Source organism: Mesocricetus auratus, unplaced genomic scaffold, assembly GCF_017639785.1.
Source record: "Mesocricetus auratus isolate SY011 unplaced genomic scaffold, BCM_Maur_2.0 Super-Scaffold_15014, whole genome shotgun sequence".
NCBI lineage: Eukaryota > Metazoa > Chordata > Mammalia > Rodentia > Cricetidae > Mesocricetus > Mesocricetus auratus.
Window position 1 is genome coordinate 9,797,096 of NW_024429186.1, and position 60,447 is coordinate 9,857,542.

At 50.1% G+C, this 60,447-nt stretch overlaps 1 long non-coding RNA gene across 10 annotated transcripts; it reads right to left on the reverse strand.

The window, feature by feature from the left end:
- Nucleotides 1–1,918: 1,918 nt before the first annotated feature.
- LOC106020997 lies at nucleotides 1,919–32,852 on the reverse strand. Of its 10 annotated transcripts, none has more exons than XR_005876139.1 (9): nucleotides 32,740–32,852; nucleotides 30,145–30,264; nucleotides 29,180–29,930; nucleotides 27,467–27,577; nucleotides 24,496–24,767; nucleotides 24,312–24,385; nucleotides 24,032–24,209; nucleotides 15,617–15,700; nucleotides 8,484–15,309 (listed from the first exon to the last, which is right to left on the reverse strand). It is a non-coding gene; the product is annotated as an uncharacterized LOC106020997 (long non-coding RNA). The 10 variants fall into 10 exon arrangements; XR_005876137.1 differs by having other exon boundaries at nucleotides 24,496–25,770; XR_005876138.1 differs by adding an exon at nucleotides 25,668–25,770 and having other exon boundaries at nucleotides 27,467–29,930.
- Between the last annotated feature and the right edge of the window lie 27,595 nt (nucleotides 32,853–60,447).

The window sequence follows — 60,447 nt, forward strand, 5'->3', positions numbered from 1 at the left end:
TAGATGATTAACACAGACCCCCACTTAGAGACTTTGACAGAACTTGAGGTTTGTCAAAAGCTGGAGTTGAGGCATTTTCTCTGGTATAACAAGAAAGTTCTTTTTTCTGGACACCTGGGCTTCATCAGAGGCTGGAGTGAAGGTCTGTTTTATGGAGCATCATCAGGGCGCTCACTCTGGAAGCCTGAACTTCGTAGGAGGCTCTGATCACCCAGGAAGGGCTCTTCTGGACTCTGAGACTCTCTTGGATGGAGACAACTTTTGAAGGGACGTCTTTTCACTGTTGTCTGCACTGGATATCTAGACATCAAAGGATGGAGGTAAAGTCCCAGATCTAGAACATCATGGAAGGTTCTCTTTCTGGACATCAAAGCTTTTCTGGAGACTGGAGCCATAAAATGCTGGAGGTGAAATTCTGGTTCAAGAAAATCATGGAAGACCCTGTTTCTGAAAGTCAGGCCATCAAAGGATGGAGGTAGAACATCATGGAAGATTCTTTCTGGACATCAAAGCTTTTCTGGAGACTGGAGCCATATAATGCTGGAGGTGAAGTTCTGGTTCAGAAACATCATGGAAGACCCTGTTTCTGAAAATCAGGACAACATCAAAGGATGGAGGTAGAGTCCTAGTTCTAGAACATCATGGAAAACTCTTTCTGGACATCAAAGCTTTACTGGAGACTGGGTCCATAAAAGGCTGGAGATGAGGTCTTGGTTCTAGAACATCATAAAAGACCCTCTTTGAGGACATCAGGACATCATCAAATGATGGAGGTGGTGTCCTGAACTCATCAACCATACATATCACAGTTCCCAACCATAGTCCCAAAGGGGAGTATTGGTTTTCGAGGATGGGCCATGTCCATTTCTTCAAGGCTGTGCTTTCAGTGGAAGGGGCATGCTCAGTCCTGTGTGTTGCAATTGCATTTGCTGAAGAGCTCTCAACTCAACGTGCTTCTCTGTGAGAATGGCGAAGTGTAGAAAGGAGGGAAGACAAAAGGGGAAGGAAGAGAAGAAAGAGAAGGAAGAGGAAGAAGAATAGAAAGGAAAGAGGTGGGGGAGAGGTAGAGGAAGAGAAGAAGTGGTAGGAATAGAAAGGGGAGGAGGAGAAAGAATTAAAAGAGGGAAGACGAGGTGAGAGAAGGGAGTGTGGTGGTAACAGTGGCAGCAGAAATGGCAGCAGTGATCGTAGGAGGTGCTGGTCATGTGGCAACTGTGGTGGTGGTGGCCTTGGGAGGTAGCAGCTCAACTGTGGTGGTGGCGGGAGCTGTATGGCAGCCATGGTGGTTGTGGCCATCTTCTTCCTCTTAGCTGGGAGGATGTTCAACTCATCTGCTCTAGAAGATCCAGGATCTAGCAGCATTCAGCTACATCCCTCCCCATCCCCCTTGCTCCCAACTCTCTCCTCTCAGTCCCAGACTGCTCGGGCAGCCTGACTGTCCCCGCCCCACCCCCAAGCTCAACAGCATACCTGATGCCAAGCAAGAGAACGTCTGAGCACACAGAGACCCACTCAGGAACCAGTTTTGTAGACGCCGTGTTGGCCCAAGTCCCAGCTGGACCAACCCACCTGGGTCATGATGACTTCTCAGCTGGGGCCCTGGCATGGCCCCGCGGAATGTGGAGGGCAAGGGGGGTGCACAGAACTCAGCCCCGGAGCAACATTCTCTCTGAAGCTCCAAGGACCGGAGCTGTGAGCCCCTCAGGCTCCAAAGCCAGACCTCCCACACCTCGTGCTCGGCCTCTTGAGCGCAGAAGAGTTCTTCTAAACCGCCAAGTGAGGCCCCAGCGTATCCGCTTCTTGAGTACACGCTGGGTAGGACAAAGGTGAGTTCCCCTTCCCCATTACTCTGGAAAAGGAAGCCCCAGCAAGACACCCACCCTCCCTTGTATTAGTAGCACATTCATCACTGCTTTAGTTAAAACAAGACACATTTATTGAAAGCACCATGAGCCACCAGGCCCCATGCTTCTAAGCACATTGCATCTGCCTCACAACAGCCCTGTGAGGTAGGAATCTGAGCCCATTTCATAGATGTGGGCTCAACAGTGAAGGCTCAACAGCCTTCCCCCCCAAGTCTCAGGGTCCATGGACAGGGATCAAGGCCACATGCCTGACCCCAGGTCAGCGCAGTTCATCAGTCAGTAGGTGGGTCTCTCTATTCAAGGGGAGGCCTGGGTCCAGAGTCTTGGGTCCAGCAAGTCCCACAGGAAATGTGCAAGGCGTCCCCGTGGCTGTGGAAGCTGAGAGAGACACAGCTGCAGATGAAGACCATCTGCTACCCATCCCCGTGGCTGACAAGAGTTCTCATGCACCAGGCAGGGGAGGGACTGGAGGGGACAACAAAGTCCTGTGCTCAGAAAGTCTGAGCTATGTAGAAGTCCTGACTTCTGGGCAGCCATGGGGACCCACCTAGCCACCAGCTCCTGCCCTCACTAACCCATTCTAGGATTTTCCATCTTTTTCACGCCACCCCGAGGCGTCTAGCCAACCCACTGAGGGTCTCCTAAATGTTTTTCCTAGGGTCTCCTACTTGTACCTCAGTGTCTCCCAACGAAACTACTGAATCTTAAGATTTAAAAGTAAGCCCTTCCCTACATCTTTATCTCCCCAGAGCTGGGTAGATGGTACCTTCCGGCCCCCGACTCTGCTAGAGTCTTACATGGACCTGAAGTTTCAGAAAACCAGGGTACATCTGTATCCAGGGCTCATGGCCACCTCCCCACCAGCCATTGTGGAGTAGCAGACATGAGCACCTGCATACCAAGCAACAAAACACTGATTGTCACATAAATAACCTCACTGGATCCCCCAGTAACCACACCAGGTTGGCTTGAGTATTTCTAGGTTACAGCAAACAGCCAAGGATAGATGGTCAGCAAGGGGCTAGGGTGGACTGGAACCTTGACCTTGATTGTCATGAACCTCCATATGATGGGTTCCTGGCCATTCCTTAAGCAGTTACTAGTGTTGTGCAGGTAGGAAAACTGGGGGGTTGGGATGTTTGCAATAAAAACAACCCTGGGTCAAATGTCCAACTGGACAAGCCCTGTGGGACCCCACCCCTACCCGTGTGTCCATGGTGTACTCTGGATAAAATACAAAACCAAGGTCTGGGGTCCAATCTCCTCTATCCCCGGACTGCCATGTGCTCAAGGCAAGACCCCAAACTTTACAAGTAACTTACAAGTCAATGCTGATTGTCACCAATGGTGGGGACAAAGGCTTTAGGGGTGAAATAACCTCTTTTTCACCCAGAGAGAGGAGGCCTCGGGGAAGATGTTAGCACAGCCATGTCCTCCCTAAAATTTAAGAATTGCCAAACTAACCCTTTTCATAATCACCAAGGCCAAAGCACGAATGAGGACATTTTATCCCACAAAAAGTTTTAATCTACACATAAAAATATCTCCAAAGCTGTGTTTCCACCAGAAGGGACCCTCCTGTGGCTGACTAGATCCCAGGGAACATCCACAGGGCTTCTGTGGGCATTGTGAAGGAAGCCCCTTACAGAAGACCTCCCAGTCACCCACTCAGTGACATCCACTTAGCCTTCCCTACTTCCTCCACTGTGGATTAATTATTAGACACCCACTAGTATAGGGGGCCCAGAGCTTGGAGTTCAAGTGCAACTTAGCCAAAATTTAAATATTCAATGTTTGACAGGTCCCTGGTTTCCCTTTTGTTACCTCCAAGGGACACAAGCTACCTGACAGAGTCACCCATAACCCTGGCCTGCAAGGGGCTCCAGGCCCATCAGAGACCAGGCACCTAAGCACACTCAAAATTACCCGAGCAAAGGGCCCTACCTACCTGTCCCTACTATGGGACCCCCAAGCACAGAAGCAAAGCTCCCAACAAGTTGTCAGTGACAGGAGATGGACAGCAATGGCCATACTGCAGGACCCTGAACACAGCCGGGGGTGGGGGGTGCGGGGTGCAGAACCAGGATCTTGGCAGAAGGTATGATGAGGCAGCGGCATGGTGGCCAGAGGACACAATGAAATTATGGGCTCCCGCACCCAGAGGACGCAGTGGCAACACCAAGAGTATACTGGCAACCAGGGCCGAGACACCGGAAGCAAAGAGAAACTAAGAGAGAACGGGGCTTCTGCAGAAAGGGGGTGGAAAGAGAGCGGGAGAAGAGACTACTGCTCCCCCAGATTCCCAGGACGAGGACTGGGAGTAGAATTCGGTGGTGTGGAAAGACCCTGGCAGGAAGTGAGGCGAGATCCCGCCTCACGCTGACCAGGCCACCATCACCCCTCCCTTCATGCCTCGCCCTTCAAGGAAACTCCTGGGAGGACCATGAGACACAAGTGGGTGAAGACCATTGTGAATGCATGCCAAGGTGAGGGAGGGTGGGCCTGGGAAACCGGGTGAGCCTTTGCTTGGTGGGGTAGAAAGGGTTTTTCACATAGGGCCGTGTAAATATTGTCCCTGACTCTCAGTCTGCCCACCTACAGAATGGAACCATTCTGAAGCCAGCCGTGAAGCGTGTGAGACCTGAGCTAGGCCAAAAGCAGGGTTAGATACGGGGAACACTAATTTGTTCATCTCCTGGCGAGGAAGGGGAGGAGGGTGAAGAGAGCAGGCATTCAGACCTGCCAGCTACTAATGATGTCAGGCATGAAAAAGACCTCAAAGATGCCATTATTCAGAAGCCCCTCTATTGGCTCTTGGTTCTTGCCACTGGCCCAGGGGTATGTATGCACACACAGAGAAACACACACAAGCTTGCAGAAGCATCTCCCAGCAGACTCCACCTCTCCTAGTGCCCCAAAGCACAGTGGCCCAGCCAGCTTTGGCCTGTACGTAACCAGCAACATCAGCCACCACGATGGGAAGGGAGGGGCAGGGAACCATGGAGGAATGCAGAGGCCAGCATGCATTAACCACACAAGTGTTTAACCTGGACCACACAGCCAGCCCCTCACAGGCCGCTTCACATACTGGATCCACTGTTGGAAATACAACCCCAGCTTAAGCTCCACACTGACTCTTTATTCAGTGACTACAAATAAAGGAACAGGCTGTGCTTTTGAGCCAACCCCATCAGGCCACCATTTCTGGTGACAGCCAGCATGTACATCACAGTGTCACAGTGGCACAGCCCTTGACCCTCACAACGACCCTGTGAGGTAGGCTGTCCAGTGACACACACCTGACAGAAGAGAATTCTATGGGTAAGAGAGGCAGGAGACTCATACAGTCAACGTCCCTACCAGGTAACACCTGGGTGAATGCTAAAAGAAACAGACTCTCATCTGAAAGCTAAAATTCCTTTTACTTAGCATATAAAAAAACAAGGCACTGCGCAAAAGCCCACTACAACACAACAGTGGTTAGTTAACAGACTGGGAAGAGAGAAATACAATGCGATGTTTAGAAATGGGTTCCAATACAGTCTCAGGTCACCACAAACTTCTCTGTGAGACTATAAACATTTGCCTTGGGACAAGTTACAGTTGTTAGCTGCCCATCTATCTACTCAAACAAAATGGAAGAAGGCAGGTGAGCCCCTGCCCCTGGCCAGGCACTGTGGTAGGCACCGGGTCTCAGGCAATTTGGCCTGCTGCTGTCAGCGGGGAGAAGACACGGGGAAGAGGACAATGGTGTCTAACAGGCCATGTCAAATAATCTCTTGAGAGGAGACGTTTAGAAAAGGATGAAATCGGGCACCATACACAGGCCTGACTCAGAGACATGGCCCTCAGTCACAGAGCTGCAAGGCATCCCCAACCCTTCGTAGAGGTGGGTGTGGATGTGTCCAAGGGGGGAGCGAGAGCAGAGGTACTACCTAAAGAGTCCCCCAACCCATGTCGCGAAAGTCTCTAGTTTACATAGAAATGACACATAAATTTAGCATAGAAACTCGATCAGGAAAAAAAAAAACCTATTTCCCACTATGGCAGAGCAAGGCAATCCCACTCCCCCAGGGGCTAGGGTTCCCCATGCTCCAGCACAACCCCAGGGACATATACACTGCCTTCCAGAGTCAGTTACAGCAGTCCCCACCACAGAAGACACTCAAGCTCTCAGATAAGAGAGAGCCACCACACAATTTGTCCAGCTCCAGGTCCTGGCTTTGCTGACCCCTATTCCTTCCTGTCCCAGGCACAGAAGTCATAAAAGGCCCTGTGCCTTTTCTCCTCCCCCACAGGAAGCTGGAGAAAGGTTCCTCCTAGTCTGGGACCCGCTCAAATGCACAGGGCTGAGACAGGGCTTGCAAACTGCCATGTGCCTTGCCCACCTGGGTCTACAAATGGATTGCTCAGAAAGAGCCCCTGCCTCGGGCGCGATCCTTGTCACCTGTACGAGCAATCACCTCCTGCAATTTTCTCTGAAAAGAGCCGAGCATTAGCTGAGCTCAAAAGTGGCCAGAACGACTCTCAGATCACCCCTGCAGAAGATCGGGGTGTCTCGCAGCCTTGAAAGCCTGCTCGCAGTCAGGACTGGCTGCTTAGCGCACATGCCCACTCCCTGTTGGGCCTCTCGAGGATATCGGCTATGATTTCTGAGCAGCCAGGGAACACAGTTTGCTGATTACTAATCAACCTAGTTTTGTGAAGAACGAAGTTGGAGAAAGCAATCAGCCTCGCAACAGAACTCAGGCCTGAGTTGAAATCGAGGAGCTCGCCGTATTGCACACACAAGCACGGCTTCCTTGTGAACGCCCCCATCTTTTCTGTCAGAAGCGGAGCCAGCTCTAGTATAGCACTAGCTAGTTTTTTTTTAAATGCTTGCTGACTATAAGAATGAATGAAGGAGTGAACAAATGCGCACACAAGCTACAACCACTGCCATCTGGTGGAGGAGGCTGCAAGGCTGAAGGCAAAGCTCAGGACAGGGACCACGCACCAATCAGGATGAAGTCTGGGGAGGCAGCTCTGCTTATGGTGGGAAGGGCCGGCCCCAGGCCACTCTGGGAACCTGACCCTCCGGGATCACAGTAGACGTGTGTGAAGTGTGAGAAGCATCATGGAGGAAAAGCTGTGGTAATGAGATCCAGCTGGGACGTGCTCGGAGCAGTGACCTAGGAGTTGGAGGCTACGAAGTGGGGGGAGGGGTGCTTCATGACCACAGCCCATGGTGCCACACAGCTTGCCCAGGGTGGAAGGGTTTGCTTTCAGGAAAGGGAGAGGCCCAAAGCACTAGGTCAAGAGATGGAGGCCCAATGCATGGATGGATGGATGGATGGATGGGTGGGTGGGTGGGTGGATGGGTGGGTGGATGGGTGGGTGGATGGATGGATGGATGGATGGGTGGGTGGGTGGGTGGATGGGTGGGTGGATGGATGGATGGATGGATGGATGGATGGATGGATGGATGGATGGGTGGGTGGGTGGGTGGATGGGTGGATGAATGGGTGGATGGGTGGATGGGTGGATGGATGGATGGGTGGATGGGTGGATGGGTGGGTGGGTGGGTGGATGGGTGGATGAATGGATGGATGGGTGGGTGGGTGGGTGGGTGGATGGGTGGATGAATGGGTGGATGGGTGGATGGGTGGATGGATGGGTGGGTGGATGGATGGATGGGTGGGTGGATGGGTGGATGGATGGATGGGTGGATGGATGCATGGATGGGTGGGTGGATGGATGGATGGATGATGGACGGATGGATGGATGGATGCATGGATGGATGCATGGATGGGTGGGTGGATGGATGGATGGATGGGTGGATGGATTAAAGTCATGTTGAAAAATCACCACGGGCTTCCAAAGCTTTATGTTGAGGTAAGCATGGGGTGAGAGGGTTGAACACAGGCAGACATGCTAAGTGCTATAGTAGAGAGTTGGGAGAGTATTCCAGAAAGTAGGGAGGAGCTCTGCTTGAGTACACCCCCTACCCAAATGGTATTCACTGCCCTGTGAGGAGGTCATAAGGAGAGGAGCAGAGACCACAGGATGGCCTTGCTCCCAGGACTAAACCTGAGGCAGCTCATATCAGTCCTTAACTGAATTTCCCATTCATTCCTGAAATTCTACAACTGCCATTGAGGCTCAAGTGCAGGCTAGAGCTAAGAGACGTTTGCAGACACATCACAGAGCAGTAAGGACCCAGTTCCTGTAAGGACTGGTTCCCAGGTCTGCACACTAGAAGAATAGGAGGACAGGCAGGAAGGCAGGACAAGATATAGGACTGCTAAGCCACAAGAGATACTGTGTAGGATTGGGGCTCCTAAGCTGTAAAAGGCATGGTGCGCCCAGATGCAAGCCTAAAAATGTCCCCTACATGCTGGTGGGAGATATAACTCTATTTCCCAGAATAAGTAAATAAGTCAAACTGACCTGGAAGGTCAACTGGGCCTCCTCACATCACTCTGAAGATGTCTATGAAATAGCCCCTCCCAATGGCGACACAGAGCCCCCCACCTGATCTATGGGTACCCTGATGGATCTCCTTAGGAAGCCGTGACCCACTGGACTTGGACAAACAGTTCACAGAAGATTAAGATACAATATGTTAACAAACATGGGTGAAAAATATTCAGCCTTCATTTCATTAGTAATTAGAACAAGTTTTAAAACACATTAGAAATCATACTTTTACAGAGAAATACTAATACATCATTGGACATGACAAAATAATATGGGCCTCCTGAAATCAATCAACAGTCACACGAACACCCCTAACCTTTCACCCAGGAAGCTCAGTCACACAGAATCCATTCATTCACTCACTCTTCATTCATTCATTCATTCATTCATTCACTAATCCACTCATCTGTCCTCTCATCGGCCTGCCGACTGCTCAGTCACTCTGTCACCCATACCTATCTACCCTTCCATACACACCCAGCAAGCATTCATATACATCCTACAAGGGATACAGGTCAGTCCCACAAGTTCCTTGCCCTGAATGGGCTCACAGTCTAGCAGAAGGATGTGACATGAAAAGACAGAGGCCATGGGAAGAACTAGATAGATGTAGGGAAGTTCTTGGAAAGGCTGGAAAAGCTGCTCATGCAAAGCCTTTAGCTGTGATGCCATTTGTAATTTAAAAAAAAAAAAGATGGCCATGCACCAGCAACAGTCAGATGGGTAGACCGAGATGCCAAAGCCATTCGGTGGACCCCCAAGCAGGGAGTGAGAGAGACTATGAAGCAAAGAAAGCATGGACAACAAGATGTTCATTGCAACGGACAGGAAACAACAAAAAGTGGACAATGTCAATGAGGCCTTTAAAAGTGGATGGTCATTAAAAGAAAAAAACAATTTTGGAAGCAGAAAGAAAGATGGAGCACATGAAGGGAAGACCTGGGGATGCACTTCCCCCTGCTCTGAGTCACACAACTTTACATTGACACCTTCAACTCAGAAAAACATCAGGGGCTTTGACCCACTTGCCCCAAGGATGGGCTGGGAGTTGTGGGGGAGCCAAGGAGAGCTGTAGGTCCCCATATCATCAGGGAAAGGACTTTGTGTACTGCACATGAATGTCAATCGGAAGAGAAAATTTGCCTTGTTTTATCATGTTGGAAGAAATAAATACGTCTAAGGTAGCCCTGAACAGGCAGAGATGCTGGGAGTCCAACTTGGGAGCACATGCAGACCACCCTCCCCACACATATGCTGTATCCTGGGGAGCCCTACTCTGAGTCACGAAACCCCAGAACTAGAGACATTTGGAATTCCAGAGCCGATTAAGAGTCAAAGACTCAAAACAGCCAGATCTCCCCTTCATTAGTCCCAAGGTGACACAGCAAGTCACCTACCCAAGCCCTCATGCTCTCCAGGGCATCAACGGGTCCCATGGGCCCAAAGTAGCCCAGTTTGCCCCCTCCAAGCTCCTAGCAAGAATGTTGAGACAAGGCCCACCTAGACACCTAGACACCCACTCGCATGCTGCCCAATGTCACTGTCTTCCCACCCACAACCCCTATGCGGCCATGCCCTTCTCCTCCTCACCCAACCCCCATGCCTGCCCTCTCCCAGCCATGCCCAACTCTCTAGCACCTACACGGGAGTCCCGTACAATGAATCCCCAGGCCTTTTCCTCCTGAGCGTCTCCACCCACCCCTCTTCATCTCACAGGGTCACTCAGGCTTGTCTGGACCATCTTCAGGGACCAGGTCAGCAGATGTTCCCAGGGTTGATAAGCGCCGAGGCAGAGCCTGGAGCCCAGACTCTGAAAGAGCAGGCCAACAGACCCCTGCGGCCCCAGCTCCACGTCAGGCCCACGTGGCGTTGCTCACGTGGCCCAGACACGTGGTGCTGGGGGCACAGAAGGTGGCTTCTGACACGTGAAGTCCGTGGGAGGTGGTTGCCATCTATCCGGGGCCTACACTAAAAGCTTGAAACTAGAAGCGTAGGGAGGAGTGCCCATCTTTCTTCTTCAGCCAGCTGCCTCCAGCATATCCTGCCTGCAATCCTAACAACTTGAGGGAAAGTCTTAGCCCTGGGGCCCCTCTTCCTTGATGGCGTCTCAGACCTCCAGCAACTCAGGTGTAGCAGGAGCCCCACCCACCCCACCTGTCATGCCTTCTTTCTGATGGGCCTGGGCGGGCATGACTCTCACCGAGCCCCCACCCCCACCCCTGCCTTGCCATAACCCACTAGTCCACCCTGTTCCCAGGTCTGCACATGCTCCCTGGATCCAGCCAAGCTATTCCTCTCCTGCTTGGGCTCTTAGTAAGAATCGGTTTTTATTTTTCATGCCCCCAATAGAAATTGAGAAGCCAAGGGATACTGTGACTCTTTTAATGCACAGACACAGGTACACAACACACAACTGCAAAAATCTTGTCCATAACAGGGAAGGAAAAATGGACAGGGGGGTGCACCAGAATAAACAGCTCTCCAAGTCTCCCCACACAGCCCAAGGGGGCGAGCAAGAAGACAGTTTCAACACACCGTACAAACGCGTTTTTTTCCTGGTTACAGAACATATCTGTAAACATTCTAGAAGACAGGCCTTGAAACGGGCTCCAGGGGTGGCATGTCTAGGGGCTGGGACCCAGGATCATCTCTAGGAAGCCCAGACTGAGGTACGCCTGCTTAGAACTCTGAGCTGAGATGGGCTGGCTAGTGCCCACCTGGGTGCATCTCAAGAGAGCCGTGAGAACAAGCATCCTACTGCTTCTCGGGTCTCGGGGCTTCCAGGTCACCCTCACCCCACTGCACCAGACCCCAGATGTCACTCACACCCAAGATGGCATGTGGCAGGCAAGGCCTCCTGCCCCCTGACCTCCTCCTGCCTCTTGGTCCCCTCACAGAAAGCTCACAAAGAGACCCTTGCCCAGAAAGGGGTCACGTCACCCACTGGGTTTAGCATTCATCTACAGGGCATGGACCTAAACCCTTCCCACCTATCTCTGGGTAGGGCACTGTGCAAGGATGTATCTTCTTCGGATGGAGGACGTGACAGACAATGAAATGGCCCACACAACTAGGAAGTGCCAATGGTGGTCTAAGATCTTCCTCAGATAGCTGCTCCCAGCCAGTTAGGCTCTGGCTGGACAACGGCCACTCATTACCAATCAGTGAACAGCACATACAACCTCCTCCCTGTCCGTCTATATTCCTGTCATCTGCTCCTCACTCACAAAAGCCTTCACTGAGATCTGGTTCCTTTGGGGGCATAATGACACAGCTTTAAATGAACCATAACCCTCAGCTCCTGGAAGCCCCCTCCTTGCGCGGTCCCCCCTCCTTTTCCCCAGGTTTTCATTCCGTTCCTGTTTGTCCCTGGGCTCTCTGCTCTCTCCTGATAGTCTCATTTTTATAAACCCTCGTGTGCAGAATGTAACGGGGCATGTCAAGCCCACCCCAAGCTTTCACCCTGCCCACCGTATCTCTCTTCCTTTCCTTGTCCTTCCTGGGTCTTGGTTTGAATCTTTATTAACCTATTAATTTCCTGGGAACATAATTGCATTATTCAAAATCCCACGCACAAAACAAACACTGTCTCCCTCCAAGATCTGTGCTTTGCAGACTTCTTCCCTGTGCCTGGTCAGCTTTTACATTTAAGTATTTACTGTTATTTATGGCCTTCCACTGCATGTATTTTATTACAGTGGAAGGGGTTTCCTTGTTTGGGGGCCATAGCGTTCTTCGATTTTTCACGCATTCTTTGAAAGGTATAATGTATTTATCTGTTTAAGGACTATGCAAGGGAACTCATTACTATTTCTGTTCAGACAGCCTCTCTTAATTACCCATTTATCATGCTGCTTGTTTTATTATCTTTCTTTCCTTTTTGCCTTTTTTTTTTAATTCTCTCCATCCTCCCTGCCCATAAGAACCTGGGTCTGGATTACCTCCTCGGTCTTTAGGATTAATGAGACCCTCATCACTAATCCTCACAGATCTTTCTCTTATGAGGGAGCCACATATTGCTTCCTCCCTGGCCAGTTTCTCATTTCCTCCTCTTTCATTTTCCCTCGCTGCCTTCTCCCTTCTCTCCTTCCACCTTGCATCTCTTTACTAAGGGACCTCAGGTGCCCACAATAAGATGAGCGAAACTCCCATGGGCAACTCCTTCCTGGCCGCTCTAGCCATTTCCATTTCTAATTCAGTCATTCGTGCGTCCATTCATTCCTCCTGTCACTCTTTTATTTCAATATTTATTCTTTTATTTATGGACCTCAGGTGCACAGATTTAGATTAAGCATGATCTGAGGGTCCCAAGCCTTCTCCACCCGGATCTGCCCGCAGCCCTTTTGTCCCCTAATTCCTTGTGCTGGTGCTTTGGTTCGGGAGACATTTAGCCATCTCAGAAGCCCCGTTCTGAATTAATCATAATTCTTGCTGTTCTCTGACTCTCTTGTCCCCGCTTGGCCCTCTCGGGCACACGTCTCCATGTATATTCATTTATGTCCTCAGCCTTTTCATTGTGCCTGTCTGGACCGTCTTATTTCTGTACTCCTCTGCACATCTTTGCCCTTACAGAGCAGGAGTGCAGTAGTGATTAAAGCCATCACTTCTGGCTCGTGTTTTTTTCATGGCCCCTCCTCAACTTGTTCCTTTTCAATATTTGTTCTTTTACGGATAAGCCTCCACTCCTATTACTTAATGCACTCAACAGATAAAATGCATCCGTCCTATTTAAATACTTATCTCCTATGTGTCCATCCACCTAGATTTTTTCCCTACATCTTCCTTCTCTCCACCTCCTAATGTGTCTGGCTCTTTGTTCCGTCTCCCTCGTCATTATTGGCAGCAGCATCATTTACAACCTCTCAGCCATACTCTTGTCCTTTGTGTTTGTTTTGCAGGGCTGGGATGGAACACAGAGCCCTGCGCATGCTAGGCAACAGACCCATCCCTGAGCTCCACCCCAGCCCAGGGCCCCAATTTTGAATTAATATGGATGACTTGTGTTAAACAAGCCCTCTCTCCTAGGCTTAATTGTCCCGCTTATTATCTTCTGCACGTCTTTTCATTTTTTCCCCTCATCTTATTGTTACTTTCTCCACTCTTTCCCCCTTTTATTCTCCCGGAGATCAGATGACCCTTGGGCTCTGCAGCACCCTCCCCCTCAGAGTGAATGCAAAGCTTTTTTTCTCATTCATTCATTCGTGCACTCAGGCATCCATTCAGTCTTTCTTTCTATTTCAATACTGGTCTCTACACGTTCAGAGGGCAGGTGCACCTAATTGGATACATCATAATCTGCTATTAATGGGCCTCCCCTCCATCGCCCCATTGAAGCCCTCCCTGACATATTGATGCCTGAAAGGTCTCTTGGTCGGGTGGGTCATTGTCCATCTCAGAAACACAGATGGGAATTAACCAGTCTGCTAGCGCGGTCTCTCGTCCTGTCCCTCGTGGGGCTCTCCCCTCTAGCTGTATTCATATACCTATCTGTGGGCACATGATTACCTTTCTCCTTTTGGAGACAGAATTTGCATCTCTTTCCCTCCCCGCCGCCCGATTGTCTCTCTCAGCTGCACAGGCTGGTGGACAAGAGGGTCACCTGAAAGCGTCCTTCAGTGGCCCACCCAGCTCCCTACCTCTTTCTCCCATTCATGCATTCACTCGGCTACCCTTTCTCCCTGCTCCCTTTCTTCCATTATGTAAGCAGCAGCCAGGAGTGGTAAGTGTTCGGATTTGGAATCCTAGCTCAGCCCTCCCTCGAAGCCACTCATCTGCTTAATGAACTTTCTTTTTCCTTTCGCGTCTCTATGCTGACCGCTTTCTCCGTGCCCCCCCCGTTTTCTCACTTGCTGCCCCTCGCCCCCAAAGAGCCAGGGTGCCCAGCTGAGGTTAACTAACCCTGAGGTTCCCTGACCCGGCTGGGTTCTCCCCGCACGGCAGCACACCCCCTCCCTCCCTTTATTGTTTGTGTTGTTTATCAGTTTTGTTTGTTTTCTCTCTCTCTCCTGCTTCTTTCTTTGCTCAAGCCGTCACCCCTCTGCTCACATCAAGGGGCCTCGGAACCTCACCTTTGGTTTAGACAATCTAGCTTCTCCTTCCGTCTTTTTGATTTGGGATCCCTTCCTTAATGAAAAATCTCTTAGGTCCCAGACGACCCAACACCAGTTTGCACGTGGCCCTACACACCTCCGGGCTTGGCATTTTGCTGATCGCCTAGGCACCCATCCCAACTCGCTCACTTCGCTTCTAGCCTGCTTCTCTCTCCCGCCCATCTAAACATTTACTATGTGATGTAACACACACCAATGAAACAGCCTCCAGGCAAGCAAACCGGACCCTCTTGGTCCCTTCCTGCTTCCTCCCATGGCGTTAACCAGCAGAGTATGCAAACCCTCAGCGCAGAAACAAACACCACAAATGGCAGATGTGGGGAAAACACAGCATATGTTCTTTTACTACCAGATTCTCCCAGGGCTCACCCCTAGACATACAAAGGACAGACCCGAGACTAGGGCGTCCACCCCCCCTTCCCCAGACCCCCCTTGGCAGGGTAGACACTTCCCCCCCTCTGCCCCTCTGGGCCCCAGTGAATGGCCATCCCCATGAGAAACCTGTTTCAAGACCCCAGAATACATAGAGACACAAACATAGTACAGTCTTCCTGGTGGGAAACGACAGAACAGAGTTCATTTGTAAATAGGAGGCTTTGTCTACAGCAATATAAAAATATTTTGGCCTTTCAAGACAGATACAAAAGAAAGTCCCCATTACCGTCCCCAAGTGTCTCAGTCCCAAACAATAAAGAACTTGAAGAGGTTTCGATGGAAACTTTGAAGACAGAAAACCTGCCCATTATGTTTTCCAGACATTTTCAGGGGGTGAGCTCAGGTCATGGAGGCTTGAAGCCTATTTGAGAAGCTGGTCCCTCGGTCTGCATTTTCTCCTCATCCCTTTGAAGCCCCCAAGTCACAAGAGCACTTCCATCCTAGTCAGTACAAGAGCCAGAGGGAGATGTCACAATGAAAGGCCCATTCATTTGGAAGAGTGAAAAAGAAGAAATTCTCTGGGGGTCCCACACTTGAAGCTGCCTATAGAATTCTTCTGAGACAGAGACAACACAGGCGGACGGAGGCTCCCATCTTAGAGCACAAGCGCCAGGTCAGCCCTCGACGAGGCTCACTGGGCAACCCCCCCATCTGCACGGGCTGGCTGCAGCTTGTCTGACAGGAGACTTCGGGCGGAACCCCCACCCCAACGGCCACAAGTATGCTTGCTGTACTCTAGCAACTTACGATTTACAGTTGGACGGTCCTGGGGCATGTGTCCGTCGTCCGTGTGTCCAGGGTCCCACGCAGGATTCTGGGTGATGACTTGGGCTAGAAGCAGAAAGCTTGCAGTCACAGGACAGAACCCTACCCAGGTCAGGAAGTACGAGAAGGTGCATGGCAGAGGGTGACACCTATGCAGGATGAAAGGGTGGCTTACAGCAGGGACTGTCTAGGCCGCCACAAATTTGAAGTCCATGAAAGCAAATGTGTCCATTCAACCCACTCATTCCACGCTTGTCCTCTTACCTATGTATATATGGGACAGGCACCAAGAACCCTGGTACTAAATGACATGGTAGGCTAAGGGCTGCTATCTGGGAAACAAAACTTTAGGGCCACTGTACCTATAAGAAGCAAACTGATACCTAAGTGTTGCAGCCTGGTAGACAGAACATTGAAAACACCCTGAAGGTAGGTCACAGGTTGGGCCCTGTAACGAGACAATGGGCCAGTAAGACTCATGACAGGCCAAACTGGATAGAGAGGGCTTTGGTCACGAGGCAAGGGAGGGTGCTGTCAGAAATCCAGCATGGTTTTCAGTGGGCAGTGTCTTGGAAAACCAAGGCACACACATCATGGATGACAGGTGACCTGTGTGGTAACTGGGTGGCCACTTCCACACAACGCCACGCAACGTGCACACCAAATCGTTACAAGCCCAGGATTTGCCTCAAACTCAGGGTAAAAGCGTGAGGTACACAATGAAAACAAATGTCACTAGACAACCAGAGCCCACAGAAAGGACGCTCTGAAGCCAGCCTCATGACATGGACTCAGAATACTATTCGCGTGACAGTATTGCCACAGCTGATAACAGATGCGCCAGGTAAACACAAGATGTTAGTGAAATGAGAAGGGTGATTGGGTGTGTTTTCCCCTCTGTCTTTTTTTTTTAATTTTATTTTTAAGATAGGTACTCATGTAAACTAGGCCAGCCTCAAACTTGCTATTTCATTTAAAAAAAATGGCCTTGAACCTCTGACCATCTTGCCTCTGCCTCTGCCTTCTAAGTGCTGAGATTACAGGCATGTGCACATGGCTTCCTGTTGTGCTGGGGCCTGAAGTGTAGAACCCAAATGCTGGTCAAGCAGTCTGCAGATAGGGTGACCTCCCGGCCCCCATACTCACTGCCTTGATTGATTTTTTCCCCTACAAACTCAAAACTGCTTCAGAAAAAAAAATGACTTGTTAAAAAAGAAAAAAAAAAAGTCATGTTTGAAATAAGTTAATCTTTTAAATGTGTTACTAGATTCCAGTAAAGGTAAAATAATGTGACAAAGGGGAGTCAGTCTCCCGTTGCTGGGAGTGGGTGTCAGGATAGGAGCAGGAGAGTGAACAGGTGTGTTCCAAACCCCTTTGGGGACTGTCTTTGAGATACATGGGAGCAAGTGACACGGAGGGATGAATGGGGGAGGCTGGGTGTCACCGGGAGCTAGAAAGACAACCAGGAGTTGTGAGTATGGCAGGGGCTCTAGGATGTCACAGACTGGGAAACTCAGAACCATAGGAGCTTGGACACCTGGTGCATGCTGCCAGATACATGTGCTGCTGGCCCTCCAAGGACCTTGAGGGAAGGAAGAAACACTGCCACTCCTCCCCTAAGCCTTACTTCAGCCTCCAGAGACAGGTTCTTCTACCCTCACGCCCCCCCTTCCCCGCCCCGTTCCCAGACAGGTCTCTGACTGAGGCACCCCAAACCATGCCAGGGCACAGTGAGAATGTACCTCTTATTTCAAAGCCTCCTGCAAACCCCTTGTCTGTCTTGTGCTCCCCAAACACAACCCTCCCCTAACTGCTTGATTCTGTGACTTAAAAACAAGTGTTCATGAGGCGACTACAAGATTTGGGTGACCCTGGGACTATCTGGCTATCCAACAGCTCAGGGCCACCAGCTACATACTGAACATCCCTCTTCCAATGAGCCCTGCATGCCTGGGGTGGCCACTCATCATAACCAAGGTCCCTAGGTGACAATGAGACTCCAGACCAAGAACACACAGCAAGACCACAGACGCTGCTGTTTCCTTGCAGGAATACGAGTTGGAGCCTTTGCCCTGCTCCTTCTGTTTTAGTCTATTTTGTAATCAGAAGCAGCCCAGGGCATCTGGGTTTTTTCCTGCCTCTCCTCAAGCCCCTGCGGACTCTCAGTGCGCCTGACTGTCCTTAATGAACTCGGCATTGCAGACCCCAGGCTGCTATGCTAGCACGTAAACCCTGCAAAGTCATGCCTTGGTTTAAAAGCTGCGTGTACCAGCTCCAGGTCTGCATGATACATTAATAACGCAGTGCGGGGCTGGAATCTTAACAAATGTCACAAAAGCTGCAGAGATGAGTCACTGTCTGGAGCCAAAGGGAAAAAGAAGACCTTATAGAGTCCGCAGGAACCATTGTCACAAGCATTTGATGGAAAACCTCTTAAGTGAAGGCACTGAGCTCATGATACACGGAGAGAGTGGTGGTGGGCGCCCTAAGAGTAGCCCCCACGGCTTAAACAGGGTTAGAGCATTCCAGCTCTGCATCTTGAGGTTTTATTTTGAAAAGTTTCTTTCTTCCGGAGGCACGCAGGACCTAATTGATCTAGCTTGTCTTTGGTACAAACATCTTACTGATGTTTCAAACAGAGAACAACGTCAAAAGACTATTTTTACTAAAATGTTGATTTCAAGAAAAAGAGTCTGCAGTTACACAAATGATCGGCCTTCCCTGCTCCCTACCTGTTGAGAAAATACTAGCCTCTTACAAGTTCCCCTGATAAATGTAAGCTCTTTGCAGAGCTCATTTCCTGTACCTTTGTTGAGACCCAGGCCCTGGACATTACGGGCCCATTTATGAAAATGGGAGAGGTAATTGGGACATCTTTTGAAGCCATGTTCCTTTCTCTGCGCTGGGCCCCCATCAGCCCCCTAATTTTCGTTGGTCGGGTTACAGAGGATGTTTATATATGCCTCTTCCTGGAATTTCACCTCTTTGCTTCAGGAGTGGGCAATTAGAGAGAATTAGGACCTATTTGGTACATGTTTACCCTTAATGGATAGAGAGGCTGAGGCAGCCTTGGGAACACAGTCTGCCAGTCTAATTGAAGCTGGCAATGTTTTGATTCCTTATTTCAGCTCGCAGGTATTGTAGCAACCAAGGTCACAAAACAAAAGCTGCAGTCCACCATGGTAATAACGGGTGCAGACTGCCAGAGGTCTGGGGGCTGCTGATTACCACACTGAGGCCCAGAGACAGACAGAGGGGCGCGCAAGGGGGTGGCAGCCGGTGGGTACTGCTCACTTTTTCACAATTTGCTACCTTGGTGACTTCTGCAAGAAGTTCTTCCATGAGTGGGCCAAGGTGCCAACAGGGGTGATGCCAAGTGCCTCTTGACCAAAGGGTACACAATGAGGCACTTGGGACAGCGCCACTGGGACACACCCTCCTGCCCGGAAAGCCATGGGTCTAATCTCACTATACAAGGGATACTCTCTGGCCCAGAAAAGGATCTCCCAACCTGGCCTGGGGCATGTTTGTTTGAATAATTCCCTGCAGCGGGTAATCCCTTCACCACAGCATGTGAGGCAGCCCTAGGGACCTTCCTCTAGCCCAAGCAATGGCCTCCACTAAAATCTATGATCTCCAAACGCTGTCAGTGAGGAACTAGCTAAGGTCTAAAACCCTGTGACCACACCAGTCACTCAGAACCCCATTGTCAGGACCCCTCCCTGCACCCAGGGTTGCAGCCAAGTGAGTGGAGTGAGACTCTGACCCTCTGCAGTCTCCAGCCCCTTCATCTCTGAAGCAGGGGACAATAGCCCTGAGGCCACCAAGGACCCTAGTGTGCCACAGACGCAGCACTCCTGCACTTAATTCCGAAGGTCTCACACAACGGCAGGCCTGCACTTTCCATCGTAAGGATGGAGAAGCGATGATCCTGGGGGCTGAAGGCCAAGACTGGGGTCAGTCACATCCATAGGCAGGACAGACAAGGGGCTGGATTCAGACATCCCTTCTGAGCTCTGTCCTAAGGACCGGAGGGTGGTCTACAGGATCTAATGGGGATACAAAGTGGCCAGCCATGGACCTCTGCATTCCCTTCTCTGGTCAAACAGGCACTGCACCTGCCTACTACCAATACACCTGCTGATTACAGAATGGGTACACTTGGTCTCATTTTACAGGCAGAGAACTGAGGCTCAGAGGCCAGCAGTCGCAAAGACACTGGCCATAACCGAGAACAAAGACTCCTCCTCGCAGGGACTTTTGTCTTTAGCTACTCTAGGGCAATAGTGGAATGGCTCCTGGCAGGGGAGGTTGCGTCTTCTGTAGACACCCACCATGCCCCAACTCAATTTAAGACCCCTGCCCTCAGTTTCCTAACCGTGGGGGGGATGGCTGTCTATCCACGTGCGGGACAACCCAGAGACCGAGCTGAAGACAAAAAAAGCCACACAGCTGTGGTCCCTGGGGGCCACTGAAGACAGTGCTCAGTCTTTGGCCCTTCCACTGTCCTCCTTCCCCAACTTTCCGTTCAGAGTTCTGTCCCTTGGCCCCATTCTGTCTCTAAAGCATCCTTTGGGCATTGGGCCCAATGTGGTCAAATTCTTGCCTGTAGTTATCCTATTCTTCTATCCCAGGAAACTTAGACAAATCTAGCCCAGGGATGGGCAAGCTCAAGGGTCCCCAGGGTCAGAGAGTGGGTGGCTGGCTACTTGGGTCATTATGATGCTGCAGGGGTCTGCTCTTCGGTCCAGTGTACATGCACAGGCGCGCACGAGAGAGCGCGCACCCGCGCTCGGACACACAGACAGACAGAGCCAGGGGCCCCACACAGCCCCCCAGGGAACACACACACACTCCGTGCCTGCCGGGTAGGTAATTGAGGTTTTCTTTTCATTTGAAGAAAGGGCACCTTCCATTGACAGGAGGCATTCACAGGACCTGGGAAACTCATCGGAGCTGGCTCTCCCAATTATCCCCAGGTGGCTGTGCTCTACAGGGCTCCCCCACATTCCTTTCTGCCGGAGCTTTTGTTTCCAGCTGCAGCGGCCTGGGAGCTCCCAGGCTAAGAGTCTCCTCCTTAAGCCCTAGCCAAAGGCCCTATTCACTGAGAGAAGAGAAGGCCAGCTCAAGGTGGTGGGGAGCCAGTGCCCCGCCCCACTCCCAGGCTAGGGGAGGGAAGACCTCACCATCTGCAGTTTTCTCTTAAGTCCAAAGAAACTAGAGAGCAATTAAGGAAGTCAAAGTACCCTCCACCTCAGTTCTCGCCTTAATTAATTCCTCTCCCACACACATCCTGCTGGAGTTGGGGGGGGGGCCGGCACTGGCCTCCATCACCTGACACCTGCCCGACACACACCACACACACACACACACACACACACACACACACACACACACACACACACACACACAGGACTTAGGAATGAAGGGAGCTGAGAAAACAAATATGGACAATGCCTCCGAGAAGCCTGGCTAAAGTGACCAGACTCCGGAGCAAAGAGGCAGGCCCTAAACACTGTCCTCAGGGCTAGAGAATCCGGGGAAACATTGGACACTCCACATCAAAGATGAAAGCCCAGGACCCGTGTCCTGACGCTCTTCTACTCCGTAGCCCTGTTTCTGTGTTTCCGGGTGCCCAGGAGGAAACACCAGAGGCTCCTCATTGCTCGGGCACAAGGCATCCCCTAACTCCCACCTGACTCTGATTTTTCTGTGCCACAGTGGAATCCACGCCGTGCGACACCCCTGTCCTCAGAAGCCTGGGGAGCCTGAGGTGCCCATGAGCGGCTCCCAATGTCTCTCCCCTTCAGAGACCCTGTGCTTGGATTTAGTCCCACTCTGAAAGACCCAGTGCTCCTAGAATCTTCCATCTTCCCCAAGCAGGGATGGGGGACCCGAGCCCTACTCCCTTCTTCCTTTGTCTGGGAGGAAAGCACGAGAGGAGGGGGCTGCCCCTGGGGACTCGTTCACAGCCTGTTAAATTCCAGTCTCCTGAGAAGGAACCACTCCCCGCACAACTGCCCCCACCCCAGCTCGGCCAGCTTGGCCTCCCCATTGTCGACTGCCCTTTAACCCTTGAGGATCCTAATTGCCTCCCTCTACACACCCTTCCTCTTCATTAGTCAGCTCATTAAAAGATGGGAGGATTGGTTTGGGTTTTTTTGTTATTATTGTTTGTTTGGGGATTAGGGATTTTTTTCCTCGGGTTTTTTTTTCTCTTTTTTTTTCCTTTTAAGAAGTCAGATTGCTCATAAAGAAAAATTTAAGTTACTTCATGTAAATGAACGAATAAGAAACATATGTGTCCTGTTGCCCTTAAGCCTTGCCAGGTTTTGACATCATCTGGAGAAATGTACTTTAGAATGCATATGGACTTTGAATCACACATATCAGGGGCCCTGAAAAAAACGACAGCGAGCAGCTTTGCAGGTGGGAATGCAGAGGCCAGGGCAGCCCCTGCACAAGAAATCTCAGCTCAACTCTGGCATCCTTTCCTGTCCCTTTCCTGCCCACCCCGGGGTGGATGGAAAGAGACCCCCACAAGAAACCACTATCTTTCCCATTAGTCTGCCTATGTGGGACACCAAGTTAGAGGGGACTGGGTAGCTAACTGCCTATTACCATTACAATTGATCAGAGACCACCTCCCTTTTTTCCACTAGATGACAAGGTCTGCTCTCTTGGCAGCTAAGACCTCATTTCCAACCCTTATTGCTCAGGGATTGCCCTGATAAAAGCCATTCCTTCTCAAAGTACCAACATCTCAGCAGTGCCTAAGACTCTAATCTGGGAGGCTGTGGTTTATATTAATTGAGAACCTCGTATACTCTTTTTATTTTTTTACCCTGATGACATACAAAACCTCCAAAAGCTGTATCTGCCTGGGATTTAGTTTCCACAGTCTCTATAACATCAGTCACAATGTACCTTCATATAAAGCCTTATTCGGGACTCCTGGCAGGGTATGTGAGGCTGGCTGCAGAGTCTTCTGAGATGAGGGAGCATATTGGTCTCGTGGGTGGGTCTATTTGGCATCACCTTAACCTAGCCTAACCCCTTGGCTTAGTCTACCTCAGAAGTTCTGGGCTGTCCCTAATGAACAGGACCAGAACCTCAAGCCCCTGGCTCAGCTCGGTGCAGCTACCCAATGGCTTTGTCTAAGCTCAGGATTTGATGCCCCTGGGAGCCAGCATCCTGCCCTGAGCCAAGCTCCCCTCCCATCCCTCCTCGCTAGCAACGTCACCATGTTTGCAGGTCTCTCAGTAAATGCCAGCAACGGAGTAAATGTCACAAGACAGAGCCTTCCTGGTGCCCTAGGCACACACTCCCTCCTCTCTGTAGCCTGCCTGGATCTCCCGAGCGGGAAGACAGCCAGTCAAAGGCCAGACCTGAGTGCTGCCCCCCCCTTGCAAACTGCCAGCTTTTGTTTAATAATAAGATCCCATCCCATTTCCAAGTCGGGGGAGGAAGGCGGAACTGTAGAGGGACCATCTGTGAATCCTGTCTAATGAGAGAGTATCATGGAAGCTGCATTCGAAAGCAGAGGTACCATGGGGAAGGCAAGGCCCGCGAGCAGTCTGATATGTGGGGAGGAGCCTTGAGGCAGGCACCAGGATCTCTGTTCTGGGCATCAAGAGAACAGCAACAAGACCAAGGTCAGACCTGGACCCAGTCAGTGCTCCCAGTATCCCAGACTGCCCCATGAGAGACAAGGCAAGAGAACCCTCCTCTCCCGGCCACCTTGTGCCCTAATCACCTGACCCTCCAGTTCTCTGTGTAAATTATGGTCCTACCCACCCCCCCACACACACATTAAGCCTTTAACAGTTCTACTAATATGTCTTGAGTCAAAAGAAGAAACAAACGACGAAGACTTCTTAATCTTCTCCATCATTACTGATTTCGTTTAAACAAACAAAAACATTCCCATCTCATTGTAGTGTCAGGAGTGAGGAAAAGAAAGAAAATCTCACTTAAAACCGCCATTTCACTAAGAGGACATTGTCAAAACCCCGTGTGTGCAAGGTAGCAATTGTCCCACGAAACAGCGTTGCCATGGCTGGGATGGGACAAAGGCTAGAGATGGTGGTGGATTCATACCACAAACATGGTCAGTTGGTTTGACTGTGTGCCTACTGTGTGTCTTGCCCTGGCCATTCCCAGGAGTGTAGACCACTGGTAGCCTCCTCCCACTTACCGTCTCTGGCCCCTGCTAGACAGTGGCCAGGATGGACATCCGCTTGCGGTGACAGCCTCGGCTCCAGGCAGAGTCCAGGATTCCAGGCGTAGAAAGCTTGATAAGGTGCCCCTCCGATGACTAAATGTACTCCTTCTTGAGCGAATATGTGGTGTCAGTGAATTCTAACAAAATTGTGTTTGTCGGCGCAAGAGACTCACCCCAACCCGGGCGGGTGGCACGATGCTTGTTGTGATGGTCCTCGCGCTGGGCGTCCTGGGGTCCTCGCGCTGGGCGTCCTGGGGTCCTCGCGCTGGGCGTCCTGGGGTCCTCGCGCTGGGCGTCCTGGGGTCCTCCATCCTTTGCTCTTCAGCCAGCATGGCTAATGGGTGATTCCAGCTTTGGGGAAAGGCAAAGAATTAGAATTCCTACAAGGCGAACAACGTGAACAAAAGAAAAGCCACCTGTACTCACACGCATGAAGACACGCAGCGGCCTCACCTGCTCTTCCGTGGAGATGGGCGGCTCGTAGAACCTGAGCACAACAGGAAATGGCACAGGAAGACGCAACAGGCCTGGATAGTAGCCCCCGAAACAACACCAGGTCAGCAAGGGGCCTAGCAGCCCGTAGAGCCATGGACTCTCGGGGACAGACAGAGTGGTGGCACATGAGGGCAACACCCACCAGGGAACGCCGCCGCCGATGAGGGGTCTCCAGGACCAGCAGGCCGAGTCATAGACCTGGTTTAAGCCCCTGGTCAGTCAGACCCTGGAAATCAGTCCCACCGGAGATGAAGAACCAGCCAGGGATTGTCCAGCAGGCACCAGGAGGCTGCTGGCAACTGAGGTGACACTGACTTGGGGAGGCACAGTGGGATTGGGGACGTGGTGGCAAGGCTAAGGGCAGCAGGTGGACGAGCGTAGCCACAGGTTGTGGGCTTAGCAAGGAAAGGCAGACTGTAAAGCCAAGGGGGGAGCAGGATGAGCCCCGGGACTGAGGCAAGGGCTGGTAGGGAGACATGGGGGGAAACAATGCAAGCAGATGCCAAGTGGGTGATGAACCCCCCCGGAGGGGGGCATAGAAGCAGGGAGAACCAGCAGGTAAAGAAGAGTAGGGAGTTAGCCAGGCAGAGGCGGGGGCCTGCACATGCTCTCTGGGGGGGATCCTGATATGGGACACAGTCATCAGCCACAGGGGGGGCAAAATGACTGGACTGCATCCCAAGAGAAGGAACACACTGTGGAAAGGGCCCAAAAGCCTCAGACCCCCATCAACTCTAGAGGAGGACCTGTGTGGCCAGGACCGGGGACCATCACAGCTGTTCCTTTCTAAGGCCCTAAGCTGCGGGGGGCGGAGTGGGGTGGGAGAGGGGGGGGCAGTAAACCATACTCAGCCATGAATGGGAAGGGGGGCAGAGAGGGGGGCAAGGCCCTGGGGGTGGGCAGGTCTGCATGAAGGCAGGGCAGCAAACCAGACCCACCCCATGCCCTCTGAATGCCCTCTACGGAGCCAGAGACCACTACTCTGGCTCCCAGACAACCCCCCAGCTTGCCCTCCCTGGGAAGCAGAGGCCATCAAGGGACAAGCTAGGTGGCAGGTGCCAAGCCCAGGGCCAGGACCATGGGCACGCTCAGTTAGGATCAACTGTTGGATGACAGAGTGGACGCGCGGACGAGGGCACGGGCACAACCATAGACTAGAGCAGGTGGCGGCTGCTCCCGCGTCCCTCGGGCCCCCGCCCCCACCCTCGACCCTCTGAGCCCTAGCTGCCCTGGTGTGACAGTTGAGTCCATCCATTCGTCCGCCTGTCCTCTCACCATGCATCCCACATACTCTTACTGAGCCCCACTATTTACCGGGTTGGTGCTGGGACACCCAGAGGAGGAAGGGGTGGCCTAGGGGGCACCCCCAAAAGGCCTGATCCACACGGAAGAGGGGGGAGACAAACAGAGGGGGGGGCTGAGACAGAGAATGGAGGAGGAGGGCGATGGGCAGTAAAGGCAGAAAAAGTCGTTCTCAGAAGGATTGGGGGCCGGGGCTTCTCCTGCCTCCTCCCTCCCTTCCTTGGCCTCATCTCCACAGCTCCTGCTATTTCCTGACTGATCCCATAGACGTTAGGCACCCGGAATGCTCTAGGTCTCTGGGCCAATTCTGAAGCCAGTCTGGATGCCAGGGCTGAAAGTGGGGAGTGGTGGGGGGGCTTCTGTATCCACTGAAGCACAGAAATATCCTTGAGGGTCCCAGGATGTGGGGGTACTCATGTTTGAGTTGTTAGAGGCTGCTAAGTTTGGAGGTTCCTTACACAAAACCCTAGTGACCCAGGCCTGTCAGGTACTGAGCTAAGGCCCTCAGCAGGTTCCCTAGATTCTGAAATGCTCCCAACCTCCTAGGATATCCCAAGTGGCTTCAGGGACCTATTATTTCACTAATTGATGGATGTTTGAGAGAGGGACCCCGGAGACCATGGAAGCCATACCAACTGACTCCATACTGTGAGGAGGGAGGCTTGTGTGAGGCTGTCTCTCAGAAGCCTCAGCCTTTATTCTAGTCCCCTGGCTACAGCTGCTTACTGTGCTGGGTGGCAACCTAATCTGGACCCACGGAGCCACAGAGCCTTTAGCCCAGGCACTGAACGTGCCCGGGACTGAGAAGGAACAGTGTGTGTGGTCAGAGTGGACCGTGTGCGTAGCTCCTCCACTCGTGGCTACCTTCAGCTTGCAACCTCATTCAGTGGGGTCTTGCGCTGGAACCGAGGCTTAGGCCCCAACGAGAAGGGAAATCTACAGACAAAATGGCTGCGGGGAGGGGAGGGGTGGCCCTGCGCTGTGGGCTAGTCATTCCCCGAGACCCTTCGTGTGTCTTCAGGACTTAAGCACCTGTCCAGGGAGGCGCCTTGGTAGGGGGCTGGAGGTCCAGAGGTTGAATCTCAGAGGAGAAACTCAAAACCCTTGAACGGGGTGATGTGATATGGAAGGTTCCTGGCATCTGTCACTGGGTAATCAACTTAAAAGCTTCCTTCTGATTTTTTTTTTCTCTTCTAAACCCAGGCTGAGGAAAAGCTTTTTCTAGATGAGGTTCAGGTAGGTCTTTACATTCTAAATCCCTCCCCGCTTGCCTTTGCTCTCTTTAATGCCCCTCCCTCCCCTCCTCTTTGGTCTTCTCTGTGGGAACTTAACTTCAAGCAAACTTAATTGTGACCCTAATTGCATTTGCTCAGGAATAGCTAATTTATTTTACCTCCAGTCCCTCGGCTAGAGTATCTAGGGCTTACCTGGTGAGGCACACCTGGCATTCCTGGTGAAGGCCATTAACCCTATTTTAGCCAGCATAGCTTGGAAGAGCTGTGTTACCCCATGTTCTCAGTGTGAAGTGTTTTACCTAAGACCTGAGCCCAGACTGGCCAACCCCAGAGTGCTCTAGACAGCCCTGCCAGCTGCTTGTTGGTATGAGGCAGGTTTGGGGAATTGAGAGGGCTGGGAATGAAAGTTCCCAGGGAAGGTGAGAACGGTTGTGTCCGTGAAGCCAGCAATGTGGGAACAGAAGGGAGCCAGAGCCATGAAGCCATGGAACAGGAGCAATGGAGATGCGTGTTTGTGTCCTTGTGTCCAGCCAGGCTGGAGTCGTGCCAAGGGCGGAGCTAGAGAAAAGTCTTTACCTGAGCGAGAGCCGTTCGATGGAGAAGAGCGAATCAGGAAGCAGTGGGTTGGAAGGGAAATTGGAGGTGAGGAAGGAAAGCAGCGAGTGTAGACAGGCCTCGAGAAGCCGGCTGTGAAGGAAAGACATACACTGGAGTGGCGAGGGAGGGGGACAGGAGGGAGGGGGGCTCCAGGTGGGAACAGCAGAGTCAGGAGTCCAGAGGGGGACTGGAGTGAAGGTGCAGGCTTGGAACCGCTAAAATGGAAGAGGTCATGAGCACAACAGTTTGGGGGCGCCCCAACTGGAGAAACCACTTGGCAACCTCTGCTTCCCTGGGAGACGGCAGGCCGGCCCTGGATCAGGACAGGGAGTTGTGAGCATCAAATGAATGGACCAGAGAGGGCCAGGGTAGCTCCAGTATCCGTGTGTGCTGAACGTTAAGGATGGAACGGGCAGTGGTGGAAGCCGCTGGCCTCTCTGGAAGATGGGAAGGGTCCCTCCTGATAGCCTGAATTAACTCAGAGTGGGTCTCCGCCCACTGCGTTTGTCACCTTCCGAGTCCTCCTCCTGCCTCCATTTGCCTCATAATCCAATCAGCCCCTTTCAAAGACCTGGACACTGTCGTCCGCTCCAAGCTGGGCTTCCCTAAAGCAACCCAGTTGGTTTTCTTTCTCTCTTTCTTTTTCTTTTTGTCTCGTCTGGACAAAACTGCCTGGTTTAAAAGGTGACCAAAGAAAGTGCTGGTAAAATGAGGGCACCAATTAGCCTCGAAAACAGGCCATTCTTGGTATCTTCGTACCTCAGCCATAGCCTGGTGCGCCGGGCACGCATGGTCAGCATCTCAGAATGTTTGTTGAATTAATTCTGTTTTTTTTTAATCCTGGAATTTATTTATTGAACACAAATACACCCAGCACCTACTGGGTGCCCACTCTTGTGAGCGGGAACAGGACTGGACAGTGGGTAATAGGGACAGCCTTATTGGCTAGTATGTGTTCTGTAATTTCACGGCAACTTACAAAGCACTTTCTTGTGAGTTAGCATCATTTGGTCTTCAAAAGCTCCCTGTCTAGTTGGATGAACTCATTTCCTTTTCTCTTTCTTTCTTTCTTTTTTCTTTCTTTTCTCTTTACATTTTTCTTTTTCCTTTCTCCTTTCCTTTCTCCAACCCCCCAACCCCTTTTTAGAATCTCTCTTAAGGTGTGAAAGGAACTGAAACTTGGAAGTGACTTGTTTAAGGTCACAACCATTACTAAAAGATGAAGTCGACACATGTTTACCAGATTTGAGCTGCCCCCTCCCCCAGCAGCTCCCCAAGACTACCCTTGGGGAGCTAGGTTTAGACGTTTTCCCGTTGTGAAATGTCTGATACGAAATAAAGGAGCTCTTTGAAGAGCTTTAGGCTGAGGACAGGGGAGAGGACCGTCGGGGGTAGCCACAGTGGCACCCGTGTCCAACTCTGATCCCTTCTTTTGCCAGCAATGTGGCAAAATACTCCACTGTCCTTGGTGTAAATTTCAGTCCAACCCACGAGTGAGGTTGGGTCCTCCCAGTTCTCTTTCCCACCTACCTCTTTAAAATCATGAACAGTCAGCGCCAATTCATTCCTGTCTAGACAAGATGTGCCCCGCCCCCCAACGCGCCCTTTGCGTATACGTATTACTTAGGAACGGCATGGGCGCGTTTCGCAGAAAGTGCTCTGGTAATTGCCACACGTGACTTAAGTCCTTACTCAAAGTCTCCCCGACGGCCTGCTGTCTTCAGGAGCCCCTCTGCCTGGTGCAGGGAGAGCCCTGTGCACAGGGGCTGCGGGAAAATAGATGAGACAGTGAGTGGGTGGGACAGATCCACCTGCAAACCTTTCAACAAACATGTGCTGAGGGCGTCTGCCCAGCCCTGCTTCAGGCTGTTCTAGTTCATTTAATTCTCACAACAACCCTAGGAGGTTGCTCCTAATGTCACCGTCCATTAACCCAAGAGGAAGGGACATCTCCGAGAAGGTGGGTGGTGGAGGGGGCATGACATGCCTTGAAGGGGGGGGGGTCAGCCACATGCTCATTCCAGAAGCACCCCGCCCCCACCCACAGAGTGGCCAGCACGATGCTGGTGGCCCCCGACCCAGGTCCCCCCCTCCTGAGAGGCCCCCAAAGGGACCCTTCTGCTCAGGACATTGTTAGGACAGCATGGTCAGTCACAAGGGACGACCTCCTTTGAGGAGGGAAACACTCCAGTTCACTGGCAGATGGACACAAGCAGAGACGGACAGGGAAAGGGTCAAACTCAAGGCACAAGCAGAACAAATGTTGAAGGCCATGACCAATGCCCCCTCACTAGGGCTTTGGTTCAGGGTTTGAACCCAGAGGGGGGCTAGCAGGACACTGCTGATCCTCTTTGCCCCTTGTCCCTCGATGTCTTGTTGCTGGGGGGTCCACAGGGGTCTGCTCTGTATGTTGATGGCTTCCAGGAATCCGTGCTCCTTGACTCTGCAAATAACCAAAGGTTAGAGAACTCACTAAGTGCCCAGGCATAGATGCATGTAATTACAATTTAAGCTAATTAATTATAATTACAGTTAATTATTTAACATTTTAAATTGTCTTCAGTGGTTAATAGGTCTGGGGGTGATGCAGGGGAAATGGGCAGGGGGAGTCCCCTGGCCATATAATGTGCAAGCAACTTGAGAAAATGGCTGTGTACCAGGAGGTAGAGATGTTCAGCAGGTATCGCCACAGTCACTTGAGCAGCAGGCTTGGTATCCAATGAAGGTGGTCCTTGAAGACTAGGGCTTGCCGATGATGTCATCCCTGAAGAGAGAGCCTATGGCATGGGAGGGGGTGTTAGAAACCATCTTGAGGCCCTCTACTGGTCAGCACAGGAACAGCAGAGAGAGGGAGGGGGTAAGTGAAGGGATAGGAAAGGGAGGGGGTGGGTTGGAGGAAAGAGGGAGGGGCATGAAGGGATCAGGGAGGAGGGACAGGAATGGGAGGGGTAAGAGGAATGAGGAAAATGGGTAGGGGAGGGGGAGGAGGTAGGGAGGAGGGAGGGAGGAGGGGTGGGAGGAGGGGGACGGAGAAGAGAAATGGGAGGGGGAAGAGAGGGGAGAAAGGGAGGGGGGAAGAGGGAGAGATGAAATGGGAGGGGGAGGAGAAATGGGAGGGGGAAGGAGGGAGAGAGGAAATGGGAGGGGGAAGAGGGAAAGGAGAAATGGGAGGGGAAGAAGGAGGGGAAATGGGAGGGGAGGACAGCAATGGGAGGGGTACAGATGAGTTGATTGACAGATCACAAGTGTTAGCTGAGTGCGCATGCGCAACTCTAGCGCCAGGCTAGCTTGCCAAGAACCATTTCCACATAGAGACCGCTAGGGGGCGCGCGGCCCGCACCAAGAATCCAATAGCACAACCACCTGCTGCGCCCCTACTGGCACCAGGGCGCAGCTGCTAGAGCTAGGCTGACGTAGCAGTGGGGGGGGGGGGCGCTGCCCAACAGGTTTCAGGCTTGAAGGGGGGGCATAGCCCACACCAGCCCATCTTGCAGGGTCTCTCTGCACCCCCATCGTCTCTCCAAGCTGCCACTAGCCAGAGCCAATTTGCAGACATGACGCAGCACCCACACAAGCACCTAAGAGCCTTAGCAACAAGGAGACCCTGCAGTAAGGGGCGCCCCCAGACCACAATTCTACATCTGATAAGTGAAAACAGAAAACCGCTTCTAACCACCAGTAAATCTAATTAAGCATAATTAAAATTGAAAGGCCCATTTCTCAATACACAGCCCACCCATTTTTGACGCATAATAAAGGCAGACCCCTCTGCCTCCCCCCCAACACCCTTCTCCCCAAAACCTTGGCCCCATTTACCATGCCACGTCTCAAGACCCCTCAATCCTTCCTCCTCAAAAAGCCACACCTTTCTAAGACCCCCCAGAAAAATAAAATTACTGAAAAAATTAATCTGCAACCATGACACCCTAAATCACACAACCACTGCAGATGACGCCATCTCTGGCCTATGCAAGTCTTGCAGGCGTGCCTCAGTGAACCCATGGGTCTTCCTAATATTTCCCCTTAGGTAAACGAACCCACAGTCCTGCAGTCAGTCTCGCGCCAGACCCCCTCCTGCAGGAGAACAAAGGCCACCTCCCCTTCCCTCCCCACCCCGCCCCCCAAAATTCCGCAGTGCCACCAGCGCCCTCTTGCGGCTATCAAAAGAACCTTCTAGAAACCTGCCACGTAGCAGCCCTTTGGCGCCCCCCCCCTCCAGCCAGCCAGTCAGCCCAAGATGGGGAGGGGGCGACCTGGGGGGTGCTTGATAGGGACAAAGGAAACGGCAAAAGGTGATTTACCAAAAGTCAAGCGCCTTCAACATGTCAGAATCTTGCAGCGACCATCATGCGCAATAATGAAAAGAACCCTGCCCCCAAATTCCCAATTCCCAGCACTCAGACCGCCCCCCCACCTCCACACACCCCCTTTTCTGCATTTCTCCCTCCCTTCTCATACGCAAGGACATGGGCTTTTTCTTACCGCAGCCCACCCCCTGCTCCTAGTCTACCTGCGCGCCCCCGATTCCTAGACCCTAGCGTCAACTGCCGTCTCCCCTGTGTGATCCGAGGGTCTCCAGGCAGATTTGCCTTTGACACCGTCTCTCTCCACCGTTAAAGTGGCTCCATCGGGGACAAGCAAATAATAACGGTTGTAATTTTTTTCTCGGTATTTTGCCTGAGGTCGGGTCTACACTAAACCTGAGTGTCTGGATTTGGAATAGCTGGTGACCGTCAACCTCTAACCCTCACGCCCACGATTCCCCGAGAGCCTGGTTGACGACCATGAGAAAACATGGCTCAGGACCCTTCTCTTCAGGTACCGTCTCTCCCTAATTCATACGGCTTGCAGAATGCGTCGCCGCCATGTCTCCCACCATTAATGCAATTCTAAAGGTGGCTTTGAGCCCCCAAAATCTGATTTTTAGACCCTGGAAACCGCATTTCACTGATTCAAAGGGAGGAATCTCTGATTATTGCCATTAATCTCAATCGGGATCTCTGCAAACAGCCCACCCTCCAAGACTAAGAGAGAAAAAAACCCTGATCCCCCCCCAGGAAAATGTGCCTCAGAATTCCCTTCCTGACAGAATGTCGTGTCAGATGCTGGGGACCAGGCTTAGTAAGGGGCTGCCTTGGGGAGACGGTCCCCAGCAACGGCCTTTCGGCATGTCCAGGAGGACAGAGCCTTGGCCAGAAATGTCGTCTTCATTTTTGCACATCCTTTCGGTTAAAGGATGGCCAACCACTCACCAGGTAACGGATTCTTCTTGGGGCGCCCCGCTCTCTGGGAGAGCTGCAGCCAAGGCCAGCAGAGCCGAGGCGAGCTCTATCCCAGCTCTTCGCCGTCTGCGCTAGGGGCTGGCTGGGTGGGGTTTATATAAAGGCGCAGAGGGGGTGGTCTTTGACGTCAGCACATTCTGCTGCAATGCGCTCATTTCTCTAAAAGTGATTGGCTGGAAAAATGAGCCCCCCAGATTCTATGACAAATTGCTGTAGCCGCACCCAGACTGCAGCAAAGAACGGAGGAAAAAAAAATCTGCCGCAGTGCCCCTGGCCGCCATGACCAACACCCTGTGGTCGCCGATGCTTTTTCCCTATATGAGCCCTGATCACGGATGGAAGGGAGATTTGCAGACACAGTCTGGGGGGGAATCACCCCCAAATTATGATTGTACTCGGGGGGCCAAGAAAAAAGGTGGGGTGCCGGGGGATTGACAGCTCGTTTGCCGGGATGCGTCAGAACAGCATCAGAGGCTCCGGGCTCAGGGAAAGAGAATGCCGTGGCTTTTATTTTTTAATGAGGATTATTATTATTTCTCCGTAAAATAAAAAGCCCAGATAAGATAATTGATTCCCAAATGTCAGACCGAGGCTGTCACTGTCACCTAGTGCACCCCGTTTTTGATGGACTATCTTAATATGGGAGATTTCAAGTCGCGGGCTCAACCGCTAACAACCTGTGCACTGAAAAGCTTACGACATCCCTTCCTCTTCCAAGGGTCCATTTCTGCCCGTGGAGGGGGTACCCTGCAACCTGCCGCGCACTATGAATACAGATTCATACTGTGCCCCCCTAAAAAATACTTCATGAGGGAAAAGGGGGTCCTATGTGGTAATGCTTAGAGTGCACCCCCTAATCGGGCTGATTCCCCCACACTTTGGAAGGTGCCCCCCCTCCCGCAGCCCAGGCAGACAGACAGCGACACATGTTGCTGTGGCGCATAGCTGCCTGGCTGCCTTCTCTCCGGGACTTGGCACAGGAGAGCTAATCCTTAACAGGTGGTACCTCCGGCTGCTCTGCCCTGCCTTAAGTGGCAAAGTGGGCAACATGTCACTCAAATGTCCTCTCGAAAAGGTCAAAATGCTGCTGAAAGGGACGGAGGATCTATCTTAGGGTGACAGGTGGGTGGCAGCTGGGGTGCCAAGGAAGAAATGTCTGATGGCAGAAACGGATCGAGGATGAAAGACCCTAAAAGGGAAATCGGAGGCTCCGTGGGGGCAGGAGGTTAGAAGAGCCCCCTGTCCTTATTTGGGCTCCGCAGCCGCTTCCGCATAAGCCCCTTATGGCCAGCAATCCTATGACACCACTTTAACTCAGGTCCGGGGGCTGAAAAGGGCCACCACTGAGCCCCGGGTACCGGCCATCACTCTGCAATGACTCAGGCCTTTCCGGGGTGCGGGGATTGTTAATGTAGGAACCGGAGCTTTATTGGGGGGCATCACAAAGAGCTATCTGAATTTTTCAGGTACCAGGAGAGAAAGAAAACACCCCCATTTTCAGCCTGTTGAACATACAGACAGCCCCCCAAAAGAGGGCCCCTGACCGGCCAGAAAGGCCTTCACCAGCCACAGACGTCACGGAAGCTTCAAAAAAACATGGCTCCCAGTACCCCAGTCAACAGGAGACATTTATTAGCCCACAGTATTAATAGCTAGGAAACAGCCAGAGCTGGCTGGGGCCAATCATCAGCAAGAAGACCCTGTCGTCAAGCCCCTGTGGCCAATCAGACATCAGAAGGCCCAGTTGCTAGCCTCTGGGGGCAGAGGCAAGGAGTGCGCATTGTCATGGGGGCTCCTGTTCGTGGCCCACGCGTGGGGTCACAACGGCCGCTAGAGAGCATCAGCAGCCGTGTACACGGGGTCCCTGGGGGCCGTCAGCCTTGCAACCCCAAAAGAACATGAGTTGGTGCCTGGTAAGAGCAGCCGATGAGCACCAAGAGGACATTCAGCCGCCCAAGGGCCATTCTCTGTCCCCCAGGCCCGGTGTCCTTGAGAGAAGGATGGCCTCTGCAGCAAAGTCAGCCTCTGCATTTTTTCCTGGGCCCCTCGCTCCTAAGCCTGTTCCTGGCAGCAAACCCCATCTCTCTGCTTCAAAGCCTTTACTGACAGGCCAAGGTAACAGACCCTGGAAGCTGTGTGTTTCTGACGAAAGGACAGCAGTTGGAATCTCAGCTCGGCTCCCTCCCGGCTGGGAGGCCAAGGTCCAGGTCCTTCCCCTCTCTGGGCCCCTATTTCCTCATCTGGAAAAAGGAAAGAGTTGGACAGGAGGGTCCCCAAGGAGCCTTCCAGTCCTGTTTTGCTTGATTTGAATGTATACATCAGGCGAGTCAAATGTCTTCCAGAACATTCTTCATGACAGTAATTAGTATCAGGTGTATCCTGCAGTCCATGTGGTTACTTCATCACGCGGCTTTTCTTTCCATTGTATTTTATTTTAAACAGAACTCCATGGCAACATGTTTATCCTTCTGGCTTCCTAAAAGAAAGAAAGAAAAAGAAAAAATGGGAGGGGGGAGGCTGTTGTAAACGAATCTCTACTGAGCATGGTTTAACCACAATTAAAAAAAATCCATATGTTTAAATGTTTTTGTTGGCTTTTCTGGAGCTCAGAACCTAACTTTTTAAATATTTACTGGTCCAAAGCAATGGGAGAATTCTGGAAGAAGCCAAACCTATGGTAATGTTTGGATGGGAACTGTTTCTCCTTCTGGGCAATGCTAGTACGTTCCCCTGCTCAAAAAGGATATGCGAAGGCTCAGATTGGTGTCTACTCAGGAAAACTGGGGAGCGGATCCACGTTTGAAAAAAAAAAGTACTTTCTCTCTGTGCATGCTACAACGTGGCTCTCCTGCAGGCTGGACAACAGCCAGCGTCCAGACCCAAGCCTAACCTAGCCTCTCCCTCCTCCTCTGTTTCCCTGCGGACACTTCTTTTTAAAATGCTTTTCTCAAGACAGAGTACCCCGGGCTGACCTCAAATTCTTTGTAGTGCTGGCTAGTCTCGAACGTACAACAGTTCTTTCACCTTGGGTTTTGGGATTTCAATCTGTTTTCTGTGTGTTTGTTTATTTGTTTAAAATTCATATTTGGGGGGGCTGAAGAGACGGCTCAATGAGTAAAAGCACTGGCTGTTCTTCCAGAGGAGCTGCGTTCAATTTCCAGCACCCACATGGCAGCTCCCAGCTGTCTGTAACTCGAGTTCCAGGTGATCTGACACCCTCACAGACAGACATGCAGTCAAAACACAAATGCACATATAAATAAATAAATAAATAAATAAATAAAATCTTTAAAAAATTTTTTTTTGTATTTGGGAACTCTCAAAAAACTACGTGAGACAGGCGTGGCAGCTTGCATCTTTAATCCCAGCAGAGACAGATAAATCTGAGAGTCCAACGCCAGCCAAGGCATAGTTAAGACCTTGTCTAAAAACAATAAAACAAAATAAAATAAAGCTATGTGAGCAGTCTCCTATCCACATGCACATATTTGTGCTCAAGTACACAGATGTCCTCAGATTGGGTTAGGAAGTGAACACAGGGTCTCATTCTTCCTCTGCCAAGCATAGGTTAATAATGCACTCTTGTCAAAACCATGACGAAGACTACAGTTAAACAGCATACAAGTGCTGCCTGCTCAGAGTAGCCCTTCCAGATTTCCCCTAAATGTCATGGTCCTCTAGATATCCAAGTATCTCTGGGTCACGGGCTTCTGAACTTCCCTCTAATCACACATAGACCTCAGCCAAAGTTAGGGAATCTGCGGAGCTCTGGGAGGGTTTTTGCAGGAGCCTGGGTTTCTCTAGGAGTTGAGGGTCCTGTGTTTCTACTGCTGTGCTAGGCAGCACCAGGAAGTGAAGGACTCAGAAAATATTCATCAATAGAAGTCCCGTCTTCCACAAGTCTGGAACTCTTTTCTAGAAAACACACCAGACCCAAATCTCCAGTGTTGGAAGTACCCCACTTCCCCAGAAGTCTGGATCCAAGGTTGCAGCCTTAACTCCTTGCAAAGAGGAGTTGGCCAAATTGAAGATGCAGAAAGAAAAATCAGTCGTTGCTTTCTACAGAAGGCCAAGAGTAAAGTTCACTTCCTGACAGGCTACTGTGCCTCTCGGCAGTGCCTGTGTACGTGTCCTGTTAGAGCTATATTAGCTTGAGTCACGGCCAAGGCCAGCAGTAACCAGGGGTGATCGTTTACCAGGGAGAATAACTCCCATGCTTTATCTAACGGGGTACACAGCGTGGGAGAGAGGGGAGCTCTTCAGGCCTCCTTTTCCTAAGTGGGGTCATGGAGAGAAAGTCAGAAACAACACTACCCAAATGGTGAGGGGATCAACAGTTGTTCTGAGTAAAGGGATTTGAGGTGTGTTTTTTTTTTCTCTCATCATTTTTCAGTTTATAGTGTGCATTTAGAAAAAGAAGAGTGTGCTGGAGAGGTAGCTCAGTGGTTACAAGCACTTTCTCTTGCAGAGGATCTGGGTTCGTTCCCGGAACCTACATGCTGGCTTGCCACAATCTGTCACTGCAGTTACACACAGTCTTACACCTACTTTTGGCCTCTGCCGATACCAGGCAGCCATGAGATACAATACGTAAATGCAGGCAAGTGCTCATACACATAAAATAAAAACAAATGACTCTAGAAAGAAAAGAAGAAAGAAAAAAGGCAACAGTTGGGGGCTGAGGAGGGAGAGGAGATGGCTAAATGGGTAAAACCCTTGCAGCCCAATCGTGAGACCCTGAGTGTCTTCAGACCCCCGGTGCCAATGTAGAAACCCAGACAATGAAGTCAACTCTTGTGTCTCCATTTTGTGGACGATTCCTGGCACTTGCCGGCTAGCGGGTCCAGAGAGATAGGTGAGCTCTGGTTTCGGTAAGAGACCCTGTCTCCATAAACAAAGGGTAGGGAATTATTCATGATGGCAGAGAATGTCAGCTTCTACCCCCCACAAGCATGCACACACATGTGCACACTACTCAACACACAGGGGCAACATACATGACCATACATAAACACATAGAGCAGTCCAAGAAGACCGGTGGACATCCTAACTTCTTTCATAGAAAGGAACCTACTCTGCAAAATCTCTTTCTAATAAGTGAGTTAAAACCTAAGGCCCCAGGGTTCACCACTACATAGTATAGGACCCTTTCTGTGAGACACACTCCCCACGAGCAGTGCACATAGGCTACCCAGAGAGCACGTAGCTGCACCACACTTCTAAAAGGGCTCTCTTCAGCAAAGGAGTTCTTAGTGGCTAGGAGCTAGGGAAGGGCTCTTAGGTTTCTGTTCCTCTGGAGAAACCTAGAAAACCCAGGAGTAGAGGCCAAACAGGCCATTGCTCTGGGTGGATTTTTGAATTCACATCTTGACACATGGAAGAGACAGCCACGTCGACAGCTTCACCCCCGCCCGCTCCCCCTGGCTTTGGGCAGGGGCCAGTGCCGGATTCAGGCAAGGGGTTTTTTTGGCCCAGCTCCATGGAAATATTTCCTTCGGTGGAGCAAAGAACTGCTTCATTCAACTGCCTGCGGCTAGGGAGGGGGTGGCTGTCACTGTGTTGACAGAGGGCAGCCAGGCCGGGGGAGCACCCCTACCCCCACCCCCAGGAGAAAGTGTATCCTAGGTAGAGCAGGACTGGAAAGTTTGCTTTTTTTCCCCTTTCTTTAAACAAAAAGATTGATGACAGTTGCAAACACTGCCACCCCACTGAAGAGGCTGCAGATGACACAGGTACTAGATTACCATGTGGTCTGGAAGGCTGTCTCACTACCACAAGTGTTCACGTAGAACTCGCTTGCCTTCTAAACAGGGTCTGGATCGTTCCAGAACCCACAGGCAGCCTGCCTGCTGGCCTCACCTCTCAGTCTAGGCGGTGGTCACCAGCTCCCTGAAGGAGAGAGTTCAGGAGACAGATGAGAAGCCCAAGGCACTCAAAGGAGGTGAGAAAGGAGGAGAGGGCAGGTGTGAGGAGAAGCAGGCTCTTTGGGCAGCCTGCCTGGTGACATGCTGCTGGACTGGGGCGGTAAGCGGTCACTCCCACCACCACCACCACCACCACCACCACCACCACCACCACCACCACCACCACCACCACAATCCTGAACTCAGGCGGAGCACTAGTCTTGGCCCGAGGTTTGGTCCTTGATGTCTTGAGAGCACATTACACAGGGCTAAGGACACTTACTACCTCTATGGTTGTGGACCAGTTTTCTGAGCCTCTTCCTCATGATAACTATGCTGCACGTAAAATATGCCATTGGTGGAGACGGTTAGATAGAGGAAGAAACTGTGTGCTCAACTAAACATGCTCAGGGAGCTGTGTTCACATGTCCCCAACTGGGGGACATGGAGAAGGCTGGTGAAGAAGAAACCTTGATATTGATACTCTTGCTTCTTTTAATTTATTCATGAGACTCGTATATAAACACATACACAGTCTCTATGTAGTAGCTGGCCCCGAACTCCTTACCTACTCTTACCCTGACCTCATGACTCAGCTGTGGAGGCATAGGTACCAGCAGCCTAGCTTTGAATTTACAGTCTCTCCATACCTCAGTTTCCCCATGTACAAACTGAGGATAATCACAACACTCATTCCCCAGAGTTATACACGCGGTTCGTTAGGGCAACGTATGAAAACCCCTCAGAACACCTGACTAAAGTCCCCTACATGGCTCACGAACTCTGGGTCTAGCAGTTATAGAGGATGAATCTTTTTTCTTCTGTCAGCCTTCAGAATACTGGGATCAGGGAAGTGCCAAAGATTTGAAGCTAGCCCTCTTATCCTCCAGGCTAGACCCTTATGGAATGAACATTTCACAGCTCTCTTGAGATTAGTTTGCAGCCTATCCAAAAATTGTATTTTCTCTCCTTTAGGGTAATCTTGCCACCCTGGGTTGCTAGATAAGACCAAAGGTCACCATGGCGCTTTGTGCTCTCCCGCATCTAACAAGCTGCCCGGGCCGGCTTATGCTGTGCAAACGTGGCGCCCTCAGAGACCTGGGCTCAAATGTTCAACATACCCTTTAGGTGTTTGTGCAAAGGATGAGCTTAAAGGCGGCTGCCTTTAGGTAAACGGGGCTGCCCTTGTGCATTTGATGATAAAGAAAAGCAAACAGAGGCCTCTTTCCAAAGGCTGGCCTTGCTCTCGCCAGTTCCCAATAGGTTGTCCTTGGCTTTGTGAACCTTGGGGAGCAGACAGCCTGGGGTGGGGTGGGGAAATGGTGGTGGTTCTTGGGGACCCACCCGTTGAGAGACATCTGATCACTTCCCCTGTGTCTGCAAAAATATGAAAATTAACACCCATGCCACAGATACCCTGTGAACACAGAAGAAGACAGACTAGATTTTCAAAGCCTCCCTGATTACCTAATTGAAAAGGGACTTTGTCCCTCACTGGGGGCTTGGGGGGGGCTCTCAGACCCAATCACAGGGTAGGTAGCCCATGGGCCAGGGAGACAGGCTGGCCACACTCGGGCCTGGTTGCTTCCAAGATACACCATAGATTTTCAGATGGCTACCCTAAATTCTGTAGCTTTCAAGGGGAACTGTGTGCACAGGCCCGTTCGTTGGCTCAGTTCAAGGAACATAGGAGCACGTACTAAGTGTGCAAGGCTCTGAGGCTTGCACCAATAAAAGTGCCAGGGACAAAATGACAAGTGCCAGGGAGAGTGACTCTCTTCATATGCTCAGAGCCAGAAGGAGAGCTGACTATGTCCCTACTGTGCGTGGGCTACGCTCTAGGTGTCTCTGCCTAGTTCTCAAATAGACAGCTGGTGCAGCCTAGCCTCTGGGGGTGGATGAGAGCCCCCTGGCTTCTCTGGAGGGATAAATCAACAAGTGGGAAATTGTCAGTAGCTGACAAGGAGAACTGAGTTGGGGGCTGGGGTGCCCATGGAGAGCTGGCACCCTTGCCTGGGTGGAAGCTTCAGGAATGCGGGCCACGTCCTTTCCCAACAGTCTGGTCTTCTGTATGCTTCCCAGAAACTCATACTGTTTACACAGAGGGGCCTCTCCAGAGCGGGTGGCCATTCAGATCCTGTTTGCAGCCGTAACTCACTCTCTGTCTGGCTCCAGGAACAGCATCTTGGAGTGCTGAGTGTATGGCCACGTGGCCAGCCCAGAAATCCAAGCAAAACCCTCTGCCTTCCCGACTAGGGCTGTCCTGAAAGGCTACAGTGTGTAACCTGGCCCCTGCTCTAGGGGTTCCCACAGGGCCTCATACACACCCCACCCAGAAGGCACAGACTCAGGCCCACTTATGGCTGTTTCCACAGCTGGAGCCAGGCCTGCCTTCAGAGAAGCCTGGGTAGATCTGCGTGGAGGAGCCCCACTGAGGAACTCAGGAAGTGACAAGGGGCCTTATACAAACTTTTCCCCCACCTCCTAAAAGGAAGCAGTAGACAAGGGGGTGGGTACAAGGGGAGGAAGGCAGTGGGAAAGAGACCAAGGTGAGACCAGACTGTCCTCCAGCACTGCTCCTTGGGAGAGAAGGAAGGTCCCTGTAGACATTCCAGGGGTTGGTAGCTCATGAGGATACCTTGGCCTCCTTGGGGCTAGTCTGGGACTAGCCACGCCCTGCCCACAGCCCACGAGCTACATGCAGTAAGGATGGTTATGAGCGTGACCCATCGCAAAACTGTGAACTTACTTTAAAACACACCGATATATTTCCTTTCACGACTTTTTAAAAGAAATCTGATTTACCAGTTGAGTGTGTACTTTGGCAGTGACAGTGCTGTGTTGCAATTGCTTTTCCTCTCACCACTGCGAAATAATGCTGGGTCCCATGTGTGCAGAAAGAGCGGCGGAGGTGATGAGTCTAGGTGAACCAGAGAAGACTTGCTTCCCTGTGAAACAAACTTCTGTCTTGCTGGGATGCTCTTGAGACACTGGTGTCTCTCTTAGGAAGGGGGGGTAGCTTGATAAATTCCCCACTGTCCTTACTTGTCACGCCTTTCTTAGAACTCTTGTTATCTAGTTTATGACAATGACAGTGGTTCTTGAAACAAAGGAAGGGTTGTTGAGTGCTTAGAACCCTTGGTTTCTGACCATTCCCCTTTGCTCTTTAACTTTTGACCCTTGCCGAGAGAGATCGTACACTGTAGGAGCCAATCTCTCTCAGACTCCCCAAGCCTCAGTGCTGACCTGCTTGTCCTCATTTCTTTCTGTAGGTAGTGGCTTCACTGGGAGAATCCCAGGAGAAAAGGCCTAGCTTAGTCACCACAAACTAGGCACTCATCTTAGGCTCATTAGGCTCATCTAGAGCTGGGGATTGGTGGTCAAGTCTTGGGATCCCTTAGTCTCAACAGACATATCTGCAAGAGGAAATTGGAAGATGAGTCCTGGATGGCACCCTGGGACCCTTGAAGGGCCAGACTGTCTGTGGTCTAGATGTGATGTGACTTCTAAGGCTATAGTGGTCTCCTGTAAGCTACAACCAGACCAATAGAGGTTGAACTATGAGGCTTAGGATAACATGGGACTTGAAAGTCACTGTGAACCCAATACAAAACTCAAGATCCAGCTCATTAAGTTAGAAGTGCCCAGGAGTGTCTGTGTGTGTGTGTGTGTGTGTGTGTGTGTGTGTGTGTGTGTGTATGTGTGTATGTGTGTATAGGTGTCCACACACTCATACGTGACTGTGTAGAAAGATGAAGACTGGCTGGGCGGTGGTGGCGCATGCCTTTAATCCCAGCACTCGGGAGGCAGAGGTAGGCAGATCTCTGTGAGTTCGAGGCCAGCCTGGTCTACCAAGCGAATTCTAGGACTGGCTCCAAAACAATACAGAGAAACCCTGTCTCGAAAAAAAAACAAAAAACAAAAAAAGAAAGATGAAGATGGTGTGCTTTGCAGGATGGAATCTGGCTTGGCCTCGTACCTAAGCAGTAATAAGAACCCTAGCATTCCCACCTCACACACACACCAACTCTCCCATCCCCCACCCTGTTTGCACAGCAGAGACCTCAGGTCTGCCTAAGCAGGAAGGGAAGCCAAAGCTTCCTTTTTCAGACTGCACCATCCCCCACCAAGGGCTGCACCATCCCCCACCACTGGCCGCCAGCAGGGATTTCCTGGGCTTAGGATCTGCCCATTCACTAGGAACCAAGAACCTTGGGGGAGGGTTAACTAGTCATCAAGATGCCATTTCTCATGAAAGGAAGGGTTGTGGGGGGAGTGAGACCCCCTGGTCTGCTGAGAGGAGGCTGAAGGCCCCTGGCCTGCAGTAGTTAAACATCAGAGGCTTTCACTAAATAAAGATGTGCGCAAAGTTGCCGGGACACAGTGGATAACCTGTTGCCTGAGAACACAGCCCCGTGAAATCACAAACCAGGACACATTGTGGTGAATCACAGGGAACCATTGCGAAGAATTGCAGTAGGACAGAGTAGAGCCAGAAAGCGGAGGGGACAGACACTCCACTGTGGCTAGTTACGACACCGAGGAATGACAGTGTGGCAAACCGCGGACAGCTGGCAAACCTCAGGTAATCGACAACCACAAGTCAACCATGGGTAATTGGCAATCATGGGCGATTCCCAGGCTTCAGTCAGCGGCATGTGGGTGACTGACAAACCCCAACTTAGCAAAAAAGATTCACTCGCATAGACTCACTGTCCTCTGCAATTGTGCATTTGAGCATTGGGCATGAGAACACTGCCTGGGTTCTCAAATGACTCGGGATAATCAGCCGTACTGGGGGTGACACTATGGTTAGCAACCTTCCCCATGACCCCAAAACCTAGTAACTTAGGTTCCAGACCTTTAAAAAGAACACCAGAGGTCTTATTTTAGATCTCAACCAAGGCAGCTGCAAGGGACAGAACCCTTGGTTGACTGAGTCATTTGCAAAACAAGTAGGTGCCAGCTGGGGGGCCGTCCCATTCCTAAGGCTTGGGGTGTATTTTTCTGCCATGATTTAGGGAGAAGTCAGCATGGTCACTCTGGTCCATCCTACCAATTAGCAGTTTCAGTGAATCAAAGGGGAATTGGTCTTAAAAGCCTATGTTGTCTTTTTTCTGAATTGTGCCTCAATATGACGCTAGGACATTGGTCTTCTGCTCTCCAGTTTTGTGCAATGCTAACTGGCATCTTTCAATCACCATGTGGACCTGGTCCACAAAACCCACTCTGGATATGAGCTAGGGTTGCAGAAAACTCTGAGCAGAACTGGGCACCCAAGGCATCTGAAATAGCTCCTTGCATTAGAATGAGAGTCAGAAACAATCTGATGGCAGATTTTTACTACATACTCAAGAGTATTCAACATTTTAGGATTTGGTCACCTATGATGATAATCCGCGGACCTGACACTCTCTGAGATACAAGGGGTTGCAAAATTTGTGTGATCTGTGGTCAGAAAAGTTCCTCTAGACAAGGGAGAGCCAGGATGCCAAGGGTTGTACTTAACAAGAGCATTTCTGTGTACCCCGGAAAAATTGGCAAGTTGCAGACACCATACATTGAGCAACTGGTAAACCACGGACATCCATGTTTGACCACAGGCAGTTAGAAAACACAAGCTCGGAGGCATGGGTTTGCTCTTTGTCTTAGTTATAAATAACTAAGATTTCCAGATTTCAAACCCTAAACTCAACTCCTTGATCCCCAGAACTGAGCTGAAGAAAAGGGGCTGTGAGGCACTTTCCCAGAGTTCACAGGGCTTGTTTTTGGGATGGCTTTGTTAACCAGCCAGGCTGATCTATTTGCAAAACAATGAGGATGTATGCACCTCCTCTGGGATCCCTGTAGTTTTTTAGTCTTCCTTTTCTTAAAGAAACAGGGCGTCTCCAGCAGGCTTCCAGGAGGCGTTTGAAGATTGGAATTTGCTAAGGGCAACCTGGGGACTAGTCATTGATATTATTCTTACAGTTGGCCCAGTGAGACATGCTTGGAGAGGCAGTGGGGGGGGGGACACTGCTCTAAAAAACTATTTCTGTGGGCTAGGACCCCACACAACACCCTAGGATTACAGATTTCAGTACTGTCCACAGCCTGGGGCAAGCATTCAGCAGGGAGCTAAGAACCCTAAGAACACACCGTGTGTGCACACAGGATCAGGGTGCCGACCCAAGGGCTGCCAGGGAACTGTGGCCGAAGGAAATCGGCTCACAAACTGTCGTCCTCTATTTAGAATTTAAGATGTGAAAGTCCTCTTTATTTCCAGCTAACCTGAGCTCCGTGCTATTGGAGGTCCTGGGGGGACCCTTCTAGTGCCAGATTCCATCAGGTATTCCAAAGCTCAGTTCTAGTCAGTATGACTACAACATAGAGGAGAATAAATAGCCTCTTAATCATGCCCATTCCGTAAGAACACTTTGGCAGTTTCCAGCGCTCAGGCATTCGCCATTGCCAAAGTAATCAGATCCTTTCCTTCCCGTCCCTAGAAACCGAGGAAAAGAAGGAAAAATAGCATAGCTGCTAGGATGTTGATGTGAAAACTATAGTACAATTTGAAACAGACTGTGTGCAAGACAAACCGCCAGTGAATCATGGCACAAGTTCACCATGGAACGGGTACACGGTGAGCCGCATGCGGGTACACGGTAAACCGCATGCAGGTCCAAAGCAAACCTGCAGCACAGAACCACAGTGCACTATGGTAGAGGTTCATAGTAAACCTTGTAGAGATTCTCAGTTCTTTGCAAACCAATATGACATACCATGGCCCAGATACAGTATGTGCTATGCCATCTGTCCATAGTGCACCACGGCACAGGCACATGCATACAGCATGCACATAACACGTGTACAATGAATCAGTTTGGGTACAAAAGGCATAGTGCGTGGTTCAGGATGCACCACGGCGCAGCTGCACAGTGCGCTGTCGTGTAGGCCTGGCGACCTGAAGTGTGAGCACACAGAATTCCACTAGCGTGGCACAAAGTATCACAGCACAGATACAAGATATACAACAGCACAGACACAAAGTTCCAATATCCTAGAACACCATGTACGTATCCGTGCCGCAAGGCTATACCATGCCGCAAGGCTATACCGTGCCGCAAGGCTATACCGTAGTATATGATGTATTTGTGCCGCGAGACATCTGGCGTACACCACATCACAGCCATGCATCTCTGCCACAAGACACCATGTCTATATCATACTTCACCACATAATAGCTAATGCTAGGAAACCAGCTCATAACATAGTATATCATGTATCTGTGCTGTGAAACATCTGGTCTCTACTGTAGTACAATATCATGTATTTGTGCCGCGAAACATCTGGTCTATACCGTAGTACTGTATCATGTATCTGTGCCGCGAAACATCTGGTCTATACCGTACATGTACCTGTGCCGCGAAACATCTGGTCTATACCGTACATGCATCTGTGCCGCGAAACATCTGGTCTATACCGTACATGTATCTGTGCCGCGAAACATTTGGTCTATACAGTAGTACAATATCATGTATCTGTGCCGTGAAACATCTGGTCTATACTGTACATGCATCTGTGCCGCAAACATCTGGTCTATACCGTACATGTATCTGTGCCGCGAAACATCTGGTCTATACCGTACATGTATCTGTGCCGTGAAACATCTGGTCTATACCATAGTACTATATCATGTATCTGTGCTGCGAAACATCTGGTCTATACCGTAGTACTGTATCATGTATCTGTGCCGCGAAACATCTGGTCTATACCGTAGTACTATATCATGTATCTGTGCTGCGAAACATCTGGTCTATACCGTACATTTATCTGTGCCGCGAAACATCTGGTCTATACCGTACATGTATCTGTGCCGTGAAACATCTGGTCTATACCGTACATGTATCTGTGCCGCGAAACATCTGGTCTATACCGTACATTTATCTGTGCCGTGAAACATCTGGTCTATACCGTACATGTATCTGTGCTGCGAAACATCTGGTTTATACCATAGTACTATATCATGTATCTGTGCCGCGAAACATCTGGTCTATACCGTACATGTATCTGTGCCGTGAAACATCTGGTCTATACCGTAGTACTATATCATGTATCTGTGCCGTGAAACATCTGGTCTATACCGTACATGCATCTGTGCCGCGAAACATCTGGTCTATACCGTACATGCATCTGTGCCGCGAAACATCTGGTCTATACCGTACATGTATCTGTGCCGTGAAACATCTGGTTTATACCATAGTACTATATCATGTATCAGTGCCACGAAACATCTGGTCTATATCGTACACGTATCTGTGCCGCGAAACATCTGGTCTATACCGTAGTACTATATCATGTATCTGTGCCGTGAAACATCTGGTCTATATCGTACACGTATCTGTGCCGCGAAACATCTGGTCTATACCACAGTACACCCACTATCTTTGCCGCGAGAACCCTGGCCCATACTGCAGCATGCCAACAATTCTGGGCTGCCAGACACGAGGTCTATAACTTAGTACACCATGCATCTGTGAGGAAAGGAATCCGATGTCTATTTATTGTACCATGCATTTGTACCGCGGAACATCTGGTCGCTACTGTAGTGTACCATGTGTCTGTACCGCAGAACATCTGGTCGCTACTGTAGTATACCATGCGTTTGTACCGCGAAACATCTGGTCTATGGCATACTGCACCCAGTGTCCTTGCCACAAGACCCCTGGCCCACACTGCAACACACAAATCTGTGCTGCAGGACTCCAGGCCTGTACCGTAGAACACCACGTATCTGTGCTATATGTGCGGCAAGGGGTACTGCCTGTACCGTAGTGTACCATGTATTTGTGCCGTGAAGCTTCTGGCCTCTCCTTTAGTATTCCATGTATTGGTGCCAAAAGGCTTCTGGCCTCTACTGTAGTGTAGTATGAATTTATGCCACTAGGCATTTAACCTATACCATATCACACCAACGCATCTCTGCCACAAGACACTGGGCCTATACCATAATTTATCACATACTGTTGCTGCTAGGAAGCCAGCTCATACCATACTATATTATGTGTTTGTGCCGCAAAGCGACTGGTCTATACTGGAGAACACCCATTATATTTGCCGTGAAACCCCTGGCATATACCGCAGCACATTAACAAATCTCTGCAGGCCTTTACCGTAGTACAACACGTGTATTTGCCACTAGGAAAGCTGCTAATACCATAGTATATCACGTATCTGTGCCGCAGAACATCTGGTTGCTACTATAGTACACCATGTATTTGTAGCATGCAGCATCTGGTCTCCACTATAGTACACCATGCGTTTGTACCGTGGAACGTCTGGTCTCTCCTGTAGTATACTATATATTTGGGCCGCATCTGATCTATGCCATACGGCACCCACTATCTTTGCCGCGAAACCCCTGGCCCAAACTAAGGCACACTGATTAAAGTGTGCTGCAGGACACCAGGCCTATACCGTAGTACACAGCGTATCTGCGCTATCTGTGCTGCAAGGAATACAGCCTGTACCGTAGTGTACCATGTATTTGTGCCGCGAAGCTTCTGGCCTCTCCTTTAGTATTCCATGCCTTGGTGCCAAAAGGCTTCTGGCCTCTACTGTAGTATAGCATGTATTTATACCACAAAACATGTGGCCTATACCATATTACACCCACGCATGTGTATCATGTATCTGTGCTGCCAAAAATCTAGTCTCTGCTGTAGTATGCCATGTATCTTTGCTGCAAAACACCTGACCTAAACTGTAGTGTACCGTGTATCTGTGCCGCGAAACATCTGGTCTACACTATAGGACACCTAATTTCTTTGCTACAAGTCTGCTGGCCCACACTGCAGCACACTAACAAGTCTCTGCATCAAGACACCAGGCCTATACCGTAGTACACCACATATCTTTGCTGCTAGGAAACAAGCTTATACCATAGTATATCATGTATCTGTGCCGCTGAACATCTGGTCTCTACTGTAGTAACCATATATTTGTACCGCAAAACATCTGGTCTCTACTGTAGTAACCATATATTTGTTCTGCAAAACATCTGGTCGCTACTGTAGTATACCATGTGTTTGTACTGCAGAACGTCTGGTCTCTATTGTAGGACACCATGTTTTTGTACCGCGAAACATCTGGTCTCTACTGTAGGACACCGTGTTTTTGTACCGCGAAACATCTGGTCTCTACTGTAATATATGATATATTTTTTACCGCAGAACATCTGGTCTCTACTTTAGTACACCCTGTATTTGTACTGCAGAATATCTGGTCTATACCTTAGTATAACATGTATTGGTTCTGCAGAATATCTGATCTATACCGTAGTATACCATGTTTCTGTGCGGCAAGGAATCCAGCCTATACTGTAGTGTATCATGTGTCTGTGCCGCCAACATCTGGAAACTACTGTAGTATACCACGGTACATCTGGTCTCTACGGTAGTGCACCATGTATTTGTATCATCGAACATCTGGTCTCTACTGTAGTGTACCATACATTCGTAACACGGAACATCTGGTCTCTACTGCAGACTAGCATGCATTTGTGCTGTGAAACATCTGGTCTCTACCATAGTACACCATGTATTGGTACTGCGGAACGTCTGGTCTATACCGTAGTATACCATGTATCTGTGCATCAAGGAATTCAGCCAATACTGTAGTGTATCATGTATCTGTTCCGCAAACATCTGGTCTCTATTGTAGTACACTATGCATTTGTACCGCGAACATCTGGTCTATACCATAGTATACCATGTATCTGTGTGGCAAGGAATCCAGCCTATACTGTAGTGTATCATGTATTTGTGCCCTGAATATCTGGTCTCTATTGTAGTACTCCATGTATTTGTACCGCGGAACATCTGGTCTATATTGTAGTATACCACATATTTGTACGGTGCAACATCTGGTCTCTACTGTAGACTAGAATGCATCTGTGCCACGGATCATCTGGTCTCTGTCATAGTATACCATGTATTGGTACCGCGGAACATCTGGTCTATAACGTAGTATACCATGTATTTGTGTGGCAAGGAATCCAGCCTATACTGTAGTGTATCATGTATCTGTGCTGCGAACTTCTGGTCTCTACTGTTGTATACCATGAATTTGTACCGTGAAACATCTGGTCTCTACTGTAGCACACGATGTATTTGTACCGTGAACATCTGGTCTCTACTGTAGAATATCATGTATCTGTGCCGCCGTGGAACATCTGGTCTGTACTGTAGTATACCATATATTTCTACCGCGGAACATCTGGTCTATACCGTAGTATACCATGTATCGGTACCGCGGAACAGCTTGTCTATACCATAGTATACCATGTATCGGTACCGCGGAACATCTGGTCTATACCGTAGTATACCAAGTGTCAGTACCACGGAACATCTGGTCTATACCGTAGTATACCATGTATCTGTGCCGCCGCGGAACATCTGGTCTATACCATAGTATACCATGTATTTGTACCACGAACATCTGGTCTCTACTGTAGTATATCATGTATCTGTGCTGCAGATCATCTGGTCTCTACTGTAGTATATCATGCATTTGTACCACGGAACATCTGGTCTCTACAGTAGCATACCATATATATGCACCGTGGAACATCTGGTCTCTACTGTAGTATATCATACATTAGTACCGCGAACATCTGGTCTCTACTGTAGTATATCATGCATTTGTACGGTGGAACAACTGGTCTCTACAGTAGCATCCCATGTATATGCACCGTGGAACATCTGGTCTCTACTGTAGTATATCATGTATCTGTGCCGCCGCGGAACATCTGGTCTCTACTGTAGTATATCATGCATTTGTACCGCGAACATCTGGTCTCTACTGTAGTATATCATGTATCTGTGCCGCCGCGGAACATCTGGTCTCTACTGTAGTATAGCATGCATTTGTACCGCGAACATCTGGTCTCTACTGTAGTATATCATGTATCTGTGCCGCCGCGGAACATCTGGTCTCTACTGTAGTATATCATGTATCTGTGCCGCCGCGGAACATCTGGTCTCTACTGTAGTATATGATGCATTTGTACCGCGAACATCTGGCCTCTACTGTAGTATATCATGCATTTGTACCGCGAACATCTGGTCTCTACTGTAGTATATCATGTATCTGTGCCGCCGCAGAACATCTGGTCTCTACTGTAGTATAGCATGCATTTGTGCCACGAACATCTGGTCTCTACTGTAGTATAGCATGCATTTGTACCGCGAACATCTGGTCTCTACTGTAGTATATCATGTATCTGTGCCGCCGCGGAACATCTGGTCTCTACTGTAGTATAGCATGCATTTGTACCGCGAACATCTGGTCTCTACTGTAGTATATCATGTATCTGTGCCGCCGCGGAACATCTGGTCTCTACTGTAGTATATCATGTATCTGTGCCGCCGCGGAACATCTGGTCTCTACTGTAGTATAGCATGCATTTGTACCGCGAACATCTGGTCTCTACTGTAGTATATCATGTATCTGTGCCGCCGCGGAACATCTGGTCTCTACTGTAGTATATCATGCATTTGTACCGCGAACATCTGGTCTCTACTGTAGTATATCATGTATCTGTGCCGCCGTGAACATCTGGTCTCTACTGTAGTATACCATGCATTTGTACCGCGGAACATCTGGTCTCTACTGTAGTATACCATGTATTTGTACCGCAGAACATCTGGTCTCTACAGTAGCATACCATGTATTTGTACCGCGGAACATCTGGTCTCTACTGTAGTATATCATGTACCTGTGCCGCCGCGGAACATCTGGTCTCTACTGTAGTATATCATGCATTTGTACCGCGAACATCTGGTCTCTACTGTAGTATATCATGTATCTGTGCCGCCGCGGAACAGCTGGTCTCTACTGTAGTATACCATGCATTTGTACCGCGGAACATCTGGTCTCTACTGTAGTATACCATGTATTTGTACCGCAGAACATCTGGTCTCTACAGTAGCATACCATGTATTTGTACCGCGGAACATCTGGTCTCTACTGTAGTATATCATGTACCTGTGCCGCCGCGGAACATCTGGTCTATACTGTAGTATACCATGTATCTGTGCCGCCGCGGAACATCTGGTCTCTACTGTAGTATATCATGTATCTGTGCCGCCGTGAACATCTGGTCTCTACTGTAGTATATGATGCATTTGTACCGCGAACATCTGGCCTCTACTGTAGTATATCATGCATTTGTACCGCGAACATCTGGTCTCTACTGTAGTATATCATGTATCTGTGCCGCGCAGAACATCTGGTCTCTACTGTAGTATAGCATGCATTTGTACCACGAACATCTGGTCTCTACTGTAGTATAGCATGCATTTGTACCGCGAACATCTGGTCTCTACTGTAGTATATCATGTATCTGTGCCGCCGCGGAACAGCTGGTCTCTACTGTAGTATAGCATGCATTTGTACCGCGAACATCTGGTCTCTACTGTAGTATATCATGTATCTGTGCCGCCACGGAACATCTGGTCTCTACTGTAGTATAGCATGCATTTGTACCGCGAACATCTGGTCTCTACTGTAGTATATCATGTATCTGTGCCGCCGCGGAACATCTGGTCTCTACTGTAGTATAGCATGTATCTGTGCCGCCGCGGAACATCTGGTCTCTACTGTAGTATAGCATGCATTTGTACCGCGAACATCTGGTCTCTACTGTAGTATATCATGTATCTGTGCCGCCGCGGAACATCTGGTCTCTACTGTAGTATATGATGCATTTGTACCGCGAACATCTGGCCTCTACTGTAGTATATCATGCATTTGTACCGCGAACATCTGGTCTCTACTGTAGTATATCATGTATCTGTGCCGCCGCGGAACATCTGGTCTCTACTGTAGTATAGCATGCATTTGTGCCACGAACATCTGGTCTCTACTGTAGTATAGCATGCATTTGTACCGCGAACATCTGGTCTCTACTGTAGTATATCATGTATCTGTGCCGCCGCGGAACATCTGGTCTCTACTGTAGTATAGCATGCATTTGTACCGCGAACATCTGGTCTCTACTGTAGTATATCATGTATCTGTGCCGCTGTGAACATCTGGTCTCTACTGTAGTATATCATGTATCTGTGCCGCTGGAACATCTGGTCTCTACTGTAGTATAGCATGCATTTGTACCGCGAACATCTGGTCTCTACTGTAGTATATCATGTATCTGTGCCGCCGCGGAACATCTGGTCTCTACTGTAGTATATCATGCATTTGTACCGCGAACATCTGGTCTCTACTGTAGTATATCATGTATCTGTGCCGCTGCGAACATCTGGTCTCTACTGTAGTATACCATGCATTTGTACCGCGGAACATCTGGTCTCTACTGTAGTATACCATGTATTTGTACCGCAGAACATCTGGTCTCTACAGTAGCATACCATGTATTTGTACCGCGGAACATCTGGTCTCTACTGTAGTATATCATGTACCTGTGCCGCCGCGGAACATCTGGTCTCTACTGTAGTATATCATGCATTTGTACCGCGAACATCTGGTCTCTACTGTAGTATATCATGTATCTGTGCCGCCGCGGAACATCTGGTCTCTACTGTAGTATACCATGCATTTGTACCGCGGAACATCTGGTCTCTACTGTAGTATACCATGTATTTGTACTGCAGAACATCTGGTCTCTACAGTAGTATATCATGCATTTGTACCGCGAACATCTGGTCTCTACTGTAGTATATCATGTACCTGTGCCGCCGCGGAACATCTGGTCTATACTGTAGTATACCATGTATCTGTGCCGCCGCGGAACATCTGGTCTCTACTGTAGTATATCATGTATCTGTGCCGCCGCGGAACATCTGGTCTCTACTGTAGTATATGATGCATTTGTACCGCGAACATCTGGCCTCTACTGTAGTATATCATGCATTTGTACCGCGAACATCTGGTCTCTACTGTAGTATATCATGTATCTGTGCCGCCGCAGAACATCTGGTCTCTACTGTAGTATAGCATGCATTTGTACCACGAACATCTGGTCTCTACTGTAGTATAGCATGCATTTGTACCGCGAACATCTGGTCTCTACTGTAGTATATCATGTATCTGTGCCGCCGCGGAACAGCTGGTCTCTACTGTAGTATAGCATGCATTTGTACCGCGAACATCTGGTCTCTACTGTAGTATATCATGTATCTGTGCCGCCACGGAACATCTGGTCTCTACTGTAGTATAGCATGCATTTGTACCGCGAACATCTGGTCTCTACTGTAGTATATCATGTATCTGTGCCGCCGCGGAACATCTGGTCTCTACTGTAGTATAGCATGTATCTGTGCCGCCGCGGAACATCTGGTCTCTACTGTAGTATAGCATGCATTTGTACCGCGAACATCTGGTCTCTACTGTAGTATATCATGTATCTGTGCCGCCGCGGAACATCTGGTCTCTACTGTAGTATATCATGCTTTTGTGCCGCGAACATCTGGTCTCTACTGTAGTATACCATGCATTTGTACCGCGGAACATCTGGTCTCTACTGTAGTATATCATGCTTTTGTGCCGCGAACATCTGGTCTCTACTGTAGTATACCATGCATTTGTACCGCGGAACATCTGGTCTCTACAGTAGCATACCATGTATCTGTGCCGCCGGAACATCTGGTCTCTACTGTAGTATATCATGTACCTGTGCCGCCGCGGAACATCTGGTCTCTACAGTAGCATACCATGTATTTGTACCGCGGAACATCTGGTCTCTACTGTAGTATATCATGTATCTGTGCTGCCGCGGAACATCTGGTCTCTACTGTAGTATATCATGCTTTTGTGCCGCGGACATCTGGTCTCTACTGTAGTATACCATGCATTTGTACCGCGAACATCTGGTCTCTACAGTAGCATACCATGTATCTGTGCCGCCGCGGAACATCTGGTCTCTACTGCAGTATATCATGTATATGTACCACGGAACATCTGGTCTGTACTCTAGTATACCATATATTTCTACCGCGGAACATCTGGTCTATACTGTAGTATACCATGTATCTGTGCCGCCGCGGAACATCTGGTCTCTACTGTAGTATATCATGTATCTGTGCCGCCGCGGAACATCTGGTCTCTACTGTAGTATACCATGCATTTGTACCGCGGAGCATCTGGTCGCTACTGTAGTATACCATGTGTTTGTATCGGGAAACATCTGGTCTCTACTGTAGTATACCATATATTTGTACCACAGAACATCTGGTCTGTACTGTAGCACACCATGTATTTGTACCGCGGAACATCTGGTCTCTACTGTAGCACACAATGTATTTGTACCACGGAACATCTGGTCTATACCATAGTACACCCACTATCTTTGTCGTGAGATCTTTGACCTGCACTGCAGCACACTAACAAATCTGTGCGGCAAGACTCCAGGCCTATACCATAGTACACCAGGTTTCTGTGCTATCTGGCAGCAAGAGATACTGCCTGTACCGTAGTGTACCATGTATTTGTGACGCGAAGCTTCTGACCTCTCCTTTAGTAGTCCATGTATTGGTGCCAAAAGTATTCTGGCCTCTACCACAAAGCATGTGGCCTATACCATATCACATGCATCTGTGCCACAAGAAACCGGGCCTATATCATAATTCACCACACATTGTTGTTGCTAGGAAACCAGCTTATACCATAGTATATCACGCATCTGTGCTGCGAAACATCTGGTCTCTGCTGTAGTATGCCATGCATTTGTGCCTGATGTTCACAACACAAGCGCATGCTGCACCGCAGTATAGGCCTTCTGTTTCTGTGGCACAGACACCCGCGTACTGCATATAGGCTGGTTCCTCAGGGCACCGATACTAGAACATGCCATGGTACAAGCCAGGTGCCCGCAGCCCAGATGCACGTTGTTCTACGGCATAGGCCTGGTATCTTACGGCACACTTACAAGAACGTACACAGTGCACTCCCGCCCTGGCACAAAGTATCACAACCCAGACGACATCCCGACACTGCAGAACCCAAGCACACACACTGTGTATCAGCACAGCCTGTGCCTTAGTACACCCGGTACTTGTGCAGCTCAGGTATGTGGCATACTGTGGCATGTGCCTGGTGGCACAGGTATGTGCTACAGGGTAGGATAGGCTCCTTATGGCAGATACGTGGTTGCACTATGGTATAGGCCATGTGCTTCACAGCACAAGCACATGGTATACAATGGTACAGGCCGGTGCATCGCGGCAGAGACATACGGCATACTACGTGTGGGTTCTGTCTATGCTGTGGTACCTTGGCGTTGTGTGCCTGTGCCGCAGCGGTTTGCAAGTGGGGCGGCACACTACTGCTCTGGGCTGTGAGGCCCAAGGCCGATACAGGAGGGTACCACTTAGCTTGGTGCGCCATGCTGGTGCTGTGAAGAGCTATGGCTCGGTGTCCACATGCATACCATGGGCGTCTTACCGCGGTACAGCTGCACAGTACGTTCTTACCCAGGCGTAATGTACCCCCATCACGGTACAGAATGCACCGTAGCACAGTTAAACGGTGCACTACGGTGATAGACTTGGTGCCCCGTGGCACAGATGTGTGCTGTGTACTGTGATGTAGGCCTGGTGCATTGCAACACAGATGGGGGTATATTCTGCAGTGGAGGCCAGGTGTCTTGCGGCATGGATACTTGAGTATTCTGTGGTATAGGCCAGGTGCCTCAAGGCACAGATACACTATGTACTGTGGTATAGACCTGTGCCTCCTAGCACGGATAGACGGTGTACTACGGTACCGGCCTGTGCCTCCTGGCACGGATACACTGTGTACTGTGGTATAGACCTGTGCCTCCTGGCACGGATACACTGTGTACTGTGGTATAGACCTGTGCCTCCTGGCACAGATACACTGTGTACTGTGGTATAGACCTGTGCCTCCTGGCACAGATACACTGTGTACTGTGGTATAGACCTGTGCCTCCTGGCACGGATATACGGTGTACTACAGTATAGACCCGTACCTCCTGGCACGGATAGACAGTGTACTACGGTACCAGCCTGTGCCTCCTGGCACGGATACACTGTGTACTGTGGTATAGACCTGTGCCTCCTGGCGCGGATATACAGTGTACTGTGGTATAGACCTATGCCACCTGGCGCGGATACACTGTGTACTGTGGTATAGACCTGTGCCTCCTGGCACAGATACACTGTGTACTGTGGTATAGACCTGTGCCTCCTGGCACGGATACACTGTGTACTGTGGTATAGACCTGTGCCTCCTGGCACAGATACACTGTGTACTGTGGTATAGACCTGTGCCTCCTGGCACAGATACACTGTGTGCTGTGGTATAGACCTGTGCCACCTGGCACGGATACACTGTGTACTGTGGTATAGACCTATGCCACCTGGCGCGGATATACAGTGTACTACAGTATAGACCTGTACCTCCAGGCACGGATAGACGGTGTACTACGGTACCGGCCTGTGCCTTGCGGTGCTTCGCAGGACAGGAAGGACGAAGCTCTGCCACACCTGCGAAAGGCCGGGAGGCACGGCGTAGCTAGAGTTCAAGTGCATTTTGGCACAGCTACATGGTACACTACGGCACAGGCCTGATGCACTATAGCACCATAGCATGGACGCATGGCACAGTCTGGCAAAGGCATGGTGCACTTCAGCTTTGCTCAAAATGCTGTGTGCCTCAGGAAAGGTCCCCGGGGAGCCCCAGTGCTGCCGGGTTGAGTTGTCGCTGACAGTTTGTAATCACTGACGTGGGCTTCCGTGCATCTCATTCCCAGTGCCACCAGGCAACCAACCCCACACTTGTCCGTCAAACCTCTCCCCGTCTCCTCAGGTGAATAAAGCACCCAGGCAATTGCAGAGTTGTCTTAAGGAGGTCCCCGTAGGTCCCAAGCATGCCACCCCTAAACCTGATATCCCCTCCTCCCGCAGACTTCTGCATGCAAAGGGGACACACGGGACTCACACCCTAGTGCCCCCATGACCCCCGCCTGCCTCTCAGCAGCACCTCCCTCAGATACACCCAGGTGATCATCGGCAGGTGGGTGGAAAGGTTGAATTTTGATTGTCTGGTGCTCCACCTAGAGTGGGGGAGTTTTTATCTATTCAGAGAAATGAATGCAAAGAGTGGCGGTTCCGCCCAAAGACTGCCTTCCCACCTTCCGGGAGAGCCTGTCCATCACTTCCCTACCCAGCCAGCACCACCCTCGCCTGAGGCTTCAGGGAAGTTTGCAAATCACACCTACTGGCTACTGAGGTGGGGAAGGGCTCCTTTGTGCTGAGAGATGACTCTTGGGGGGCTCCTGGGGGACACCAGTGTCTGGATGATGACTGTTCATTGGCTTGCTGTTATCTCACAGTGCTGATGCTATTTACCCCCCACTGGATGTTGTTGTTGTTTGTTTTGTTTTGTTTTTCCTCTGTAGAGTAGTAGGATTCAAACCTAGAATCTTGCTTGTTGGCGCTCCACCATTAAGCCTTATGTCACTGAATCTTGACCTCAGTTCCTAGAGGTAGCTTTTAGTCTCCAGTACTACAGGTGCCTAAGCCAGGACAGCCAGGGCTCCTTGACTCTAAGGCTCACTTACAGTGCTGTAACTATTCCTAGCCTCTGTGTGGTCAAGAAGGCAAAGTTTCAGGGTGAGGGTAGGGGCAGATCCCCTCAACACTGAGTCTATAGATGAAGCTGGGAAGGGTGGCGTTTCCCCCAGGAAAGATAAGCACTGAGCTCAGGGCTGGAGGGGCAGGTGATCCGGAACTTGGGTATGGTGGATTCCAATGATTTTGTAAGGATCGTAGCTCAAAAATCCTTTACATTGAAAACCCTAGACTCGAGAATGCTGTGAGGATGTAAGCAGGGCCTTCCCTGGAGGGCTAGTGCAGTTCTGGTATGTGTTGGATACCAGCAGCTAGCGTTTGATGCATGACAAGCTGAAGCAACAAGGCAAATCCCCATGGGCAACCGAGGCACAGGAACCTGGTGGCTTAAGGAATGTTCTTGTTGTCACACCATCAGCAAGATCCCATTGCCTCCCTGATGTTCCCTGGAGCCTGTCTCATTTAATTCTCCTAATAGCCCAATATGGAAACTGTCACGAAATTATAACCTTTAAGACAATTGTAGAAATAATTCTTGGGTTTCTTGGGGTGGGGGTGGCTTGAAAACAATATGAACGAAAACCAAAGAACCCAATTGTATGTAACTGAAGAAGGCCATTCCTTCCTCAGAGTGCTGCAGCCTGGTGAGGCACATGGTGTGTGTGTGTGTGTGTGTGTGTGTGTGTGTGTGTGTGTGCATGTGTGTGTTTGTGTGGTATATGCCTGTGTGTCTGTGTGTGTTCATATGCATGTACATGTGTGTGTCTGTGTGTGTATGCATGTGTATGTGTCTGTGTGTGTTCATATGCATGTACATGTGTGTCTGTGTGTGTATATGCATGTGTATGTGTGTATGTGTGTGTGCGTGTCTGTGTCTGTGTGTGTCTGTCTGTATGTTTATGCCTGTGTGTGTGTCTGTGTGTGTTCATATGCATGTACATGTGTGTGTCTGTGTGAGTATATGCATGTGTATGTGTATGTGTATGTGTGTATGTGTGTGTGCGTGTCTGTGTCTGTGTATGTGTCTGTCTGTATGTTTATGCCTGTGTGTGTGTCTGTGTGTGTTCATATGCATGTACATGTGTGTGTCTGTGTGAGTATATGCATGTGTATGTGTATGTGTATGTGTGTATGTGTGTGTGCGTGTCTGTGTCTGTGTACGTGTCTGTCTGTATGTTTATGCCTGTGTGTGTGTCTGTGTGTGTATATGCATGTGTATGTGTCTGTGTGTGTGTATGCGTATCTGTGTTTGAGTATGTGTGTGCCTGTGTCTCTGTATGTGTCTGTCTGTATGTTTGTGCCTGTGTGTCTGTGTGTGTTCATATGCATGTACATGTGTGTGTCTGTGTGAGTATATGTATGTGTATGTGTATGTGTGTCTGAGTGTGTGTGTGCCTGTGTCTGTGTATGTGTCTGCCTGTATGTTTATGCCTGTGTGTGTGTCTGTGTGTGTTCATATGCATGTACATGTGTGTGTCTGTGTGAGTATATGCATGTGTATGTGTATGTGTATGTGTGTATGTGTGTGTGCGTGTCTGTGTCTGTGTACGTGTCTGTCTGTATGTTTATGCCTGTGTGTGTGTCTGTGTGTGTATATGCATGTGTATGTGTCTGTGTGTGTGTATGCGTATCTGTGTTTGAGTATGTGTGTGCCTGTGTCTCTGTATGTGTCTGTATGTTTGTGCCTGTGTGTCTGTGTGTGTTCATATGCATGTACATGTGTGTGTCTGTGTGTATATGCATGTGTATGTGTATGTGTGTATGTGTATGTGCGTGTCTGTGTCTGTGTATGTGTCTGTCTGTATGTTTATGCCTGTGTGTGTGTCTGTGTGTGTTCATATGCATGTACATGTGTGTGTCTGTGTGAGTATATGCATGTGTATGTGTATGTGTATGTGTGTATGTGTGTGTGCGTGTCTGTGTCTGTGTATGTGTCTGTCTGTATGTTTATGCCTGTGTGTGTGTCTGTGTGTGTTCATATGCATGTACATGTGTGTGTCTGTGTGAGTATATGCATGTGTATGTGTATGTGTATGTGTGTATGTGTGTGTGCGTGTCTGTGTCTGTGTACGTGTCTGTCTGTATGTTTATGCCTGTGTGTGTGTCTGTGTGTGTATATGCATGTGTATGTGTCTGTGTGTGTGTATGCGTATCTGTGTTTGAGTATGTGTGTGCCTGTGTCTGTG